We start from the raw sequence: 60,948 nt of genomic DNA on the forward strand, positions 1-60,948 counted from the left end.
CAGGATCACTGTCCCAGGTTCTTGTTTGAATAGGATCTGCAGGGTGTTGGCAATGGAAATTGAAAGATCAGGGGGGCAGGACTTTCCAGGGAAGAACAGAAGCTCTAGTCCCCTCTAGAGGATACGTTTGTGTTAAAGTGACCTGCTCTGCTACTAGTTGATGGTAGATCTTAAAGGAGAGGAGAGACTTTGTTTAGCAGGCTGGTCTGAGGTACGTGGAAGCCTGGACTGGTGTACGGAGACAGTGCACTTCAACCATCACAACAACACACACAGAGCCACTCACATGTACATACACACACACACACACACACACACACACACACACACACACACACACACACACACACACACACACACACACACACACACACACACACACACACACACACACACATACATAAACACACACCAGCATTCCATTCCCCTCTGCAGATGTTTCCAGGTCACAGAGATCTTGGCATTTGTTGAGAGATAGAGTGTTGCTTCATCTGACAAAGTTAAGGGGAAAGATCGAAGGAGAAACATTGCTTCCTGTGGATTACATGCTATGCTATAAAAGCTATTTTCAGATACCCTAAAAAACTCGGATTCTGCCTTCTAAGGGAAAATAAATCAAGAAATATATACCTTTATCTGTGTTTATTAATCCATATCTCAACCTATTGACTGAACTGTAACTACATTGTTTAAACATGTAGTATAGGTATACTGTCTTCATAGATGAATACATAATCCTATCTAATAATCATGTGTTTGTTGAAGCGAATGTCAAGCTCTACTTTTAGCGCCATAATCCAGTATATGTCATCCATGACATGCATTCAACTTGTCATTTTTTATGAGCTGTCCAACAAACTAGCTAATAATGTCCAGACTGTCTGGCTGGCAATTTAAAATCCTAGTGTGACCTCTACGTTGGTGATATATTGGTGTCCCCCCAATGTACACTCTTGAGAAAAGTCCTTGCTTGTTGTCCCTCCTAACATTTTATGAGATTTGTGTGTGCAAGGGCGTAAGTCTCATTACATCTTAGGTGTGTGTGTGTGTGTGTGTGTGTGTGTGTGTGTGTGTGTGTGTGTGTGTGTGTGTGTGTGTGTGTGTGCGCGCACGTGCGTGCGTGCGTGTGTGTGTGTGTGTGTCACACACTCTAACGCAGTCACATCCCCAAATGACGGCTCACGGGCACAGTATCCTCAATGACATTTCCGTCCATGTCTCTACCCTTCCTGTACTTCTCAGTGGTTGACATTGAAGCTGCATTCATTTTAATGAATAAAATGTATTTTGAACCCATCCGTTTGATAGAGTATGTTAATGTATAATTACTTAGTACATCTGCAGTAGAGTAACACAATATAACTAGAACATCTGTATGGTAGAGTATGTTAATACAATCTAACTGGTGCATCTGTATGGCAGAGTATGTTAATACAATATACTGAAACTAGTACATCTGCAATATAATATAACTAGTATGGCCACGGCACGAACACGGTCAAATGTGTTCATTGCAGTGCCTGGCCAAGCTGGAGGAAGCAGGTGAATCTACAAAGTCTCCACGTTGGTTGGAAAGAACCTTACCCCTCCACCATCCAGACGCCAACCATAAAAGGTTCTGTAATCCATAGTGTAGAGCACAACATAGGAAGAAGCTGTTTGTGTGCATGCGTGTTGTTTGTGAGAATTTCAAAGAGCTCAGCCAGGATGGGAGGGATCAGAGATGATCTTGACCACTCGCTTCCTGGCCCTGGAAGGGTACAGTTTGTGGATGGGGGCAGATTGAGGCCGATTATCATCTGAGCTGACTGGCAACATCTGAGCTGTCCCACTGTGTGTGGCTGAGCTCTGTGATGGAGGTGATTACAGATTAAATGATGGCATGTTGCCATGATAGCTTGTGGCAGGTGGAATTTCTTTAGTTGCCGCTTCATCTTGAAGCGTTTTTGACTGTGGAGTGTGGAGTCTATATTGGCATCCCATTTACAGTCCTTGGAGTCCGTGGAGTCCTTGGTATAGTTCCAAGAAACATGAATGTGTCCGCAGTCGTGATGACTGTTTTGCTCTTGATGGGGATCTCCTGAAGTCTGCAATCATCTCCACTGTCTTGAGAGTGTTGAGCTCCATGTTGTTCCTACTGTACCAGGACACCAGCTGTGCAAACCATTATCAATCAGACTGATTGCGTGTGTGTCTGTCACGTCGTCCAAAAACATGAAAATATTTTATCTTTGGTGCGACATTGTCCGGCTATAGCCAATCAAATTCATGTATTGCTTTGTTTACCCAATGGAGGACGCACGGTAATGACGGAAGAAACGCCCACTAGGATATTTTTTATCGCCCAGATTAGCCGGCTGTTGCCCGCTGTTAAAACGTATGGTCATTCGCCCGGCGGTTCACACGGGTACGACTCACAAGCCTCAAGGCCTCGCTGTCAACTCGCCTTCCTTGCTGTGATCACTGCGATGGGGCTGTGGTTTTCCATATTTGTAGAAAAGCATACAGTATATGCAGTCTGATGATCAGGGTCATGCATGTCATCTGCAAACTTGAGAAACTTTACAGAGCAGTCCGTGGATGTGCTGTCGTTGGTGTAGAGAGAGAAGAGGAAAGTGGAGCGAGAGAGCACACGTGGTTCGGTTCATCTTGTGCTTTCCCAGCCACACATGCTGCTTCCTGTCTCTCAGGAAGTTGATGATCCAGGTTCAGGCACAGTCAGCTGGGAGAACTTGTACAGCAGGAGTTCTGGCATGGTGTCAAATGCAGAACAAGAAGTACAAATGTAAAGGGTTACCATTCTGCATTTATTTATTTATTTATAATTGTAGAAAAGAAACCGTATTTGGTCGCGACTTCACGACGATGATCAACGCGTCACCATGAATTGTGTGACGTCATAATCAGCACTTATAAACAGGACTTCCTCTAAGTCTGATTCGTTCTGACAGAAGTGCTTGAGAAGAAAGAAGCAAGATTTTAATAGCTATTCTATACTCGTTTACTATACGTCTACCCGCTGATGTGATATAATCGCTCAGTGAATTGCCCTGAGTAAGCTTTTGGTAAGTTCTACTACAGCGTGCCCCATCACTGAGATAAGTGGTTTTAAGCAAACCCACTCAGTGTGCAACGACAAAAGCTTTTGGCAAGACTGTGATCGCGGCGTATAAAAGTATAGATAAGCCTCAAACGGGCCTATCTCAGAGACCTTGAATTCATAAGAGATTCAGGAGTTCGGAAGAGACTCAAGGGCGTCAATAGAAACTAGATAGAAGTCTAGTTAGTCCGACGCATAAGAAGACCTGGGCCATTAATCATAAGACTAGCTCTGAAACATACCAACCGACCCTTAAGAGCGCCGTTACACGCTCGCTGGCTCTATATTAATACCATTAATCTGTAACACTTGGAGGCCCCAGCGAGGATCGAACTCGCGACCCCTGGTTTACAAGACCAGTGCTCTAACCACTGAGCTATGGAGCCAGGGGTCGCGAGTTCGATCCTCGCTAAGGAAGAAGAGTGGAGAAAAGGTGGGGCGCAATTTTTAAGTGCTTAACCACTCGTGCCATCCACATAGAACTCCTCGCGAGCATGGACACAGATTCTTTCTTGATGTCCCTTCGAAGATTCATAGCACGTAGAGGTAAACCTTATGAGCTACTGTGTGATCGAGGCACCAACTTTGTCGGAGCCAACAGGGAATTACACGAAGCCTTCAAACGCATGAAGCCAGAACTCCAAAAGCAATTGGCCCCCAAGCAAATCGACTTCATATTTAATCCCCCAGCTGCTCCTCACTTTGGAGGATCATGGGAAAGGGAAGTAAGATCTATCAAGACAATCCTACGAGTAATCCTAGGAACCCAAGTGGTAACTGAAGAGGTCTTAGCCACAACTATGGCGGAGATCGAGGGTATACTAAATTCTCGCCCTCTTGGCTACGTATCAGCTAATATCGCAGACCCAGATCCCATCACGCCCAATGATCTACTGATCGGGCGTTCAGACCCCTCACTCCCTCAGGTCCTCTACCCACGAACCAACAAGCCTGGTAATAAGAGATGGGAGTACTCACAATTCCTAGCTGACGAGTTTTGGAAACGCTTTGTAAAGAACTACCTACCAAGTCTACAGCCACGTCAGAAGTGGGTAACCGAGAAAGGAGTACTCGCGAGGAGTACTCTCGTCTTAGTGATAGACCCGCAATCCCCCAGAGCCTATTGGCCCGTAGGGAAGGTCATAAGTGTCACAGTCGGAAGAGACGACCGTGTAAGATCGGCAGTAGTCCAAGTAGAGGAACGTCAATACACCAGACCCATAACTCGTCTCATAAAGCTTCCAAGATTACCAGAAGAAACAGCTAAGATTAGAGATCTAATCTCCCAGCAAATCAAGAAAACACGCAAGAAGTAGACCAAACCGGTCTCATTTCCGAATGACTGTGAAGCTAGTCGCTTCACGGCGGGAGTGTAGAAAAGAAACCGTATTTGGTCGCGACTTCACGACGATGATCAACGCGTCACCATGAATTGTGTGACGTCATAATCAGCACTTATAAACAGGACTTCCTCTAAGTCTGATTCGTTCTGACAGAAGTGCTTGAGAAGAAAGAAGCAAGATTTTAATAGCTATTCTATACTCGTTTACTATACGTCTACCCGCTGATGTGATATAATCGCTCAGTGAATTGCCCTGAGTAAGCTTTTGGTAAGTTCTACTACAGCGTGCCCCATCACTGAGATAAGTGGTTTTAAGCAAACCCACTCAGTGTGCAACGACACAAGCTTTTGGCAAGACTGTGATCGCGGCGTATAAAAGTATAGATAAGCCTCAAACGGGCCTATCTCAGAGACCTTGAATTCATAAGAGATTCAGGAGTTCGGAAGAGACTCAAGGGCGTCAATAGAAACTAGATAGAAGTCTAGTTAGTCCGACGCATAAGAAGACCTGGGCCATTAATCATAAGACTAGCTCTGAAACATACCAACCGACCCTTAAGAGCGCCGTTACACGCTCGCTGGCTCTATATTAATACCATTAATCTGTAACAATAATGTTTTTTCAAACTGTGAGATACTCAGCCAAAATGTCTTGTGAGTTGGCTGGAGGCAGACTCTGGACGTTCTTCAGTCCCATGATACAATTTGTAACTTTATTCTAGAGTAACTTACTGTATAAACTCTTCTTGATTAACACAAGACAACAGTGTAGTGGTTATCACGTTCGACTCACACAAATGGCTCATCTTCCTTAAATAGTCACACAGCCTACGGTATATCAACTCTATAGAATACTGAACATTGTTCACATTAGGGGTGACTGTCATTAACTTTACCTTGCAGTTACCTTTTATCATACATAAATGTCTCAGTCAGTCTTAAACAAAGACTGATTTCCCTGAAGTTGCCCTTTGATGTCATCAAACTTATAAAACACAGCTGGTGAAGGGCTGCTCCCATTACAAATGGTCAGAGTGGAATTCCTTCTGATTCATTGTGATGAACTAAAAAGGCTATTTAACAAAACAATAAAGTTAACCCGAAACATAAACATGCATACACCATCTGTTATTATATCATAAATTATATATTTTGTCACAATAATTAATGTGTATTTTTGCGAATGTGATTACCAGATTGCTAATGACAAAGAAACAGACTATACTGAGATGTATATTAAATCCATAACTGTTATGTGACTGCAAGTACCCACATTATCACACAAAAATGCTGAATGCCAGTGATATTTACTTATGCTACATTATGCTGCTGCTACAGTATGTTCAAGTAGATTATGACCCAAAAGGCACCTGAACTTTGACCTAATGATTCTGATAGCATCAACAGTCACTCAGTGAGGCTCCCTCATCTGTCTTTCCAACCAGACGAAGATACGAGCCCATCTGACACTCATGAATCGATACAAACCACGGCTCAGATCAGAGGAAACAGATAGGCAGGGCTCAGAGGCTGCGAGTGAGCGAGTGCAGCCTACAGTATATTGACTGCAGTCGAATTCACCCCTGAGTCCATTCTTACAGAACCAAGTGAAAACTTAAAGACGGGGTGCCGTAATTTTTTACCCCCTAAAACATGATCATCAGGTATTATGATTATACTTTATTATAAAAATTCCTTTCAAAAAAGTGCATGTACAGCTAGTGTTAAAATTATGTTTTTATGTGGCCACACCCACCTGTCCATTAAGTATACCTGGTTTTCAGGTGGGCGATGACCCAGCTGAAGTTAGCCACACCCACAGATATAGCTGGATGGTGAAAAGGAGAGGGGATGATTTTGTGTCATTAAAGCGGTGTATTTCAATTGGGCCTTTTGACTCAGAGAGGCTTTCAGCTTTCAGGAAGAAACCAAAAATACACAGGGAGGACATATTTGCATATTATAACCACACCTGGGGGTCTATTAGAGTAATGTTAACTCCATAGACACATACAAAACAGAAAAAGTACAAAACTACTGTATGGCACCACCTCTTTAAAGTATGAAGTTCCAATGCAAATTGTAAATTCTGTTACTCTGCCAGGCACTTTGTTCAATCATATTGTTTTGCTCCCCTTGCCTTTGATTGATTGATTGAAGACTTTATTAGAAGTTTGCATAGGAAAAGGTACAGTTTCATGACGGCAGTTCACTGGTAAAAGGTCAACTACAACTTAAGGAGATCCTAGTAAGCGAAATTTCTGCTTATTTGCACAGGAAACCATTCAAGTACCTCATATATCATTGAATGACAGACGGATATAACACAGTACTATGCAGTAAATATAGTCAGAAAAAAAGGAAAAAAATAATTGCAAAAATATATACTCTTTCTGAAAGCTTGCTTCATTAGCTTGACATGTACTTTTATATACACGACACGTCATATATTACATATATTTGTATTGTTACGTACTGTAGAGTGGTGAAGTGAAATTCAATTTTATTGGTACAACTGCTTGATCTATTATTCCGCGTGATGGATCATGCACAAAATATGCATATTTGTAGTCAGCTTTCTCATTGTTCCATTGGCTATCTGATGGGACCTCAAACTGGACCCAAACCCACGCTATGCCAGCCACACAACACAGCTACTGCCATTCATAGCGAGAATGGATTCTCTGGAGAATAGACTTTAAACATTTTAATGGCTTTTAACCATATAGGTGTGGATTTGGTGTGTGTCCGGTTTACAGTCCGATTGGGTAAGTACATTGAAAACCTTTAAATATGTTTTGGTGTGTGGTTTATATAATTGTATATAGCATATGTTTGTGAAATAATGGGATGTGTGCAATATGTGTTTATCAAAGTTGTACCATCCGTAGTAGGCTATGTAGGCCTATGAGAATAAAGCAGTACAGAAAGCAGAAACAGAAATTTGGCAATCAGTGCAGATCAGTTCATCGATTACCGTTGTAATGCATTCAAATCATCTGTCCTTGTCCTAAAACAAATCCACGCTGTTGTCTTTTATATAGGGAGAATCGCAACAGTGTTAAATCAGTGTTGTACAGTATAAATGCATAGCATAGGTGAGTGTAAATATTGATGAATGATTCTGGAACACCATCATTTACTGACCTACTGGCCTAATGTTGCCTTTACTTTAATGGGAGGTTCCTCTTCCATAACCCCAATGGGCCTACTCTCACCTACAGTATAACCCCTCCCCTGTTTACTTTTCATACAGTACAAAGCAGGGTGTTTATGTTGGCTATAATTCTTATTTGATGGCATACTGAATTATTGGTGTGAGACTGTGTTGGAATTATCATGGCAGATTCAGATAGTTTGTGATTGTGGTCCGTGGGAATTACTTGGACATTCTAAACTGTAACTTCCTGTGTACAGAAGGTAATTGGTGCCATATTTATTGGGTTTCCTATCTTTCGTCATTTCCCCTTTCTCATGCTTTTTCTTACAGTTTCTATTCCCATGGGGACTTTATCTCACACTCCTCCCCACACTGGGCAATCCGAGTGTTAATTTAACCCAGAGAATACACTCTCAAGGTTTGGCAGTGCAGTGGACCTCTCTTGCCCAGTTCAGTGCTTGCTCCTCAAATACTTGTGACTAAAAAACATACAACAAAGTAAACCAGCTACAAACAAGCAAATTCAACATTTTATTTTTGTACAAATCACTGATTTGTTAACTGTTGGTTAAAATAACGACAATGTTCTGTTTTACCAAGAATGAGAATGATTTGAAAGAAAGAGATAGGAGTGATTGGAAGTAATGAGGTGTAGAGTGTGTAGAGAATGATGAAAGACAAATTAAACGTGTGAAAGAGAGGGAGGAAGGGCAGAGAAACTAATGGCAAACTCGTTCACATTCCTGCGTGCTGACCCGCGACAATTCAGGGGTGAAGAATCTAACTGGGGGTGTCTTTGTTAAGAATCTGTGTGCATGTATGCGTCTCTGTATGTGCATGCGTGAGTGCGTGCGTGCGTGCGTGCGTGCGTGCGTGCGTGCGTGCGTGCGTGCGTGCGTGCGTGCATGCGCGTGTCTGTGAAGGGTGGGAGTGAGAAGGGGGTGGCCGGGGGAGAAGGATAAACATGAGACAGACATAGAAGGACAGATACTCAATCAGAGTCCAACATGGACTGCTAATCCTCCAGCCAACACAGTGAGATAGTATAGGAGCCATGCAGGAGAGGAGCCAGGAGAAAAGGGGAGAGAGGAGAGGTGAATTTGCCCCAGTGAAGGACAATTACCTTTCTCTCCTTCACACAGACACGAGCCAGGCACACTGATTGAATCTTCAGTGGGATTGACATGGATTTACTTCAGCGTCATGATGTCTTAGTTAGTTGCAACATTTGCTATTTGACCTCCACAGCCCAATAACAATTAATCAGACAACAACTAATCACCTTAACATATAGTGTGTGCGCGCATGTGTGTGTACGTGTGACTTCTTCAAACTTAAAACTCAAATGAGAACATCTGTGATAACTCAAAAGAAAACAAGGAGAAGCAGTGGGGTCACCAGACAACCAGGAGAGAGAGGAATGAAGTGATGGAAAACAGTTTGAGACATGCCAGGTGGTCAAGACATAATGCTGCACCACACACAGATGTGTCCTCTCTAGACTTTCCACATGCTATGCCTATTATATTGAGTCACACGCACACACAGGTACAGTATAAGCAATGGTTCAGTATAACTCAAAGGATAAATCATGGAGCTGCTGACACTGATCACCTTCATTGACTTCCCCCCCTGAACCTCTGTATGACGTCTTTTTGTAGTTTGGACAGAACCGAACTGAAATAAATTCAGCTCTAAAAATGGAGTATGCATCGGCCCATAAAGAGTTTGTGATTATCATGGGAGCCCTACAAGGTGATACCCTTCCTGTTTATTGTGGCAATGGACCATGCCCTGAGACTCCAAATCGGTGTGAGTACATCCCATCACAATCACCGACCTTGACTATGCAGATGACTTTGCCCTATAGCAGGGGTGGGCAGCATTTATTTCCAGAGGGCCATACTGACTTTTGGAATGTAGATTTGCTTTTGGGGGGACTTCGAGGGCCGAGGAAGGGTACTATACTGGCAGTAGAAAAGAAGTGAATGCCTGCCTTAAGCTAAATGCCAAAAAAACAAAAGCATAGATAGGCATTTAACACGGAGGACAGTAGCCTAGTTGAGGATTCCAAATATCTTGATGCGGCCGTTCATACCTGTAGCTACAGTACAGTAGGTGTGGGGCTGAGACATGGACCCTCACAGTAGGCCTACAGCAGGAATAGGCCCTAATTGGCACCTACACAAGAATGCTATGAATGGCACTGGCGGACACACTTCGGACCACATCAGAAACATAGACCTCTGCCGCGGGTCGCGGACAAGGTCAGGGAGAGATGGATGAGGCTGGTATGGGCTCGGTGTCAGGCACCCAGAACTGGTGGCAGAGTTCACTGACTACCTAACCTAAGGCACAGCTAGGAAGGGAAAGTGGTACACCACCTACATAGACACACGGCAGAGCTTTTGCTTGTGTATTTGTTAGGATCCCCATTAGCTGTGCCCTAAAGCACAGCTAGTCTTCCTGGGGTCCGGTCCACACGGAGCTTGCATCACTGCAGAGTTCTACACTGATGCTACTGTAGAAGTTTGATTCCCACTTTGGTCATGCACATGACCCAATTGGATTTGCAAGTCCCCACCTGATTGGCATGTATATTGCTCAAGATAAAAGAGATGAATAGAGCACTTAACCAAGTTAACCCTACGGTCTCTTATCTGGGCATGTCATAATAACTGAATATGCTGTGCAAAAACAGAGATCTACAAGTCGTGATGCAGCATGTAACAAACTTGTAGATCAGCTATTTTTGGTGAAGAGATTTAGTGTAGGGGACCAAGTATAGACCCCTCAAGGATCCCGTTCAATTACATGTATACTGTTTAAGTAAGTGGTTAATTTTCTGTAATATAAATATAGCTGTATTAGATTAAGAGGTCATTAAACAGTATCATATGTCACAATGCAGTGTCCACCGGAGGCGGTTACAGGTTCAGTAGCTGGCTGTTGAGGAACCAGACTAAAAACGGGTCTAAAATGTTACTGACAGATCACCTTTGCCAGGAGGAGGGACTGTCCTGAGTGCAGGGATGGAACCTGCAGCTGTGTGTCACAGAACAAATGTTTTAATGCTTTTTATCGGATTAGACCACTTAAAGAGCAGCAGGCTGGTCGATGGTCCACTCGGACTGATGGGTAATAGCATTATCCTGGGCCAGGATTGGCAGACACCAATGGACAGAGCTATCCTACCATTGATCGACTTTTCCCTTCAGGGCCACTCTGATGCAAGCTTCCATCCAGTCTTTCATTTGTTTATGAAATATTGATATTGGCTGCTATCTTCTCTCTGAGATTAGGAGATTTAGCTTGATGGATAAGGAAGAGTGTTTCCAAGACACTAGCTATTTTTGGTTTTGTGTGTCTTTTTAGTAATTGGTTTACAACCACTAAGAGGGGACAAATCTTTTGCTTTTGCCCTCAATGTCAGAGCCTACTGCCATTTGTTACATTCTGGCTCAGGGTGTAATTGATCTAAATGGATCTCTGTCCCCTTTCTGATATCAGGCCTATCATGTCAGAACAACTTTCACATTGACAAGAGCCAAGTCAGCCAAAATAGGGCTCAAGTGGTAAACGGCAAAATTGTTCAATGTTCAATAGACAGTACCTACATGACCAGTTTGTGTTCTTTCTGATGTGGGTCTGATGTTAAACAGGCCTAATATCAATACAGACTGCTCCATTGTCAAAACTAGATTTTTGGTATGCAAAGCTATATGTAACAATGTAATCATTACGAGAGTGATCATTATGTGGCAGAACAAAACTTTGAATCTATCTGCCCCCCTGCTAGTGGTATATAGAATTTGCAGTTTCCATAGCTGAGCTGAAATATTAGTATACTGATCTGTATGTTGACAGTGCCCCCTGTCTGCAGAGTAGCTTCATCACCAATTCTTCATCAAAATGTTGAAGAATTATTTCTGTAGACAGAAACAAACTGATATAACCCTCTGAACCACAAAATAAGCTAACCCTGGCTCTCTCTCTCTGTCTCTGTGAGATGGATGCAGTTGATGATGTCACTAAGCATGCCGTGGTCTTCCCATAATGACAGAGAGGATTGATGCATTACCACAACCAGAGCCTTTCTTGTAGGGGGAAGAGCCTCTTGGATCAATAGTTGTTACCTAGGCAAAGCCCACACAACCACAAATGAATCCACTGGCTTTTAGTATAGGCTGCCACTGCTGTCCAATGTCTACAAACCTGGGGAAACAAATTAGACGGCTGTAATAATGAATGATTTCCTTTCAATTATATCCAGTTACATTATTCCATTGCATAAAATCTACAGTGATCAAGGGCACAATTATGTCCATGTTACAGGAATGTTACTACATCAGGAATAGCTTCTTCTTTTTGAAAGTGGATATTATAGAAAATAGGATTGAATGCCTTTGAATGCTTTAGGATACCAGTCACACCAGATACACATTTAAGAATTGCATGTCCTGTGACTTTGTGACACCTCAGTGGGACAGGTTCTGTAATGTGTTTGACGAGGGATTGTTTTTTACCCTTAACTATTGTCTGGCACACCCATCTTTGTGTCTACCAACATTCTGTTTGTTTTCAACATAGGATTAGTGTACTGTCAAATCATTTGTAGTAATGCTTATTAGTCACCTGTCTGTCTCAGTCTGTCTGTCTGGCTGTCTTTGTTAAAAGCCATTACCATTACGTCAAGATAGCAAGTTGAATACTTTGTATTTTATTTGACCACCCGATATAGAATGAAACTGTATATGTTCCCCTTTTTCAACTGTTTTTATTATGTTTTGACACTTGCTTTGGCAATGTAAACATATGTTTTCTCATGCCAATAAAGCTCCTTTGAATTGAATTTGAAATCTTTTTAAGGAGCATAATACTATAAATGGTGCTTGTAGTGCTGATGCTACAAAAGAGCATATCTTTTGAGAAAAATCTGATAACTTTGAATTTGAGTGTAATCTCATCTTCTCAACATGATCCCACTATAGAAGCAGTGAGGCAGGGAGGCCTCTGGATGATTCAACAAAGACCATTTCCCCCTCCTGCACTGTATATTATAGATAGTACTTGATGGATCCTGACAGGCTTGATTTACGATAGGGAGCCACAATGGCTAAACACCCGACTGATCTATAGAGCTATGAAATGATGGCTGTCTCCTCCTGCTCTGTGTCTCAAACAGGCATAATGAGTGGTTCCTGCCTGCTGAGCCAAGCACTTTACAGCTCGTCTTCAGTATATTAGCCTGGCCAAAGGTTATTCATAGCCTATCAAACTGAAACTGTGGTCAGGAATTGCTGACTTTAGTACAAATATCAATTAAATTAGTCGAGGCCCCTGTTACTCAGGGTGTGCTGGCTTGCCTCAGTGGCCACACACCAACAGTGGTTTGTAAATCATCTTTATGGGGGAAAGAAGAGACAGATATTAGATTACACCGGTATATGTGTCTGTTAATCGTTCATGTAGTTATTAATTGCTGTAAAGCAAAACAGTTACACAGGACAATTGTACATTTTTTTATTTTTTTAAATATTACTCATTTTGTAGGAACTATGAGAGAGGTTCATACTGAAACAGCTGAACAAAAAAATGATTTAATAATCAAAGGCACTGTGCTGGCAGTGCTATAGGGTTTAATTGTTGCAACATGCCTGGTTTAGATTCAACAGTAAATGGTTGAGCTTAGTTGGAACACAAGGCACATTGCAGAGAACTGAGTGCCAACTCCTCGCCTCTTGTTTTCACGGTTGAAAAAGTAACCCCCATGCTCCCTTTCAGTGTTATGTAGGCCAGCCTGTCTTGCAGAGACAAAATGGGACTACAGCTCAGCAGCAGATGCAGTATCAGCAAAACCATCTTGTTGGAGCGGTATGCTGCAGGGTTATTTCTCTTAAGAGCTTGGGGCGTGCAGTTTGAAAGCATGCACTATTGTCATTTTATACATTATAGACTAGAGTGAAATATACTGTGGGGGAAAAGTGTTTTTGAGTGAGGTGGAAACTCTTCAATATTATAAACACGGATAGATGGTAGTTATACAGTGCTAGTGTGCAAATAATTCAAAAGCTAACACAACATACACTTATACAATTGAAATGTTTATGTTTTTGTTCATAATTACAGATGATATTGATCATAGATTTGAGTGCCAGTTTATAAAATTCAATTCTCAGAGAAGAGAAACAACAACCATTTATTGTTATGTTATTAGCTAAAATAATAATACTATTTCTTCCCAATCCTTTTCATGGACTTGGATAACAAGTCTGTTCTACAATTAAGCATAGTTAAGCCGCATTTTGGCATTATTATAGCAATATTATAGCACAATATATTACTTATTATTCCCACATATTGATCATTTTCACTCAGAATGCACACACACTGCTACATTCTTGTGTCTTTCCCAGTAGTGGCAGTCTTCTGGGAAACTCCACGCTGCCGCACTTTCTTTGTGGCGACTGATGGCGTGAATGACAAACCCACAGAACTGCTTCTCCAACACCTCCACTATCGCCTGGGCACCTTTCTTTGACAGGCCCTCCATCACCTGCTGAATGCAGTCACGAGGCACCGGCTGTGGACTGGTGCTGTAGGACACCACCAGGTTAGTGTTGTTTACCTGGAGTACCTCAAACTTGTTCTGGCCAGCTGCGTGATGGAAATGCTCCCCAGCTCGCCAATTCCGGTAGGTGCTTCCGGAGTCGTTAATCACTCGTACCGACCAGCTGACCCAGTCATACTTGCCTGTCAGAAATGTGAGAAGTTCCTGGGCGTTATCCTGAAGATTTGGGTCCTCTTTCTGTTGGAGGAAACGCTGGGCGTCTAGTTCGGCTTGCACCGGGAAGTCTGCCACGCAGGCCTCGATGGTTGCCTTCATTTTGGACTCTACTTCTTCAATTCTGCTGCTCCAGTCACTGATTTTGTCCTGTTCATCATCGGGACACTCGGGCAGGGCACAGTGACCCAACAGAGCTATCAAACCCAGGCAGAACAGTTCCTTCATCTGGACACAGAAGTCTTCCAGCAGGCGCCTGTTTTTTGCAACATACCTGCAACATGATTGGAATCGTTTTAGACTGCATTCATATTTTAGGCATTTAACTGATACTTTGCAATGTATTCAAAGGGACAATAAGCGCAAATCCCTGTTGTCAGGGCCAAATGCAATTGCTGTAGATGATATTAGTATTGGGAAACAAAAGTTAACACACAAGGTAGCAATAGTTGCATGGTTTAATTTTACCTTTCCACCACCTCCAATACAGACTCCCCAAACGTGTTGTTTCCCATCAGAGCATCATACAACACATAGAGATTCTTCTCTCCTCCTGTGCTGGCAAAGTGTTCCTTAAAAAGCCTGACCTTAACATGTCTGAACTCTTGTCTGGCCTCCAGGATGTCCATGTACTTCCTGAACTGGTTCCTGATGTTCTCTTCCACAGAGAAGTACTGGGAATCCAGTCGGCCTTTCTTGATCTCGCAGTCAATGTCGTCCAGCTGGTTGGAGAGCACGTCGAGGCTGTTCCGCACGGTCAGGAACTGCTCCTTGACGTAGAAGACCTCTTTGCTCTGAACATTGTCCATGGCCAGTCTTAAGACAGGTGCTGCAGCCTCGCATATGGGGAAGAACTCCCCCACAGCGCTGGCCAGCACCTCAGATCCCCTCTCGAACATCTCCATCACCGCTTCGATGGCTTTCTTCTTCTGGGCCACGACCTCTTCCAACTGACTCGTCATGGTCTGAAAGGGGATCATGAAGGTCAAATGATACTGTATTAATATCACAAAAGTGTGGTGATATATATCTCTGTAATAACAGGGGGGGGGGGGGGGGGGGGGGCTTATATATAATACCAGCAGGGTTTCAGTCAAGCTTATACTGTATGATTGGTAGACACACACATTATAATTATGACACATGACATGTGATGTGAATTGCTCTTGTGTCTGACTTCACTGCAGAGCAGACAAAACCATGTTTAAAAATCTCCTTTCTTTCATCCTTGCCTGCAACCTGTCATAAATCACAGTGTCCTGTCCTCCCTGACCAGACATTTGCATCAACATGGTAGACTACCACAATTAGGAAGACCGAGATGGGCAGGGATACGTCATGTCTGCCTGTCTGCGTCATGGCAAATGATGACATGACATGGACATCACATTTATTTATAAATTATATTTAAAGTATGACACATTTACATTATTTTAATAAACACAATCAATGGCTCAATTGCACACAGATTAACTAATTCATTCGAGTTGTGACTAACACAAACTGCTTTGTAGGCTACATTTGTGAAGAAAAAATGTTACAAAGGCTATCCAAAATATTCTGTGTCAAAGTCATGCGCACCTAAGAGAAAGCCGCAGTGGAATTTTACGCACGAGTATCCTTGGGGGATTAACAGACACACCTCACAATTTACCTCTCTTGGATGAAGAGTCCGTTCCTCAGATTCTTTAAATAACAGCGTTTTGTTCTGTTCCTGAACGAAATGGGTCGACTTGTCCTTCACGCCAGATTAGCTCCAACAGCTGCAGTCAAGTTTCACCCACAAGTTCGGGACAATTCCCACGGTTCTCCTTTTCGCCGAGGAGGGGTCCAAAAAACACATCCACCACTGAGGATGATGCACACCCTGACCCTACCCTTTATCTGCAATGTGAGTGAGTATGTGCAAAGGAGAGAGGGAGAGAGAGAGAGACAGAGAGAGAGAGAGAGAGAGAGAGAGAGAGAGAGAGAGAGAGAGAGAGAACGCGCAAAAGAGAGCAAGAGAGGATGCAAAGAAGAAAAAGAGCGCACTATGTGAGGCCATGTTCTGCTTGTCCGTGTCAGCGTCACAAATGGGTGATTTTCCTCATTTGTTGTCATAAGTATACTTAGTCCTATATTCTTTTTGTGTGGCATTGCGCACTTTACGCAAGTCATAAAAATGGAATTTGATGTCTTTTGGATAATTCAACGAATTTGAGGTAAGAAACATTGATAATTACTGTAATTACATTTTCAGTACTGGAATCGATTGCTTGATAAGCTATAATGGCACATATATTTCAATTTACAAGCAGTAGGTCTACCTATGCAGCAGCTATAGCCTATACACTTACAGCCATATAGCCTATAATCATATTGTGCGTAATATGGGGACATTTTCTATGAACACATGTAGCCTATCATTTAAATGTATCCCGTATGTAGTCTATATTTATGTTTATCTTTATAACGAAAAGAAATGGGGAAAAAAAGAAAATAAATGCGGGGCAAGCACTTTTTTCAATATGCTCATATAATATGGCTCTACCGCTAAGGCTACCATTAGGTCTACCATTAGGCTTGAAATAGCCTAACCTGTTTGTTTAATGTTTACACAAACATACTGTCGTTTTATTACTCTAAAGGGCTCAGCCTCAGATACATATCGATCTATAAGCCTCCCCCGCGTCTCATCATGTGCGCACACGACGCGCCCTGTGAGCGCCCAAGCAGAACCTCTCTCTCATCTAAAAATCTAAATAAAAAACATCAAGCCGTGAAGTGTTTAGGCTACAATTTGCCACTTGCTTTGCATGATATGCATATTCGAATATGTCATTGTATTTTAGGTTTACAATTTGGACCCCTTAGCCTTTTCCCATTTTGAGTTCAGTCACAGCCACAGGAGATTATGGCATCACTGAATCACTGTCTGTCTATGCATTACGGGCTATGCGCAGCCTACTGTTCGTGTAGGTCAACCTCATAGAGTGGTCATAAACAACCCACAATGCAGGTTACGCAGGCACTGCTACATTTAATGTAAGTGGTAGTAGCCTTCTATTTGAAAGTTAAATGATTATTTTCACGTTAAGTAGAATTCGTGTTGCTGAACTGACCCATTAGATTGCCTATTAGTATGCTACTGGATTGCATACGCATACCAAAGGTGTTATATTAAATCGTCCATGCCCATGATGCCCCCTTCTCAATAATCGAAAGGGGATTTTGCTCCTTCATAACTTTTGATTAGGCTAACGCCAACCATGTAGCTTATCCACCTTGAATTTTGGTCTCCCTGGTTACACCACGGACTAATCACTGGTTTTGGCAGCTGTAGTGTGATGTTTGTCTGGTAGTTAATAGGCTGAGTTCAGTGTGCAAGGAGCGTTGTTCACAATAGCGAGACAACAGTTCCACCTTGTGGACATGTCGTCGAACTTCGCATTGATTGATTGATTGATTGAAGGCTTTATTAGAAGTTTTGCATAGGAAAATGTACAGTTTCATGACGGTACAGTTCACTGGTACAAGGTCTACTAAAAGGAGATCCATGAAAAGACTAAGCTTATTTCAACAGGAAACCATTAAAGTATCTCATATAACATTGAATGACAGACAAATAGAACACAGTACTATGCAGTAGATATGTAAAGAAAAGGAAAAAAAAAGAAAACAGTAAGTCTAAAGCATTAACGCGTAGGCTATCAATCTTTTTGTATGGATAGGTTAATACAAATTCCTTCCCTGCATGTTAATTACCTCCTATTCATTTTAACCTTTATCAGGCTGTTCCTCGTTTTGCTTAAAAGGAGTAAATATACAGAATGTAAATTCCATTCGCCCCTAGACAATTGTAGCAGTTTGATCCCTTTTCAATCGATTTACTATGTGACAATTAAGCCTGCTAATTCGCGTTTGTTTAATGCATTTATTTTAACTGAGATCTAAATGTTTCTTTATTTGCATGGTGCAAATGATGCTTTTTTGCATACAAATGAATGACGCCGACTACAAACATTTTCCTCAAGTAGACCATATTTATTTATCATTCTGCATAGTGTACAACCAGGCAACTTATAAATCCATTACAAAATAGGCAAGATATATTCACAAACCTAACATTCCAAAGAGTTCCCCCTCCTTCCCCCCCAGCATTTACAAAATTATACTTAGCAGTTGTCACATTATAAAGCAATGCCATGTAACATACAGTATGGCTATCATGACAGCATAAATGGAAAACAAGTGTCAAACTGTACTTGTAAAAAAACTAAAAACATGACGTGTCACTGATGGGGATATCAACAGTAAAACCTAAAAAAAAGGGAAAGCTCAATTTCTGACAAAAAGATGTGTGATCAAAAATCAAAGCAGATGTATTTAGGCACCATTGGTCTGACTGACAGGCAAGTTCATAGGAAGATTATGAAATACAAACAACTGAAGTTATATTTATCCTAAAGATGAAATAACTAACAAATAGAAATAACAAACAGGACATTTATGGTTAAAAAAAAGATCAAATGAACCCCATTTACATTTTCCTATTGCCACAATACCAGACATATCATTAGTGTTAAACTAGTGTTCCATTACAATTTAAAGCTGTATGTGGGGCAAAAGTTACCATTGTGGGTAGATAAAAATAACAAAAATGGAAGCACATTCAAAGCAAAATGTATACTTTGACCTATTGTTTTACAAGACATGTCCAACTAGCTATTGTCCATATGTATCTTTATGATATAGAAGTGCGTGTTGTGCCTGCTATATATCTAGTATACCTGCCCGGCTTACATTAGTGTTGTAATCAGCTACAATGTAGTGTCAAGCACTAAACAAGCTAAGTGTTTTTTAGTGTTAAACAACAGTTATATATTCTGACCTGAAAATAAAAGCAAAATTAGTGCACAGTGAACATTAAGATCTCACTAAAGTTACATTCATAACTTGGAAACTTTGGGATGATGCATTTAAGTTCCTTTTGGTCACAATGTTTTCTTTTTTATAAGGTAAAATGGATTCGATTTATAGCCCATAAAGTCAAACCCAAAATTCTCTGTTCCTACTTTAACTGCCCTCTAGTGGTTGTACATGCATTTGACATCCTCTTGTCACATCCTTTGAAGACCACATCACAGAATAATTGTCAATACAAAATACATTGGTTTACTTGAAAGCAATATGACAAAACTGAGATGCATTTGTGAATAATTTCTTCACCAAGGTATTGAAGTGTAGATATGTGGATATGAACAAGTAAAATCATTTCTTTCCAATATCTAGCCAACCCAAATACGTACAGTATATGCCCTGGCCAATTGTCCTATGTTAGTGTTTGATGAGTGTTGTGTAAGCACTATTTGTCATCTTAGATAAATTACAATCCCATCATAATTACTATAGGTTTACTTATAATTGAGTACACAAGAAAACCTCATAAACCAATTGAGTACACTTTTCTTGTGTACATAGTACTAAACTGTCATATGCAAATGAAATAGCCTTCACCTCTTGTGATTAATACGGTCATACATATGGTACAAATGCACATGTTTTTCTTCTAGTGAGTGTAGATGCATACCCAGTACTCAGTGAGGGCAGAAGATGGCAGAATATAGCAGAAGGAATCTGCAGGATAGATGGGAATGTGGACAAAGTCCTAAATATCAAGGGCAGATACAGTAGCAGCGGTGAGATGACACCTCCTTCCTCCTCACTTGCACCTCCGCAGGGCCTCCTGCATCTTCTCCTGCACGTGCTCCATCTTCTCGGCCCACTCCTCGCTCAGGCCTTCTTCGTCGTCTCCGATGATGGCGGCGTAGCCCATGAGGGCGATGAGGCCAATGCAGAAGAGGTATGTGAGACGGGTGCAGAGACGCTCCATGGTGGGGCGGTCGCCCAGCGAGTGCTTCAGGTACACCTCCAGGATGGGCCGGCTGAAGATCTTACGCTTGCCCACCACGCCCTCGTAGAGGGTGTGCAAGTTCTGGTCACCGAGGTCGTTGCTGTAGCTCGCCTCAAAGTCGTCCTTCTTGCGCTCCCGGATCTCGGGCCGCGCCTCCACCATCTCCATGAACTTGCGGAACTGGTTCCGCAGGTTGTCCTCCACCTTGGAGTACTGGCCATCTATGGTTTCCTTCTTGATCTGCAACAGGGCGTTGTGGTTCTGTCGGGACAGGTCGTCAAGGGCACGGTTGACGCTGCCAAATTCGCGCTTCAGAGTGCGGATGTCTTCATCGTCCACGTGGTGCAGCACCACCCGGATGAGGGAGCCAGCAATGCCGAAAATAGGGTTCACCACGGCTGCTGCTGAGGAGATAGTGGCCACACATTCCAGTACCTTGATCAAGCCCTGCTTCAGCTTGGCCTTATCATCTTCAATCTCTTCTGACATGATGGCGAGGTCACTCATGTTGAGATGTCAATATGAAGGTCTATAAAACAGAGAGACATTAACAGAGTTAAGTGCATGCCAATCACAGTTATCATCCATAATGGGTGCGTTCCTTTTGTGAGATTGCATCCCTGCAAGCCAAATGACGTCATGATGATGTTATGATAACGTCCTCCAGTGACTCCGGTGATGTTCAGAACTAGGCCAGATCACAGCCCATATGGGGATGATCTTGACGTCATTACCAGGACGTCATATGACGTTCTTGTTTGACAGGATTATCGTTATTGTTTGTAATGTTAGTTGAAATATGAGCATATATGGTTATATTCCAGGACATATCTGACTAGTTATGATATTTATCTGGCCTTAAGGTGCTGCAGTCTCTCGATCAGAATGTATTCTGCTACAGATAGCATGGCAAACCGTTTGTCTATGGATGCCTTATATGGGGAGGAGCCTGCAGGGTGTCCATTGTCAGTCTGTGTCATGAACACCTGTCAACAACTGTTTCACAACAGCTGTCATAAAGGGTGTGCTAGTTCTGGTCACCGCTGTAGCTCGCCTCAAAGTCGGGATCCCGGATCCTTTTTTCTTTTCTTTTAGTGAATACAGGAAAGGTCGACCTAAAACAAAGTCGACCCAAACTTGTTTCCCAACGGGTCTGTGGCCTTAAGCTAGATGCAGAATAGACTGAAATCTAATCTTTGCTTCTGGGGGTCCCTAGAACAAAATATTTTGCGATAGGGGTCCATCCGTGGAACAAAATATTTTGAGATGGGGTCCGTGGCCAAGAACACATTTTTGGGGGTCCTTAACCACTGATAAGCACATTCTAAAAATGTCTTCTAAATCCTAACAGTTTTCCTGAAAAAACGTATGTTGCTATCATTGTTTCTCAAACTTTGTCATGTTAAGGACCCCCAGAATGATATGTATATGGCCACGGACCCCCATCGCAAAACATTTTGTTCCAGGGACCCCCAGAAGCAAAGATTTGATTTTGGTCTATTCTGCATCTAGCTTAAGGCCACAGACCCGTTGGGAAACGAGTTTGGGTCGACTTTGTTTTAGGTCGACCTTTCCTGCTACCTCTTTTAGTAACTATGGGAATTATACTGTAGTACAAGATCTTATATTTCCACCCATACAGGTTTATTTGCACGTCAGAATCTCTTTATTGGAAAGCTATGTGGAATTCCGTGCCAACCCCCCGTCCATTTCTTGTTGATTACTATTGAATCCCAAAAACTATCAATCGAGAAGCCACTGTAAAATTGTAATTGGCATAAAGCAATGCTTCCTGTATGTATGCAATTATTTTATGGAAGTTTTACTGATTTATTTGGTCGGTACAATGGAGACACAGGATAGCAATGATAGAGAGAGATTAAATGCAACATACTGTCGATCTCTGGCAGCCAGGAATCGATTCAGGGAAACTTTGTGGTTGTCATTCAGACAAGCTGAACTACCAAGACACCCTAATTTAATTAATTCAAATGGACAATGACAGTCTACTGAACTTAAAATGTGCTATCCTGAGATGGCCATTAGCAAAGATTAGGAAAACCTACACAGGGAATTAGCAAACTTTGTGAGAGTGATAAAGCAGGACTGTTGTAGAGAAAGTTACGGTAGGATTTAGGCATTGGTCAGCAGGTATACACACTATGAGCCAGGAACATTTTGTTAACATACAAACCCATTTGAGATGGAGAAAAAAATCAGGTGATGGGAAATGATAGAGATAAACCAGGTGAACAAATGGATCTATTGCAAAATAGTTTTTGAACCACTTGATACAAGTTAAAAAATAAAATATGTATTTTAGGTCAAACTCAGGGAAGAGAGGCTTAAGATGAGAGCAATCTTTGCCTCCCCTGTAGATAGTTGAAATGTTGTCTTACATTTAAATTCTTGTGAAGCTCACAAACAAGCCTTGTCCGTTGGATGAAGAAGGGTTTAGTCTTGGACAAGATGATACCTAAAACAAAAATACATAAGATAGAACAATTATTTCACAATTATTTCACATCAAGCCCAAAAATAGTATTCATTTGGCTTATAGCATTACCAAATGCTGTGGTCACGTCAAAGTGCATAATAACAAAAGGAATACAATTTAAATGTTAACCATTATGAAGGCATCGCTAAAGCAGGAAGTCAACTAACTGTTGTCTCTGACTGGCTGCAGTCTTCAGCAATGAAGGAGTTAAGTTATATTTGTTAACATAGAGGTTCTCCACTGAGCACTGGAATACTTCAGCACCAGGCTGTTTTCAATGAGTTTCTATGGAGGGAACAGATAGCTCCCGAACAGCAGCGATGGTAGCATAGTAGGCTAGCAAAGGCATGTTGAACTAGTAGTGCTTCTAGCAGCACACAGATAGCACACGACAACAGCAGCCCCATACTCACTCAAATACTGAGTGTTTTAATTCAACTCTTACAAGTGTAAACTGTTCTTAAAGAGAGTGAAATCGTCAGTAGGCTTAGTCAGAAGTTAGTTAGTCAAGGATTGATTTACCATTTAGCTTAATGTTTACAAAAACAGGTCACTGCATTCAGCCGTCTCCACAGTAAATGTACAGGTTATATGTGGTCAGCGATGTGTCTGCTGGGCTATATTTAGCCGACCACAGGACAGGAGTGTGAGTAGTGCTGCAGAGAGGAGTCAGGAGGACTGCATGCTCTTTCATTGCACCTCACCCACTCTGACTTACAATTATAGCATACGGAATGTCTTTATCGCAGCTATTACAAACACTTCTACCACACTGAGATTACAACATGGTTTAACACATGTGAGCCTAGACTGTGGGCTGAGGCAGTGAATGACACACACAGGTCGCAAAAGTTCAAGCAGGGAGTAGAAGTAAATCCGAGTAATGCAAACTGCTTTGACTTGAGTGGGCTGTTGTTAATATGTCCGTCCACCAGAGGGGGCAGTGATTACACTTACAATGCCCCACGACATCCCACACCCACCTCTGTTTCAGCACCCTCTATGTTCAGCACCAGCATAATGGACTGAGAAGCAATGATGGTCCTTAAGGATTTAACCCTTCATCTTCAGGTTAATATTAGATGATGTGCTTAAGTGCAGGTTATCAGTGGTAGTATGAACAGATTTTAGTGGTCGTGGAAGAACAAGGCACTTGAACAATGATGTAAGGCCTGAACCCATACACATGGGGTTTTTATTTAAGAGACTTTTCGTTATTGCTTTTACTGTATGTTGCTCTCCTCTGCTTTTATATTGCTCCCTTCTGCGTTCTACTCATTCTATCAGAGTTGTTTGCTATTTTTTTTATTTTACATGAAAGCTACTAAATGTGTATTTAAATTTGTAATTAATGTATTTTAATGCCATTATGTTAAGAGACTGTCTTTTTGGTTAATGTCTTCACAGATGGTGTTCCACATGAAAATGCATCCCATGGATTCCTCAACCAAGTACCAGAATCCAGCTGTTTAAATGTATGTAATGAAAGGGTTAATCTTTTTCTGCCTGTAAGGCCTGTCTGAGGTCAAAGGTGACATCATTCCAATCCTTTATTGTTCTTCCCCAGTGAAAAGACTATTTAACCATAATTCTCCACCTTTATTGACCCCATATTCAGTAAATAATTGAGCTGAAATACAAAAAGCATGCTGTCACACAATCACATTTTCCCAATTATTATTATGAATAGTCAACAGATGAGGCCTGGAACCCTGTTAATGCAATTCCTCCTTGTTCAACTTCAAATGTGGGCATTTCTAAAACGAAATAAATAAATCCTAGCTTTATTCATATTGTACTACAATTATATGTACCAAAATCAAGATCAAGCCTAAGCTAAATGTTATATGTGCAATTATCTTACTCAAAATATGAATTGTTTGTAAACAGAGTGGCTGTAGTTGACTAATCAGGAAGTAGCCAGTTGTTTTCACCAGTCCCCAGTTCAGTGTAGAGGCCATCTTGAATTATTTTCTCTCTATGGTCATAAGCTAAGGCTAAGCTAATCGAATTCTAGATACAATCTTACATTTAAAATTAATTCCAAAGTATGATTTGCATGTTCATGGCTTATTTGAATGTTTTTGCCTGCCACCCAGGCTTATACCATGACAATTTTCACCCTTTATTTTACACTATTGACTTCTGGCAGTTGACACACTTTAAGAACAACCTTTAGCCTAATATAGAGCAAACAATATATACCTAAAGGAGGCTAAACACACTAAACAGACCTTTTTTCCGTATGGTCTGCTGTGTTTGAGTACTCAAATCAAGTCAACAGCCCCTCTCCCAACAGCCAAGAGGCAGAAGGCTGCCTTTCCAAGCTAGCAATGGCTCCCCCTAGCCGTCTTCTCCATATATTTCCTTGTTAATGCACTCCATAATGCCCTGACCCACCCTTATGTATTACACTGTACAGACACTTAAAAACACCTGAAAACCTCACTTTAGTTGGCTAAATTCGGAGTATACATTCACCATTTGCCTTTTGTCCAACATTGGGCAACATTGGCCATTGGAAAAGATAGGATTCCTTACCTTTAAAGTATGCCTCTGCCTGAACACCTCCCTCTCCAAAGTCCCAAACTCGATAGCCTCGTCTTCTTCCCAGCAATCCCTGCAAAAAGGACACTTCCATGTAGGTTGAATGTGTAGGGGTGTTCATATTTGACTAAACCATTTCCATTTAATTCCAAGGGCCCAAAATGTCCAGAAAGGGCCCTATTTAGCACATGTTCACACATGCTCAAACATGCACTTTTTAAAAGGCTGTCAATTGGCTCAGATAGTGAAGCCCACTCCTCATAAACACTCTGAACACCCCCAATGGTTTAAACTTATTCTGGTCCATCCAGTAGTCATACAGTCCATACTAAGAAGCAATTGTCAGTCAGTACACTGCTGCGTATTGAGAGAGTTTCCTCTGCATCTTGTGCCTTTGCCAAGCCCTGGAGCATCTTTGGATGGACCAGAATGCACTGTTTTGTGGAGAAATGATTAAAAGAGACCCTTTGAGAATGGATTTCACCAAGAAAATAAGAAACAAAACGTTCTCTTTTAGGGAGGACCCAAGAAAACCAATGGAGAGCTATGTTTCCAAATACACCTCACCAAAAGTGCACAGGTGTATCCACAGCTGCAGAGAGCTCTCCAAAATTTCCAGAGGAAACAATAAGAAGATTCTTCAGTCTAAAAGGTAATTATTGAACATTATTTTAACATATTTTAAAGGTTTTTGGCCTATTATCACATTTGAGATCACTGCCTTTAAGCAAACCCAAAGAATTGTAACCAGAAGGCATGACCTGCAGTGCACCACATCTAAAACTTAATTTAAAATATTTGCCTATTTATTTAGCAGTTGGTTTGATATTTGTGCAGTATATAACCTGCATAGAACAGCACAATCAGAATTAGATGAGTTGCAAAATCAATTTGGTGCCACAGACTGACTGGATTAATTTAATAGGCTGCGCTGCAGTTTTTGCTCCAACGTGGTGCTGAAATTAGAATGGTCTACTCCTGTCCTGGATAATAAAATAGGCCCACTCACTCCAAAACAAAAGCCTCAGAACAGTAAATAATAGTCCTAAATACAAATCTAATTTAGGCAAAAACCACCATTCCGAAAAAGGACGCCACAAAATGTAGCCTATAAAGAGAGCATGCGATCATCGACGCCTTGTCACGCCTTTCAAAAATGCCCAATGCAAATTCTGTTGACATTGACAACACAGTAGTGGCAAGGATTTGAATGAAACCCACGGAGAGGCAGAATGTTCCTAGTATTTCCTCAGCAAAAAGGACTGGCGTTTATTTTCCTGAATGTCCAGATCCGTCTCCTCCTCCATTATAGGATAGATGAATATATCCATCCGTCACTTGACACCAAACCAAAGCCTATATCAGCAGCATCGGGCTTGTTGTGGACTGGACTGGAGAATTGCTATTTGAAATAAAAGAAACACGGGTCTGCATTTTAAAATAGACCTACATATCGTCCGCATACCTGCTCTCGATAAGAAGTCCGCGACGTACAAGTAGGCTAAGCAATATTTCTTAATTGTGTGTGCGCCCGTAACCATTGCGCCACAGTTTCCAAATGACACCCAGAGTGGAGAAGGTGCACCGCTGCACGCGACTCACGCTGCTGCTGTCAGCTGCTGCTACAGCCTGGCGCACGGCTGTCGCTATTGTTCATCAGCCGCAGCAGCTGTTATTCCATTCCACACTACACACAGACCTTTCACAACGACAAGTAGACACGTCAAAGTATTAGTAGTACACACACGACACGAAGATAGGCTACGTAGATAATCCCTTTAATGATAAACAAAGCTTGCGTTATGCATGTTGAGTTGTGCGGTCATTAGTCAACAACATGCGCAATATTTATGTTTGGAAGAACGTTTGCACCCTCTGTGCTCTGTTGCAAAACGCCATCATTAACGTTTCCTGGGGGCGGCAGTTGTAGTAGCCTACTAGGGCTCCTGGGCTTGTTTATGTTCCAGAGTCAGAGTGTGTGTCAACCTAAAACAAGCAGTAGCCTACAGCCAACGAGTTAGCCAGCGGGCAGAATACACGGGAGCGTGTCGCTGTTACTACACATCACTACAATGCAATTCATAAGATATAGTCTAATAGCCTGACTGTAACTGTCTTTATTAAAGCCTACACTGTCAAATCTCAAATTGTATCCATGGACAGGCACTGCCAAGACACATGTTGTGGTTAACTATCTTAATAATTTATTCAGAGATCAAATTTGTGATTCATGTTCATGTGCATGCTATCAGGCTATTTTGATCAGTTTTTGGTAGGTGCCAAATTAAGAAGAGTTTACATTTAAGTCCAATTGAATGCAAATTGTAAATACAAAAACTGTACAAATTACACAATATTTGCTAAATCATGGGGGCTTATTTCATATTTAATCCAAATACCTATTTATTACCAGTAAGACTCCCTTATAAGCAGCAAAATCTGTAGGAGCAGTGTTCAAAAATGTGTTTGAAAAGATTGGCCTGATGGTGGCGCTAAATGGGACAGAGACCTATTTATTATAATCATTTTACAGCGGTTGTCTCTCATTGATAAGGAATGAATCATGATATGATTCTAATCTAGTTTAATATAGTTGGTATGTTGTTGGCCATTCACTGATTTGTTGCTAGAAAAAATATCAATATATATCAATATATCTATCTATATCAATATATCAATATCAATATCTCTATCTATCTATCTATCTATCTATCTATCTATCTATCTATCTATCTCTTTATTATATTCAATCGATCTATTAAAATATTTTGCTAAACTCTTCTCTGGAGGCCTATACAAGTTTATATATTATTTGATTGTAGGCATGGCATCAGAAGTGCAGAGAACGAGCAACTCTGAAAGCATTCAGGCAGTCTTCCTGAGCTACTGTAATTTGAGAGAATATAGCAAATCAATAGAACAGTATGCGCACATTGGCTATTCTTAGCCAATCATTATTACATCACTTCCTCAAAATACAGCATACAGCATGGCATGACCTCGAGGTCACGCCATGTCTTGGCCATCTGGCCAGTGATGTATATCGGACCAGTTACCCATATATGGAGACCCCTGGTACCCATAGATATTCACAGATATGGGCTTAATATTGATGCCATCGGGGATCTCCATATATGGGCATAAAAGGGATTTGTTTCCCCTGGCATCACAGGGATCTCCATATCCTCTTATATGGGCATAAAGGGGATTTGGTTCCCCTGGCATCACAGGGATCTCCATATGTGGGCATAAAAGGGATTTGGTTCCCCTGATATCACAGTGATGTCAGAGCGTGAGAGTCAATATACAAAAAAGACAAACGTTACCCATACAGACAGACAGATACGGTCAAGATGTGTCGGTTCTGATAGTAATTAAGTTAGTACCCGGTATGTTATTTTATTTTGTGTATTACACAAACAGGTCAGTAACCCATATTTCCTATCTCTCAATTTATTGATTACCTTTCCGTAGGGTTCAGGTCATCTTGCCTATACAGAAGAAGATGCCTGCAGAGCGGTGCATATGGGCCTTACATCATGTAGGCTACACGCCACACAAACCTGGAGCCCCCCAGGCCAAGGCTGCTTGCTCAGCCCCTCTTGTACTCCATGTTCACACATGACTGATTGTGGCCACGCTCGGGTCAAACACCAATCATAATGTTTGTTGTTGACGGCACCACCAACATTGGCTTGATCCCAGAGACAAGACGGCCTACAGAGAGGAAGGGAGAGCCGACCCCCGTCTCAATGTCAACAAAACAAAGAACAAAAAGAAGATTGTGGAGTACAGGATGCTGCAGGGGGGAAGGCACGTGCGTCAACATTTCACACCACATGTGCATACCGCCAGGGGATATAATATAAAAATAATCTTGGAATAAATTCCTTACCAATAGATGTCTTCACCAATGTGTTTGTGAAGGTGTCTACTCTAGAAACACATTTCACAAAGACAGACAGTTTCCCTAGGGGAATCTGTGACAGCTGCTGAATGTTGGGGTACCATTATCTTTACCATGCAGGAAAGAATTACACAAATTACACTAAAAAAGGGCCATAGCCAGGTCATCACAAACCATTTTTTGTGTTTGGGCCGTTTTAGAAGTGTTTTTTGTGCAAAACAAATGCTTGCAATAAAATCATGAAAAAAAAACGTTTTATTATTATTGCCAGACCCATGAAATGGGTAGGCCTACATAAGCAAATGTCGGTCTGTCTGTCCGGGTTTTCTATATAAAGGGTATATATGATGATGACATGATGATGACATGCCTACAAAAGGCATGATGTCATAAATGATGATGACAGACAGGGGGTCTGGCACAACCAGGTTGACCTGGTCTAGTTTTTCCCTGCATAGTAAAGTTAATGATACTCCAACTTTCAGCTGTCACAGATTCCCTTAGTTTCAGTCTTTGTGAGATGTGTTATCAGACACCTTTACACCTTTTTTTTTTTAGTGAAGACAAAATTTGGTAAGGAATTTATTCCAAGATATATTTCTCATAATATTCCCTGACTGTTGTTGTTATAGTCTGTTGTATAGGGTTATAGTCGAGGGACTTAAGGATATCTCGCGCTAATCAGTCTAAAAGCGCGAAATTTTGAACAGATGTAGCTCAGGGCATGCTCTAATGATTTAGCTAGGGCGCCCGAGTCGGCGAACTTCAGGGTCGCCACAGCGGCCAAATCAAGTTGGGCTCCCATTGACTTTCTATACAGGAGGAAAATACCCAGAAAAAAACAAATATTTTCTGGGTATTTAAGTAGGATCTGAGGTGTCTAACTAGGGGTTTGTCATCATGCTGAATCCATTGCAAGCATTTGTTTTGCACAAAAAACATTCCTTGGGCTAGAAATGGCATCAGAAAACGATGCATGTATGGGTGAGCATTCATGTTAGTCGGAGGCCTTAGGGTTTTTTTTTCTCGTGCTAATCAGTCTAAAAGCGCCAAATTTTGCACAGATGTAGCCCAAGGCATGCTCTAATGATTTAGCTAGGGCGCCCGAGCCGGAGCCGGCGACTTTCGGGGTCGCCACAGCTCCAGAAAACACCCAAAAAACTCTGAAAAGTGATGACTCATCACTTTTCATCACTAAACCATCGTTTTCTTGGGCCATTTGTAGCCCAAGGAATGTTTTTTGTGCAAAACAAATGCTTGCAATGGATTCAGCATCATTACAAACCCCTAGTTAGACCCCTCAAATCCAACTTAAATACCCAGAAAAAAGTGTTTTTCTGGGTATTTTCCTCCTGTATAGAAAGTCGATGGTAGCCCAACTTGATTTGACCGCTGTGGCGACCCCGAAGGTCGCCGACTCGGGCACCCTAGCTAAATCATTATAGCATACCCTGGGCTACATCTGTGCAAAATTTCGCGCTTTTAGACTAATTAGCACGAGATTACCATGTCATCTCCCTTAGGCCCCCGACTATTAGGGCTCTTCTCTCTCCAGAGGTTGAAGAGCTTAATTCGGCACTCCAGGATCTTAAAATATGGCGCTAGCATCCGGATACCCACAGGCAGTGGTGGATTGTAAATGCCTAAATTGTGGACAGTAACTACATTTACCTACATTTTTGAAGTATTTTCTTTTTTTCCCCCCATTTCTCGGAAGGGACTATTGGGACCTTAACAAAGTTATACTTTGAATCAAACACTTGTCTTAAGCCCTATTTCAAACGTGGTGAAAATAGCCGATTTACAAGCTCACGTGTTGCGTGGTGAGCTTCTAGACCTGCTATAAAACAATGTGCAAGGTTGACAATATTAATTTCAATTGTCAACCTCGGCTTGTTATATCTGCACTAATTCTTGTACAACCTGTACAACCAAGTATTTTTTTATGGTAAATTCTTTCCAATTAAAATGGAAATATATACATATATTTTTAAAAACAGATCACTTTTTTGTATCATTTTTGAAGCGGTGAAAGCCGCTTCCAAGGAGTGGCTTTGTGTGTCCCGTTCATGTCCATATACGGTAATTTCAGTCCAGAATGAACAGGTTTTATCTGTCCCGTACATGTGTGTCCCGTTCATGTCCATATATGGTCATTTCAGTCCAGAATGAACAGGTTTTATCTGTCCCGTACGTCCAGAATATGTGTGTAATGTCCGTCCCGGTCTGATGATTGGATGATTAAAAATGTCCAATGAGACCATACTTTGAGGATTGGTCAAGCTTCACATTACAATTCGGCCCTCCAGATAAAATCATTAATTCATTCAGAATTGGAAGAATGTATAGATCACAGAGTTCATAGCTCTAGAACACATAGAATAAAGGTTCACCGCTACACTTTGAACCGAGGTTTGATTTTATTGTAAGCTGTAGCTTTATTTGGAAGCAGGTCAGAATAAAATGAACTAAAACATGCCAATTTTGAACAATTCTTCGACAATCTGAATGCCTTGTCACATCAGTGACATTCCCCAAACTCCTGCAAGTGTTAATGTGTCAACCTGGGGAAGAGGATGGACATTTATCTTTTTCCCAGAGAATCAGACTTATCTGGGAAATAGCGATAGTTCAGTAGAGGGAATTAGGGATGGCAAGTTATTTGTAGCCTCTTTGCCATTTAGATTTTATATTGTTACTTGAACTTTCATTAAATTATTCTTTGAATTCGATATTTTTCTCTGTCCTGTCACGATGCATATAAGTTTGATCAGCAGAGAGAGGAGAGTTAAACAGCAACAATGTTGTATTTCTGCCCTTCATGTTTGGAACCTACTGTATGGTGCAGCTTATGCTTTCAACTGGCAGACTGGAGTGGAGGGTAACAGACCTCTGTGTCATGCTAGAGTGTTGATGTTTCGTAGGTTCACTTTGGTGGCAGGGCTGCTGATAAGATTTTGACTTTGCAGCAGGCTTTCTGTTTGTTTCTCGAGAGATCTTACTGCCATCTACTGGTTGTGACTTGTTCCAACACATATTAGAATTATTTTGGCAGCTCTGCTAGACAGTGGGCATAGGGAAACTAAGGATGAGACGTTGGCTGTTGATTGACTGGAATTGTTTTGGCACATTCTATTCCTTTTTTAAGTCTGTGTTGAAGTTACAGAAGGCTGGATGGATGAAAAAGATCTGCACACCAGTCGTTATGGTCCCACAGAAATATATTAAGAAAGCCTCTTACAGGAGGCTCCACAAGATAGTTTGTGCTGGTTTGCATGTTGCGGGGCAGCAGGGTATAGAATTGTGGTGGGTGGGTGAGCCTGGCAATCAGGTGTTGGGAGTGTTATGTACAGATTGGGGTAACATTGCTATCATTCACATCCTTAGAAGGAGGGTGAATAAGTTGTTCACTAGTTTATTTTTGAGCGGTGCAAACCGCTCCTATGCCCCGCTTTTTTTAAGTACTTCTTTGGCACCTTTCCCTTCATGTGTATTGTTCCCCTATGTCTATGATAACTCATTTTCCTTTGTGGATCTACAGTACCATGTGGATTGTTATCTGATTGTACATACAGTACTGCTGCTTATGCTATGAGTATATATGTAGATCATCTTTGTTTCTCCTGCTACTGTGATCTGACAACAAAAACATATTCAGATTTTTGGTGACCTTTTCTCTAGTTTCGACTTTCACACATCGATGAATTGCCATGAAACTGGGAAGTTAAGTGTCTTACTCAGGAACACCTCGACACATTGTCGGGAATGGAATGTTACCTCTGACTTACCACAGTTTGCTGTTGGCTGCTTTTCCTTCATTAAGTCACCCCCACACTTCCTCCTCCATGCCTCAAAAGTGAGGACCAGACATGCAGAGATCATCTGTTCACCTTCTCTGCATGTCACAAAAACACAGGGGTTGGAACTTGGAACCAAAAATGTGGACTCCACCAGTCTACGGCCCATTGCTCATGCTACTTGGCCCAAACAAGTCTCTTTGCCTTAAGCCTTATTTCATCATATGACGGTATCCCCTGTTGAAAATAGCACATTCTGCTCCACCCTAGCTCTATTCTAATAGTAGCCATTGCTATAGACTAGTGTTTGTTCAGTAACAGGGGTCTCTCTTGCTCTCTATTAAACAGAAAATATTTCTCAGGTAGGGATACCGATTCTATTCATTCAGGAGCACATATTAGTAGTCTGCACGTAGGTAAATTACATTATACAATGTAATATAACAATGTCTGTAATGTCTGCAGTATACCAAGCTGATTTTATGGACGAATTCTTAATCAGAAAATTAAAAAAAATAAACACTCGCAAACTGAGGGGCCCTCCGTGTGCAAGTGTTTATTTATTTATTTTCAGTATAGTAGTCGTCGCTCAGCACCTGCCCAATTTGGGTTGGGGATGTGAATGTCTGCTCGCTTTTTCATGAATTCTTAATCAGGACATACAAGACATACAATATAATACAAATCATCAATACCAGGAGTAACAAAATGTATATTTACAGAAAACTAGTCAACTTAGTGATGGTACTCTCTGGTGGCTAGCTAGAAGACTTATTTAGGGTGGTTTTGAATAAGGATAGGGAGTCAAAGCGTTTGATGGTGGTATCGGGTATTCCACATTTTGGTGGCTGAACTAAACGCATTCATTCCAATGTTTGTGCCAAATTTGGGGGGTACGAGATTAGTGGAGCTCCCTCTGGGGTTGTGCCCGTGGGCATCTCTCACTCTAGTGAAGTTCTAGTTTTGACAGATACATGGACACTGATCCCCTGAGTATCTTGAAGACGAGGCCCTTTGCTAGGCTGGGATGGCTCAGGGTAGAAGACATAGTACAGCAATTTGCTGTCCATTTTTGTGACACTGAGGTGTATCACGAGGTGCATGCTTAGTCAAAATCACACCGAGGGCTCCAGCTAGGGTCCTCACAGTGCACTCTTAATTGATAAACAACAGCTTAGTTTGCAGATTTCAAATATGAATTCTAAAGTTACAAAACATACATTAAATGATAAATTATGTACTGTTTCCCCGGGAATTTGCTGTAGAATTATGTGTGGGACTGACATACAAGCTCACGTCACATCGCAGATGCGACCATTGTGAGTTTGTAGATCGGCTCGGCTGCCGACGCCGGAACTGCCGCCCACCTGCTGTGCAATGCACGATGGGACGTCAGAAACTTGTGGATAGGTTAAGCTTCACAACAGAAAACAAATAAATCATGGCCACCTTTACCAGCTGCAAAATTAAAGTGATGAACACATTAATGCAGAAGTAATTACACTGCTATACTATGATTGTTTATCTAGGAGGCCCAGGAAGATGGATGGATGGAATAAAGTCAGACAAGTACTATAGTCTATTGGTAATTCCAATATTTGGCATATAAATAATGTATTGGTATTTATAAATTAGCCTACCAATATTTGGCATTAAGGCCACTGTGGCCTGCATGCCGCCTCAGGGCACATATATATATTTTTTTGTGACATACTGTAAGGTCAAACTGATGAGGCATGGTGGTGGTCCCACTGGTGGTCCCATCAGTTTGGCCTTCGTGGCCTCCATGACATTCCTGCCCTTTGGCCTCCAGTTGTTTATTGAAGCTATTGCATACACCACTGACTATATAAGCTGGTGACTTGATGAAAATGATGAACATTCACAGCCAGACTCTCATCACCAGACACTGGGACATTACAGTAGACTTGAGTATAGTGAGTAAGCTACATACTGTATGATGAAAATGATGCCCAGTGTCTGCCTTGCAATTGAGAGCTCGACAGATTCTTGAAACATTAATCTATTATTTGCGGCTCCTTTCAAAGCGTATGCCCCCATTTTATTAGCATACATACACAAACAAATCGAATAAATATAGGATATATGTAAAAACAGTAATGTTCAGTTTATTTATGAATGTTTTAATGTAGGCTATATTCATGTTTTTTTTTGTTTATAGGTGTATTATAGCCTACTATTTATTTATTCATTTATTTATTCATTTATTTATTCATGTATTTATTTATTTAAGTATTATCATGTTATTATCATGTTATGTTTTTGTTTCTTTATGTTTGCGACAAAAAAATCATTCTTCCTAATCAGACAAGCCCTTTCTGTGATATATGATATCCTACTTTCGACACCGTTGTACGACGAATTGTACATCTTAACCCCGCCTCATAGCTGTGGGGGTCATCTCCTCTGAGCCAATCCCAGTCCACAACAGCAGGGGGCTGCAGTTGCCCACGCCTGGTGTCAACCACAGCCAGAGATATAAAAGCTTTGTCCCCTGGCCTGGATTGGATAGTTAGTTGATGCTAGAAAGTGGTCGGCGGCTGGTCGCGGTGTGGAAGCAGCGTAGGTGTTTAATCTGTTCTTCTGTAACACTTTCACATCCAGAATGAGGGAAATCGTGCATATCCAAGCAGGCCAGTGCGGTAACCAAATTGGTGCCAAGGTAAGGAAAGGGCGGGTTACCTCCCGTTTATATTTAATAAATATTAACTTTTATTCCAGCTGTTGATACGCCTACGGCCAATGCATGACATGATTTGTTGCAGGAATCTCATTGAGAAGAGCATGCACATGCATCATTTGTCTTCATGCTTTAAAAGCATTTGTTTTGCACAAAAAACATTCCTTGGGCTAGAAATGGCATCAGAAAACGATGCATGTATGGGTGAGCATTCATGTTAGTCGGAGGCCTTAGGGTTTTTTTTTCTCGTGCTAATCAGTCTAAAAGCGCCAAATTTTGCACAGATGTAGCCCAAGGCATGCTCTAATGATTTAGCTAGGGCGCCCGAGCCGGAGCCGGCGACTTTCGGGGTCGCCACAGCTCCAGAAAACACCCAAAAAACTCTGAAAAGTGATGACTCATCACTTTTCATCACTAAACCATCGTTTTCTTGGGCCATTTGTAGCCCAAGGAATGTTTTTTGTGCAAAACAAATGCTTGCAATGGATTCAGCATCATTACAAACCCCTAGTTAGACCCCTCAAATCCAACTTAAATACCCAGAAAAAAGTGTTTTTCTGGGTATTTTCCTCCTGTATAGAAAGTCGATGGTAGCCCAACTTGATTTGACCGCTGTGGCGACCCCGAAGGTCGCCGACTCGGGCACCCTAGCTAAATCATTATAGCATACCCTGGGCTACATCTGTGCAAAATTTCGCGCTTTTAGACTAATTAGCACGAGATTACCATGTCATCTCCCTTAGGCCCCCGACTATTAGGGCTCTTCTCTCTCCAGAGGTTGAAGAGCTTAATTCGGCACTCCAGGATCTTAAAATATGGCGCTAGCATCCGGATACCCACAGGCAGTGGTGGATTGTAAATGCCTAAATTGTGGACAGTAACTACATTTACCTACATTTTTGAAGTATTTTCTTTTTTTCCCCCCATTTCTCGGAAGGGACTATTGGGACCTTAACAAAGTTATACTTTGAATCAAACACTTGTCTTAAGCCCTATTTCAAACGTGGTGAAAATAGCCGATTTACAAGCTCACGTGTTGCGTGGTGAGCTTCTAGACCTGCTATAAAACAATGTGCAAGGTTGACAATATTAATTTCAATTGTCAACCTCGGCTTGTTATATCTGCACTAATTCTTGTACAACCTGTACAACCAAGTATTTTTTTATGGTAAATTCTTTCCAATTAAAATGGAAATATATACATATATTTTTAAAAACAGATCACTTTTTTGTATCATTTTTGAAGCGGTGAAAGCCGCTTCCAAGGAGTGGCTTTGTGTGTCCCGTTCATGTCCATATACGGTAATTTCAGTCCAGAATGAACAGGTTTTATCTGTCCCGTACATGTGTGTCCCGTTCATGTCCATATATGGTCATTTCAGTCCAGAATGAACAGGTTTTATCTGTCCCGTACGTCCAGAATATGTGTGTAATGTCCGTCCCGGTCTGATGATTGGATGATTAAAAATGTCCAATGAGACCATACTTTGAGGATTGGTCAAGCTTCACATTACAATTCGGCCCTCCAGATAAAATCATTAATTCATTCAGAATTGGAAGAATGTATAGATCACAGAGTTCATAGCTCTAGAACACATAGAATAAAGGTTCACCGCTACACTTTGAACCGAGGTTTGATTTTATTGTAAGCTGTAGCTTTATTTGGAAGCAGGTCAGAATAAAATGAACTAAAACATGCCAATTTTGAACAATTCTTCGACAATCTGAATGCCTTGTCACATCAGTGACATTCCCCAAACTCCTGCAAGTGTTAATGTGTCAACCTGGGGAAGAGGATGGACATTTATCTTTTTCCCAGAGAATCAGACTTATCTGGGAAATAGCGATAGTTCAGTAGAGGGAATTAGGGATGGCAAGTTATTTGTAGCCTCTTTGCCATTTAGATTTTATATTGTTACTTGAACTTTCATTAAATTATTCTTTGAATTCGATATTTTTCTCTGTCCTGTCACGATGCATATAAGTTTGATCAGCAGAGAGAGGAGAGTTAAACAGCAACAATGTTGTATTTCTGCCCTTCATGTTTGGAACCTACTGTATGGTGCAGCTTATGCTTTCAACTGGCAGACTGGAGTGGAGGGTAACAGACCTCTGTGTCATGCTAGAGTGTTGATGTTTCGTAGGTTCACTTTGGTGGCAGGGCTGCTGATAAGATTTTGACTTTGCAGCAGGCTTTCTGTTTGTTTCTCGAGAGATCTTACTGCCATCTACTGGTTGTGACTTGTTCCAACACATATTAGAATTATTTTGGCAGCTCTGCTAGACAGTGGGCATAGGGAAACTAAGGATGAGACGTTGGCTGTTGATTGACTGGAATTGTTTTGGCACATTCTATTCCTTTTTTAAGTCTGTGTTGAAGTTACAGAAGGCTGGATGGATGAAAAAGATCTGCACACCAGTCGTTATGGTCCCACAGAAATATATTAAGAAAGCCTCTTACAGGAGGCTCCACAAGATAGTTTGTGCTGGTTTGCATGTTGCGGGGCAGCAGGGTATAGAATTGTGGTGGGTGGGTGAGCCTGGCAATCAGGTGTTGGGAGTGTTATGTACAGATTGGGGTAACATTGCTATCATTCACATCCTTAGAAGGAGGGTGAATAAGTTGTTCACTAGTTTATTTTTGAGCGGTGCAAACCGCTCCTATGCCCCGCTTTTTTTAAGTACTTCTTTGGCACCTTTCCCTTCATGTGTATTGTTCCCCTATGTCTATGATAACTCATTTTCCTTTGTGGATCTACAGTACCATGTGGATTGTTATCTGATTGTACATACAGTACTGCTGCTTATGCTATGAGTATATATGTAGATCATCTTTGTTTCTCCTGCTACTGTGATCTGACAACAAAAACATATTCAGATTTTTGGTGACCTTTTCTCTAGTTTCGACTTTCACACATCGATGAATTGCCATGAAACTGGGAAGTTAAGTGTCTTACTCAGGAACACCTCGACACATTGTCGGGAATGGAATGTTACCTCTGACTTACCACAGTTTGCTGTTGGCTGCTTTTCCTTCATTAAGTCACCCCCACACTTCCTCCTCCATGCCTCAAAAGTGAGGACCAGACATGCAGAGATCATCTGTTCACCTTCTCTGCATGTCACAAAAACACAGGGGTTGGAACTTGGAACCAAAAATGTGGACTCCACCAGTCTACGGCCCATTGCTCATGCTACTTGGCCCAAACAAGTCTCTTTGCCTTAAGCCTTATTTCATCATATGACGGTATCCCCTGTTGAAAATAGCACATTCTGCTCCACCCTAGCTCTATTCTAATAGTAGCCATTGCTATAGACTAGTGTTTGTTCAGTAACAGGGGTCTCTCTTGCTCTCTATTAAACAGAAAATATTTCTCAGGTAGGGATACCGATTCTATTCATTCAGGAGCACATATTAGTAGTCTGCACGTAGGTAAATTACATTATACAATGTAATATAACAATGTCTGTAATGTCTGCAGTATACCAAGCTGATTTTATGGACGAATTCTTAATCAGAAAATTAAAAAAAATAAACACTCGCAAACTGAGGGGCCCTCCGTGTGCAAGTGTTTATTTATTTATTTTCAGTATAGTAGTCGTCGCTCAGCACCTGCCCAATTTGGGTTGGGGATGTGAATGTCTGCTCGCTTTTTCATGAATTCTTAATCAGGACATACAAGACATACAATATAATACAAATCATCAATACCAGGAGTAACAAAATGTATATTTACAGAAAACTAGTCAACTTAGTGATGGTACTCTCTGGTGGCTAGCTAGAAGACTTATTTAGGGTGGTTTTGAATAAGGATAGGGAGTCAAAGCGTTTGATGGTGGTATCGGGTATTCCACATTTTGGTGGCTGAACTAAACGCATTCATTCCAATGTTTGTGCCAAATTTGGGGGGTACGAGAGTAGTGGAGCTCCCTCTGGGGTTGTGCCCGTGGGCATCTCTCACATAGTGAAGTACTAGTTTTGACAGATACATGGACACTGATCCCCTGAGTATCTTGAAGACGAGGCCCTTTGCTAGGCTGGGATGGCTCAGGGTAGAAGACATAGTACAGCAATTTGCTGTCCATTTTTGTGACACTGAGGTGTATCACGAGGTGCATGCTTAGTCAAAATCACACAAGGGCTCCAGCTAGGGTCCTCACAGTGCACTCTTAATTGATAAACAACAGCTTAGTTTGCAGATTTCAAATATGAATTCTAAAGTTACAAAACATACATTAAATGATAAATTATGTACTGTTTCCCCGGGAATTTGCTGTAGAATTATGTGTGGGACTGACATACAAGCTCACGTCACGTCGCAGATGCGACCATTGTGAGTTTGTAGATCGGCTCGGCTGCCGACGCCGGAACTGCCGCCCACCTGCTGTGCAATGCACGATGGGACGTCAGAAACTTGTGGATAGGTTAAGCTTCACAACAGAAAACAAATAAATCATGGCCACCTTTACCAGCTGCAAAATTAAAGTGATGAACACTTTAATGCAGAGGTAATTACACTGCAATACTTTGATTGTTTATCTATGAGGCCCAGGAAGATGTGGATGGAATAAAGTCAGACAAGTACTATAGACGGGTTTCTGGTCCACGTTACACTGATAAAACTAGATGCGTGCGCAGGGTCCGTACCAAAATTAGCCAATGAAACCAGCGCTCCCCAAAACAACAGGTTTGGGGATTGGACGGAATTGATTACATGATACAGTCAGCTGTGCATTTAGTCTCAATGTTTGTAAACAAGAAACCCGTCTATAGTCAACCACACTAACTACTACTATTGGTATTTCCAAATGACCAATATTTGACATATAAATAATGTATTGGTATTTACAAATTACCAATATTTAGCATTAAGGCCACTGTGGCTTGCCTGCCGCCTCAGGGCACATATCATTTTTTTGTGTGACATACTGTAAGGTCAAACTGATGAGGCATGGTGGTCCCACTGGTCCCATCAGTTTGGCCTTCATGGCCTCCATGACACTCCTGCCCTTTGGCCTCCAGTTGTTTACTGAAGCTATTGCATACACCACTGACTGTATAAGCTGGTGACTTAGGGAAAATGATGAACATTCACAGCCAGACTCTCATCACCAGACATTGGGACATTACAGTAGACTACTAGAGTATAGAATAAGCTACATACTGTATGATGAAAATGATGCCCAGTGTGTCTGCTTTGCAATTGAGAGCTCGACAGATTCTTGAAACATTAATCTATTATTTGCGGCTCCTTTCAAAGCATATGCCCCCATTTTATTAGCATAGGCTACATATGTGAGGGGGTGGAAGTAGCGTTATCCTTTTTATTTTTTATTTTCTTTAATAATTGTTTGTTTTTACAATTATTTCCTTTTGTTTGAGCATGTTTTGTATAATTTCTCTAATATGTTTCGTTGTGATAATGCTATATTGCTGTCTCCCTCTAACAACCTCCTCTCTTTCCATGTGTGAGTCTGACTGCGAACTGATAGGATAACTAGACGCCGGTGCTGGCCAATGTATGGGGGACTGACGTCATGACCAGCCAATGGGCGGCTGGCAGAGTGGGAGGCGGCCCTTTAAGAGGAACGCCAGGCTCAGTCTAGGTTGACAAGCAAGGGGCGCAGACGTGTGTGTGGAGCAGGCTGAGGGAAGTGACTCAGGTGGCCGGCTGTGATGAGCAGAGAGACAGGCACAGGCCGAGCCAGGCAGTAACTGAACTGAACCTTATTGAACTAAAGTGCTAGGACCGAGTAGCGCTTTACCTTACAAACCCAGCGGATTCCAGACGGTGATCCGGGTGTCAGCGGTACCAGGCAGGGTCCGGCCATCCAGAGACGAGCGAGAGGGTCCTGACGAGCCGAACCGGCTACCCGGCTAACGAGAGGGGTCGTTGTGACTACTGTGGTGTCGTGTGAACTATTCGCAGCGGCAGGTCACAAGCCTGCCTGCGTGTGAGTATCCAATCCTGTACACCACTGTCACTAAAGTCACTGGCCTAGAGTTGAGCTGTATAGTCGTCACGACAAGGATACTGGCGTATTCTTTGTATTCACAGAACGGTGGACTAAAGACGTAGATGACCAAAGATGAGCTGTGTGCCGCTGTGTGTGCCATCCCACCTGCTGTAGAAGTCACTATTCCCACCTGCTGAAACGATACTCTGCCTATTATTTCATATCTGCTTAGTTATATAACATTTATTCGTCCTTAAATCTGCGCTCCTTGCATTATAATTAATTCTCGTAATTATTATACTATTACGATTTGAGGCCTTAACGAGCCGGTACCCTAAACTAAGTGCACTTTAATTGTCACCAAGAACTTTACGATAAGAGAAAGAAGGGGGGTTTGAATTAATGTTTTATTGTTGACAGTGCTCTTATTTTTAGTTTGTTAGTTAGTTGGCGCCGTAGGATTTTAGGGTTCCCTTTTATTTTATTATTGTGTTTTTGGCGTGATAGAGGCCGCTGTAACCTAGTAATAAAGATTGTTATACTTTTCTAAACTGTCGTCCTGGTCATTCTCTCCTCATGATTATATTGCTCTGGTGTTCCGTAAACGAACTTGTGTGTCCCTAAAGGTTGTGCCTTTTGTGCACTTATTTTCCTCTTTAAACGAGGTGGCGTTGTCGGAAACTTATAATTATACAATCTGCTAATGATAATACTTAATAGTATACAACAAACCAAAAAGGTGTATTTACAATTATTTATTGGCAAATTCAGTAACAAGGTAATGACAAAGGTACCAGTTTAAACACTGGCGGTTAATGTGAGTTGGGCCACCCTTACATAAATTGGCGTTTGTAGCGGCAGGATCGGACACAGAGCAATATAGAGGAGAGAGTGAATAAGTGTGTAATTGTGAACTTGTTAATATGATGATGATGCCGGTGTATCCGGGCGCCCCGTGGCTGCCCACGTTTGGAGGTACAGAGGGTGAACTTAAGTACAGGGAATGGAAAGTACAGATTAAAGGGCTATTGGGGACGCAAGATGTTAATGAGGCTAAAAAGGTTGCCATTCTATTACAAACCTTGACTGATGAAGCTAGACGGCAAGTTAATGTGTTGGATGAGGGGGATCGAGATACTGTGGCCAAAATCTTTGCTCATCTAGATAACGTGTACAAGGAAACAATCCCTGTTGCAAAGGTACGCTCACAATTTTATAGTTGCGCACAGCGCCCTGGAGAGAGTGTCAGTGCCTTTATTCTGAGACTTAGAGAATTATTTTGTGGGTTGCGGCGTTATGATGCGACTACAGCCCCCTCCGAGGCCGTCTTGAAAGACCAGTTTCTTATGGGGTTAACTGAGGGCCCACTTGGTCAAGCACTGAGAATATATGCTCGACGCCACCCTGACGAAGACTTCGCCGCGCTGCGACAGGAGGCCTTGACGTTGGACACGGAACATGGAGGTACGCCAGCTACTGAAATCGCTTGTCATGCTATTAACCCCGTAACTGTCCCTGTGCCACCACAGACCTCTGCGTGGAGAGATGAGCTGAAGCGAGAAATAATGGAGGATGTCAAGACGCAGTTGCACGGTATGACGAAAGAGTTGATGAGTGAACTCCGACCGCTCATCCAGGCTGCCGCTCCTGCTGTGCGTCCCCAACCACCGCCGTCTGAGGCGTCCTATGTGCCACCTGCGCGCCGGTACGCGCCACCTCAGAGATATGAATGGGATGGGGAGGGGAGGCCCATATGCCGTCAATGCAAACGGACAGGACATATAGCTAGATGGTGCACTACTAATCAGCCGTCGTTAAACTAAATCGTCCTGTTGCCGAGGTCCAGGCAACAGGAGTCCCCTTATCTGTGACACATACTCGGGCCAATGATGCATTTATCGGGCAATGCCCCATGATTAAAGTAAAGATGGGAGGCGTTCACTTAAAAGGGTTGCTTGATACGGGGTCCCAAGTCACTTTAATGCAACAGAGCTTATTTGAAGAACACTTCTCTCAAACTGATTTAGGTGCAGGGCCACTTGTGTTTAAATTAAGAGCAGCAAATGGCCTTGACATACCGTACACTAGTTATGCGGTATTTGATTTGGAGCTAGAGGGAGTGCAAGTCCCAGGGCGAGGGGTCGTAATTGTTAAAGATGAACACTGTACGCAGCCCTTGATTATTGGCATGAACGTAGTGAGTGCATGCTGGCGTACACTGTTTAAATGGCCTGGGAGGGTTGCGTTTCCCCCGCGTCAAGCGAACGCGTTGTGGCGAGACGCATTCGCTGCCTGTAAAAGAGTTGAGGCTGTGACTAATGATGACGGGTCTTTGGGTTATGTGTGGCCCGTCAGTCGCCAAAGGATTCGGGTCCCCGCCCGCAGTGAAATGGTTGTATGGGGACGCACACGTCGGGGACCGGGAGGAACTGACTTTGAGGCTCTGGTCGAGGCGCTACCAGACATGAAGGAATTGGGGTTGGCGCGCGCCTTGGTTACGGTACGGGGCGGGCGGGTCCCTATTCGTCTCTGTAACCCCTTTCCTTATAGCCTGACGGTGAGGCGCTATCAGAAGTTGGGGAAACTGTACCCTGTGCATGATGCTGATGTTCGGGGAAGTCAAGATCTGAGCCTGTCCATGTCCGCTGATGGCCTGGTGGATGTTGCCCTGGTGAGCGCTGCGGAAGACGGACCCGTGCGCACCCTATCCCAAGAACTCGGTGGGCTGGCTGATCGCACTGACCTGCCCGAGGGAGAGAAAGAGGGACTGCAGTCCATGTTGCTGAGATGGGAAAAGGTGTTTGCTGTACACGATGAAGATTTCGGGCGGACGGACGCCGTGCAACACCAAATCCACACAGCGGGCGCCGCACCCATTCGTGAGCGACACAGGCCACTGCCGCCCTCCATGTACAAAGAAATGAAGGCCTTGTTAGGTGACATGTTGGCGAAAGGAGTCATCGCGGAGAGCTGTAGTCCGTGGGCCGCACCGATTGTGCTGGTTAAGAAGAAGGACGGCAGCTGGAGGTTCTGCGTGGACTACCGTAAGTTGAATGCAGTTACCCATAAAGACGCGTTCCCTTTACCTCGTATTGAAGAAACATTGACCAGTTTGACTAAAGCACAGTGGTTCTCGACTCTTGATTTGGCCAGTGGGTATTGGCAAGTAGGCATGGATCCACGTGATCAAGAAAAGACTGCCTTTACGACCCCACTGGGTCTGTTTGAATTCAAACGAATGCCCTTCGGGCTGTGTAATGCGCCTGCTACGTTCCAGAGACTCATGCAGCACTGTTTAAGTGGACAAGTAGCTGAGTCTTTATTAGTTTATTTGGACGATATTATTATCTACTCCCCTGACTTCTGTTCTCATCTACAGCAGCTGGATCGGGTGTTCCAGCGACTATGGAAGCACGGACTGAAACTGCGCCTTGATAAATGTAAACTGTTACAACGTGAAGTGCAGTTCTTGGGGCATGTGGTGGACCGGGAGGGAGTGCGCCCCGACCCAGACAAGTTAGTGGCGGTGCGAGGGTGGCCAATTCCAACCACGGTGCGGGAGGTTCGTGCATTTCTGGGTCTTGCAGGCTATTACCGCCGTTTTGTAGAATCATTCGCTGCTATAGCCCGTCCACTGAATAATCTCTTAATTGGGGTCCCCGTTGATAACAAGTCCTCACAGAAACCGATTATATGGACGGCAGAATGTCAAGCTGCTTTCGATGCGCTAAAAGGTGCCCTCACCCAAGCTCCGGTGTTGGCCTATGCTGACTATGAGGAACCTTTTGTGGTATATACGGATGCGAGCAACCGGGGGTTGGGTGCAGTGCTAGCCCAAATCCAAGATGGGAAGGAACGAGTTATCGCGTATGCGAGTCGTAGTTTGCACCCAACAGAACAAAATGATGCTAATTATAGTTCCTTTAAATTAGAGTTATTGGCCCTTAAATGGGCTGTAACCGAGAAATTTAAAGATTATTTGGCTGGGGCGCGGTTCACTGTATTTACCGATAATAACCCGGTGGCGCACCTCCAGACAGCTCGCTTGGGCGCTATCGAACAACGCTGGGCGGCCCAATTGGCTTCTTTTACGTTTGAGATTAAGTACCGGCCAGGCAAGAACAATGCTAATGCTGACGCCCTATCTAGATTTCCTGTAGACACCGGGGCGGTCGCGATGGTGGAACTAACGCCCGCAGCAGGAAATGCTGGCTGGGCTGGTGCTGAGTGGCTGCGAGCACAGAAGGATGATGAGGCTATCCAGGTGGTGACGCGGTGTGTGGAGAGGGGCATCCACCCTACGTTGACAGAGAAGAGGAGCTGGACGAAAGAGGCGGCCCAGCTGTTGCGCCAATGGACGAAACTGCGGGTGGAGGGGGGGATATTGTACCGTAATGTGACTGACCCTTACACCCAGGAAGAATATTTACAAGTTGTCTGTCCAGGTTCCAGGAGGAAGGAGGTGTGGAGAGAGATGCATGTGGCTGCGGCACATGCGGGGGTGGACCGGACGCTGGTGCAGCTCCGGCGGCGTTTCTACTGGCAAGGCATGGAGGGGGAGGTACGTCGTTTCCATGAGGGCTGTGTAAACTGTAGCTTACAAAAAACTAGGGTCGAGCCTAGAGCCCCTTTACAACCTTTCGAAGTCTCGTACCCCTTAGAAGTGGTGGCTATTGATTTCCTTACCCTGGGTCGACCTGCCGACACCTGTCAAAATATCCTTGTAGCCACAGATCTATTTACTAAATATAGCTGGGCCATACCCACACGTGATCAAACTGCTCAGACCACTGTTCGGGTGTTATGGACCCATATTATACAGCCGTACGGTTGCCCCGCCCGTTTTCATTCGGACAGAGGCGCTAACTTCGAGTCTGCGCTCATGCAACAGTTATGTAATAATTATGGTATTACTAAGAGCCGTACTACGCCGTATTATCCAGCCGGAAATGGTGGCGTGGAACGCTGTAATCAAACGGTACTTAATTTACTACGCTCGTTGGACACTGATAAGCATGGCCGATGGCCTGAGCATCTGCCTGAGTTGATTCATGCGTATAATAACACTCCTCACAGCGCCACTGGCTATGCCCCGGCGTTTCTAATGTTTGGCCGCCATCTGCGGCGCCCTGTAGACGTGGAACTGGGAGTACAGCCTAGGCAGGACAGATTTGGGGTGGGGGACTGGGTTCAGCATCACCAACGGCGGTTGAATGATGCGTATCGCACCGCAGGGCAAAGGATGGAAAGGATGGCAGAACAGCGCAAGCGCATGTATGACAAGAGGGCGGGTATCCCACCGTTGGTATCCGGAGAGCGAGTGTGGGTGAGAAATCGGAACAGACAGGGGCACGGGAAGTTGGCTTCTTGGTGGGACCCAGAACCCTTTGTTGTACTAGAAACAGTGGGCGAAGCTGGGCTAGTTTATAGGATTCGACCAGAAAAGGGTGGGCGAGATCGAACGGTGCACCGTAATGCCTTGAAAGTCTGTGTAGCGCCTCCAGAGGTGCCCCAGTGTCCCGAACCGACACCCCAGCAGCCAGTCGTGGGGCCGGTGTGGCAGCAGTGTTATGGTTTTTTCCCCGTAGCTCAACGACGTTCAGGGCGGGCTAATTTTGGGCAGCCGCCCGTACGCTACAGCCCTGGTTGAGTTGGTCGCAGGGACTGCTAATGATTTAGTAGGGGGGAGTGTGAGGGGGTGGAAGTAGCGTTATCCTTTTTATTTTTTATTTTCTTTAATAATTGTTTGTTTTTACAATTATTTCCTTTTGTTTGAGCATGTTTTGTATAATTTCTCTAATATGTTTCGTTGTGATAATGCTATATTGCTGTCTCCCTCTAACAACCTCCTCTCTTTCCATGTGTGAGTCTGACTGCGAACTGATAGGATAACTAGACGCCGGTGCTGGCCAATGTATGGGGGACTGACGTCATGACCAGCCAATGGGCGGCTGGCAGAGTGGGAGGCGGCCCTTTAAGAGGAACGCCAGGCTCAGTCTAGGTTGACAAGCAAGGGGCGCAGACGTGTGTGTGGAGCAGGCTGAGGGAAGTGACTCAGGTGGCCGGCTGTGATGAGCAGAGAGACAGGCACAGGCCGAGCCAGGCAGTAACTGAACTGAACCTTATTGAACTAAAGTGCTAGGACCGAGTAGCGCTTTACCTTACAAACCCAGCGGATTCCAGACGGTGATCCGGGTGTCAGCGGTACCAGGCAGGGTCCGGCCATCCAGAGACGAGCGAGAGGGTCCTGACGAGCCGAACCGGCTACCCGGCTAACGAGAGGGGTCGTTGTGACTACTGTGGTGTCGTGTGAACTATTCGCAGCGGCAGGTCACAAGCCTGCCTGCGTGTGAGTATCCAATCCTGTACACCACTGTCACTAAAGTCACTGGCCTAGAGTTGAGCTGTATAGTCGTCACGACAAGGATACTGGCGTATTCTTTGTATTCACAGAACGGTGGACTAAAGACGTAGATGACCAAAGATGAGCTGTGTGCCGCTGTGTGTGCCATCCCACCTGCTGTAGAAGTCACTATTCCCACCTGCTGAAACGATACTCTGCCTATTATTTCATATCTGCTTAGTTATATAACATTTATTCGTCCTTAAATCTGCGCTCCTTGCATTATAATTAATTCTCGTAATTATTATACTATTACGATTTGAGGCCTTAACGAGCCGGTACCCTAAACTAAGTGCACTTTAATTGTCACCAAGAACGTTACGATAAGAGAAAGAAGGGGGGTTTGAATTAATGTTTTATTGTTGACAGTGCTCTTATTTTTAGTTTGTTAGTTAGTTGGCGCCGTAGGATTTTAGGGTTCCCTTTTATTTTATTATTGTGTTTTTGGCGTGATAGAGGCCGCTGTAACCTAGTAATAAAGATTGTTATACTTTTCTAAACTGTCGTCCTGGTCATTCTCTCCTCATGATTATATTGCTCTGGTGTTCCGTAAACGAACTTGTGTGTCCCTAAAGGTTGTGCCTTTTGTGCACTTATTTTCCTCTTTAAACGAGGTGGCGTTGTCGGAAACTTATAATTATACAATCTGCTAATGATAATACTTAATAGTATACAACAAACCAAAAAGGTGTATTTACAATTATTTATTGGCAAATTCAGTAACAAGGTAATGACAAAGGTACCAGTTTAAACACTGGCGGTTAATGTGAGTTGGGCCACCCTTACACATACATACACAAACAAATCGAATAAATATAGGATATATGTAAAAACAGTAATGTTCAGTTTATTTATGAATGTTTTAATGTAGGCTATATTCATGTTTTTTTTTTGTTTATAGGTGTATTATAGCCTACTATTTATTTATTCATTTATTCATTTATTTATTCTTTTATTTATTCATTTATTTATTTATTTAAGTATTATCATGTTATTATCATGTTATGTTTTTGTTTCTTTATGTTTGCGACAAAAAAATCATTCTTCCTAATCAGACAAGCCCTTTCTGTGATATATGATATCCTACTTTCGACACCGTTGTACGACGAATTGTACATCTTAACCCCGCCTCATAGCTGTGGGGGTCATCTCCTCTGAGCCAATCCCAGTCCACAACAGCAGGGGGCTGCAGTTGCCCACGCCTGGTGTCAACCGCAGCCAGAGATATAAAAGCTTTGTCCCCTGGCCTGGATTGGATAGTTAGTTGATGCTAGAAAGTGGTCGGCGGCTGGTCGCGGTGTGGAAGCAGCGTAGGTGTTTAATCTGTTCTTCTGTAACACTTTCACATCCAGAATGAGGGAAATCGTGCATATCCAAGCAGGCCAGTGCGGTAACCAAATTGGTGCCAAGGTAAGGAAAGGGCGGGTTACCTCCCGTTTATATTTAATAAATATTAACTTTTATTCCAGCTGTTGATACGCCTACGGCCAATGCATGACATGATTTGTTGCAGGAATCTCATTGAGAAGAGCATGCACATGCATCATTTGTCTTCATGCTTTATTAGGGTGGTATATTTTCCTCAGACACACTGCAACATATATTAATTTAACACAGTAGATTAAATAAACAAAACTCTTGTCGCTGTCCTGGCTGTCACTCTGTATATTTGTGTAAGCTTTTGCTCTGTGGTGATGTGTCATGTGTGGATGTGGAATAGCGGGCCAGTTGTCTGGTAGGCAAAGTAACGTTCTCTACCATAGTATCCACGGGTTTTGTTCACACTAGGTTTGACAGTAGGGAATCGGGATTCATTCAGCTGACCCCACGACGATGTCTGGAGAAACCTATAGCCTATTCTGCGCTGCCTTGGCCCCTTCTTTGTCTGCCACGGCACAGGCTGCTATTAGTGCAGTTTAGGACAATGGAGGTGCCTGTGACTGAGTTAGAATAGCCTATGCGTGCCAAGTAATTTCCCCTCACAATATTGGTGGATCAATATCCTATATCGATCACGATAATTATTCATGTAGACTGCCGATGTGCTCTATTATAGTGAGGGAGGAGCAGGGGAAGGGTGGGACACCAATTAACTACGAATATTTTCTTGGTTAAAGATGACATTTTGCAATAAAGGCCTATATCATCAATGTTTTGTTTTTCATAAAGTATGAAAACATTTCGTCACTGTCAGGCAGAAACGAAAGAAAGTTCAAGTTTCAAATGTGTATGTTTTTTTTTTATAAATTAAAGCCCTACTTCATCATACAAAGTTTTAAAATATGATAATTATTTATTTATTAGTCAGATACATGTAATAACAATAATAACAAATGGTTTCCACCCGACAACATCGATTTATAACAATACTCTTTAATAGATCTTCTTTGTCATTCCAGTCTACTAGTAGGCTAGTATGTTTTTCAGTCTGTCAGTTGCCTCAGTGAACAATATAATTACACACATAGTCTGTCATCAAGGATAATTATTTTCCCATTTCTTTTATATAGGCCTACTGTATATATATTTAGGCCTAGCTGAGCACTATCAATGGACAACATACTGTATGGATGACCTGGGTAGCCAAGCATCTTAGTCATTAGGTAACTAACCACACACATTTGCAAGGGCCTGCAATACAGGACGCATCATTATCCTGATGCTCTGCTGACAGAGATTTGTCCAGGAAAGTGGGTTCTGACTTTATAATAACCATGTCTTCTTTCCTCTCCCCACTAAACCAAATTAGGGATGGGGGGGGGGGGGGGGGGACACACAGAGGAAACAGCTGATGCACAGTGTGGGTGAAATCACTGGTCTCTGCTGCTGGGCTGACTTAATTTGCCATTACTGAAGAGAAAGAAACGCCCCAGTAGCAGAACAAAGACCATGTGAGAAAGATTTCATGTACTGCTATGTAGCCTACTACTTTTATTGTTGTAATTTCAAGGTATCTGCATTGAAAATGAGAAGAACTGGAGTAAATGAACAGTAATTCAAAATGTCTCTGTCTTGTATTGAAGATGTTTTGGGGTCTTTGTCAGTGTGTGATACAGTGTCTGTTAGAACAATACTACTGGCCCCCACCCCGCCAGGTCTCACCGACCAGTGGATATGATTGACAGGCTAGTTGCTGGACTGCTTACATTGTAGTGAATTAGGGTCAGGGTGTGGCATTGCTTCCTGCTTATTGTCCCCATTATTTCACTATGATTACTGCCCCGATGGTCATCTACACTTTTGCTGTCCATAGTTTGCCTCTGACTCTGTTGTTGTTTGTCAATTGCTATCATCTCTCTCTCTCTCACCTCCTCCCAGCTCTGTGTGTAGTTATCGCCATCAGATTAAGGTCACATCTCTCGTTTTCTCCTTAGATGGTTTTAACAAAGTGCAGTGATATGAAGTCTACAGCTGACTCCACTCTCTTAAATACTGAGCTGAAATACAGCCTGCTTATCCAGATTACTCTAAATCCCTTCCTTAATGCTGCAGTCCACAGAAAATCACAGTGCATACATATAAATGCATGCACGCATGCCTGCTGATGGCTGCCTGCACGTCAGCAGTCACACCAGATACACAAACACAAGGCGATCCAAGTGTGGTCTTTTAAAGAGCGAACACGATGTGAATACAGATCTTGAGACAATCGGCTTCTTCAGTGTTGGTGTCAATGTGACTGTGCAGTGCAAATAGAGTTCATTTTAAGCTTTGCTTCGGGTGTGATCTATAGATCCTTTGTGCTTTCTCGCTTGCCTTTTGAGCCTGAAAGAACCATTCTCCGCTGTCAACACAGCCTATGTATATGGAAATATGCAGCTGTATCGGGTTCAATGGTTAGATACAGGGGCCAGAAATATGCAGTTATTTCTCTCAGAACCCCCCCAACCCTAACCTCAACAAAAACAAAGTCACTGCAGTTTTCCTCATCTAGTCCTCCTTCCAGTAAACCACATGGCTAATGGAAAGATACTTTCTGTGTTAGTAACTGTCATGTGATTAGGGCTGTCACAATTATTACATAATCGTCTAATCGTGATTATTTGACATTGTCGCAATTATTTTGTCATAATCGTCATAATCGTGAATGTTGAAAAATGTCAAGAGATAGTGGAAATAGCCGATCTACAAGCTCACAACGCGACGTTATTTTTTAAGTAGTAAGTCGTCAAATATGTCAGTAATGTATTTGTGTGTTTAGGTTATGTATCATATCTGCCATATGCAACTTCAAAGCCTAAAAGCCAAACAGAAATGTAATTATCAACGACAAAAACACAATTAAATCGTCAATCGCCAATTATTTGAATGACATATCGTGACAGCCCTACATGTGATACCTTTCATTTTGTGCCTGTAGTTCTGGGAGGTAATCAGCGACGAGCATGGCATTGACCCTACTGGAACCTACCATGGCGACAGTGACCTGCAGCTGGACAGGATCAGTGTGTACTACAATGAAGCTACAGGTAGGTCAACACAACCTCTGACACTTGGCATTTCATATAAAAGAAAATCAAGGACATATTAAGCCTGAGTTATACTTGGTTGTACCTGTGCCTTGCACCGAAAATCCCATCTGCAAGCACTGCAACGCGTTGTGAAGTATGTATAAATCACTCATTACTGTCTACTCGAATCGGAGATGTTTGCTTGATGTCTTGTCTGCTGATGACTGCTTTCTCCCACTCTTCCTCATGGAGGAGGGAAATATGTACCCAGGGCAATCCTGGTGGATCTGGAGCCAGGGACCATGGACTCTGTTAGGTCTGGACCGTTTGGGCAGATCTTCAGACCTGACAACTTTGTATTTGGTGAGTTGAACGAAAACTAAAGGATACAGTACAGATAATAGGCATGTAACATATTTATTACTCATTATAGTGTCTACACTACAAATACAAATCATACACTATAGAGCTACACAGCGACTGCCCACATTTTGACCATGTGCTAATGCCATAAGAGAATTTCTCATTCATCTGCATTTTACTCCATAGACATTTCAGAAAATCCTGATGTCAGCCAGCCAGTGAATGTGATGAATCATGACCATAAAACATTTGATTAGGGACAAATTGGGTAAACGGAAAGGTACAAAACTGTACTGTACATTATATATTCTGTCTTTCTAGATATTACACAGTAGCGACCATAGGCGACTAAAATTGCGGATATTAGCGGTTTTGTAATGTTGTTTTAGCGGATTTCTGCAGTTAATTTTGTACCCAAATGTAAAAATAAGTTACTTGCGGTTATCGGTTATTTGCGGGCAAATTATGCATTTTTTCAAGTTAAAATCGGTTCGGTTCTACACGGCGGCAGAACCATTTTGGGCTTAATATAATAGGGTTTATAAAAGCATGATCTGACTGTCTTAGTCTTACCTTGGGCTGGTCAGGAGGAAATGGTTCAGTCACGCACAGTGAGACAAGAGTCCTGGCTGATAGAGCCTGAGGTCTGTGTTTTGTAGAGGAAAGTCAGGTACAAAATGATCCTCTCCATGATGTGATGTTTCAGGGCAAGCAGCTATATTATAATATCTACCGGTAGTCACGTCCATAGTAGTGAAGAGCTCGAACTCCATGCTTTATTGCCAGACCCATGAAATGGGTAGGCCTACATAAGCAAATGTCGGTCTGTCTGTCTGTCCTGGTTTTCTATATAAAGGGTATATATGATGATGACATGATGATGACATGCCTACAAAAGGCATGATGTCATAAATGATGATGACAGACAGGGGGTCTGGCACAACAGGTTGACCTGGTCTAGTTTTTAACAGATGTTGTTTTCAATTTCAATACTGGCGCGTGGATATGACATCACATCAGGAGGGGAGGGGGGGGGCTGCCTGGAGCTGCCAGCCTCTATCACTACCACTAGGGGGTGTTGTTGTATTCGGTCTGAGTGGATGTAAAGTTACATTACAAAAAAATAAAAAATCAAAATGGCCGCCTGGCGGCCAGGGGTTGCACGTGCACCCTAGGACACCCCTTAAAATCGCCCATGGTAGAGACACAGGGCATGACACACTGCAACAGTCATCAGGCCCAGGAATCGAACCTGCAACTTGCTGTCAGGCTGCATTAGAGCCTTAACCACTAGGCCAGTGGCCTAACAAATATGAGGGTCTCAGCTTTCCCTGGGGCCCTGGCGAGAGAGCACATTATTTACTATAGTTGACATGAATAAAGGCAACTTCTCTACTGCCACCAATGTTTACACTCCAATAATGTGGCTTTTTACATTTACAATAAAAATCATACAAAAAGTGATGGGTGGTTTTGGACTCATTTATTTATGCATTAAAGACATCTTGTTTCTCTCCTGCTCCTTTAGGCCAGAGTGGTGCTGGGAACAACTGGGCCAAGGGCCACTACACAGAAGGAGCAGAGCTGGTGGACTCTGTACTGGATGTGGTCCGCAAAGAGTCTGAGAGCTGCGATTGCCTCCAGGGCTTCCAGCTGACCCACTCTCTGGGCGGTGGTACTGGCTCTGGCATGGGAACCCTGCTCATCAGCAAGATCCGCGAGGAGTACCCAGACCGTATCATGAACACCTTCAGTGTGGTGCCCTCCCCCAAGGTCAGCCACCCATGTGATTAAAGATATGACATTTCTGCCAGTGAATTTGCTGTTATGGCTGGTAACCGATATAAACTGAAATCGATATGATCTCATTCTCTATTAAAAAAATTGTAATAATAATTTTGTCCATGCTGAAAAAGGCATAGACACTGAATTTGAAAAACAACTTGAATGTAACATGTTTTATTTAAAAATGTTCCAACTGACCGCTTTGAAAGCTTCCCCAGAAAACACTGTTAGGATCTGCACTGCAGCCTTCATCATCACAAAAGTGATAAAAATTATAATTCAACATAATTATTATAAATTAAAATATCAGCTGAAAACCGATATATTATTTTGATATCAGTTCGATTCCGATATTGCATTTTAAGGCCTTGCATGCCAGTCTCTCATGGCTCAGAGTAGAGGAGAGGTTGGCATGTAATTTAGTGAGTTTCTTTTGGAATATTTGTCATAGTAAGCAACCAGTTTGTCTGTACTCACGAATACAATATGTGAGAGATCGTCATAATCATGCTACTAGGCAGGCTACTAGGGGTGACATGGTTAAAGGAAAACCCAGAACAAATGGAGTATGCAGATCTGTAATGTATAGGGCAATTATTATATGGAACACGTTACCAAATATGATCACTGAAGCACCCAGTAAGGCTAGTTTTAAGAGACTCCTTAAAAGACATTTGACTAATTATCCTCATTTTAGTTTAAATTAATTGACCTGTAGTTGGTTTCCTTGTCTTGAATCTTTTTTTTTTTTTGTAAGACTACATGTTTTTATTGTATTGTGTTGTGTTGTGTTATGTATTGTATTATGTATTGTTATGTTTTTTGTGGACCCCAGGAAGAGTAGCTGCTACTTTGGTGGCAGCTAATGGGGATCCGTATGAATAAAATAAAAAAAATAAAAAAAAGGCCAACATCGGCCAACCCATATGATGACAGATTAATAGCCCATCTCTAATTAAATGTGATGGTTTCATGATTCTTTTTGGATGCTTTTCTTCTTTTCTTTCTTGGTTTGAATTAGTGTTCTAAGTAACTGAGAATGCTCTCTCTTTTCATGTCTGTCGCCAGGTGTCAGACACAGTGGTGGAGCCTTACAATGCTACGTTGTCAGTCCACCAGTTGGTGGAGAACACAGACGAGACCTACTGCATTGACAATGAAGCCCTCTATGACATATGTTTCCGCACACTCAAACTGACCACACCTACCTATGGAGACCTCAACCACCTGGTGTCGGCCACTATGAGCGGGGTGACCACATGCCTACGCTTCCCCGGCCAGCTCAACGCCGACCTCCGCAAACTGGCCGTCAACATGGTCCCTTTCCCTCGCCTGCACTTCTTCATGCCGGGCTTTGCTCCTTTGACCAGCAGGGGGAGCCAGCAGTACCGTGCCTTCACGGTGCCTGAGCTCACCCAGCAGGTGTTTGACGCTAAGAACATGATGGCCGCCTGCGACCCGCGCCACGGCCGCTACTTGACCGTGGCCGCCGTGTTCCGGGGACGCATGTCCATGAAGGAGGTGGACGAGCAGATGCTCAACGTCCAGAACAAGAACAGTAGCTACTTTGTAGAATGGATCCCCAACAACGTCAAAACCGCCGTCTGTGACATTCCACCCCGCGGCCTCAAGATGGCCGTCACCTTCATTGGCAACAGCACGGCCATCCAGGAGCTGTTCAAGCGCATATCCGAGCAGTTCACGGCCATGTTCCGTCGCAAGGCCTTCTTGCACTGGTATACTGGCGAGGGCATGGATGAGATGGAGTTCACAGAGGCAGAGAGCAACATGAATGACCTGGTGTCAGAGTACCAGCAGTACCAGGACGCCACCGCTGAGGAGGAGGGAGAATTTGAGGAGGAAGCTGAGGAAGACGCTTGAAGAATGCGCTGTGAAGATCAAGAGGTCCAGATGAGGCAGAATCAAAAATGGAAGAAAGTGACCAGAGTGGTGTTAGAATTGAGAAAACTCTAGACTAGAGCACATTAGGTATTATTTGTAATTGACTGAAAATAAATTGGCGATTGACAATTTCTTGTCTTTGTCCTCATTTGTTTTATGTTGATAAATGATAATGGCTTTTTGGCTAGTGCGCTTTTAGTCAGCTGCACACAAGAAGAGCATCAGCTGGCAACCATAATTTGGTGTGACCGCAGCCAATGTTTTAAAGATGATATTCATAGTCTGTTATTTGTAGAATTAAAGTACCGGCTACTGGCTGCTAAATATTCAAATGTTCTGTGCAATTAAGAACCTGTGTGGATAAGAGGATTCTGCTAAATGCCTAATTAAATGACTGAAATTGACTTAAAGGGATATTTCACACATTAGAATGTCCTTCTTATGCATGAGGGGTTGTGATTTTTCCATACTGTTTTCATATATATATTTTTTATTGTTTGTTATTTGAAAGTAAAATATCCCTTTATAGTAGAACTGGTAGAACTAAAGTTTAATTTGGCCCATCTGAGTGACCATCAAATGTATGTTGCTTATCTCCCGATTAGGGAGTCTTACTGGTATTTGTACAAAAAAGAAATATTTCAATCAGTGGCAAATTTTAATGCAAACAGGCTGAACCCAACACAGAACATTAAAAACAAATGTGGCTTATCAGTATTTTGACTCATATCATATCACATATAAATGCCTACAGTATGTTATTCAAGGTCTAACCCACCAGTGATAAAACAATCACAACCACTTGAATCCAACATTAAATTATAGCTGAGCACTGTGCAGCTGTTAAGTTGGACAGGCCAATTTGGGGAGGAGATAGGAAGAAGAGGAAGACATGAGGAAGGTCCATCTGCAGAAATGTCCAGATCAACATCATTAACCACTTAAACACTATATACTTCATTGACAATCAAGAAACCATAGATTACTTCAAACTATGAAGTCTTATAGGCAGTCACCAGGGTTGTGTGACAAATTCAGTTAAGTCAAAATTCAAAATACATTTTAATTTTAAAGGGCTGACCCCATAACATTGAGAGCATACAAATGGAACTGGTCGACCTATATGGGTCTATTTTTGTTTCCAATTGTATGCTCTACCTGTGTAAGGGTCCATTTATTTGGAACCCCTTCAAGGAACCCTGAAGGTCCATGGACCCCACTTTGAGACTGATGTAAACAACAGCAGAGATGTCAAATTATTTTTTTGAACAAGGTGATTGTCCACAAATTGTTGACAAACTGACCTTTAATAAGGGACCTTGTCTGTCCACAGAAAGATGTTTTTGTTGTTGCCTCCAGCACCTTTCTACCATGCAACTCTATGGTAAAGAGGAGTTCACTGGAGTACTACAGAAGGTTCGGTGCTACGTGTGACTGATGGGGGCGGCCGTAGCTTATTGCAGTGTTTTGCAAACTAACATTTCAAGGTCTGCCCTTAACTCTGACAGTGTACAAATGGACCCATTATGGACTGGTTTGCTTCTCGGCCCTGGGCTGTGTGTCAGTGTCCCTGAGAAAGACATTTAACCCCTAACTGCTACCCCCCAAAAAACCTAATCTTAACCATCTGAGCAGCCATCAGCTTAGTGAAGCTAGAAACTGAACTTCCCCCACGGGGATTTATATAATTAAAAAGTAATGATCAAATCATCAATCATTTCCATTCATTGTAATAGTTTACACAAAGATAAAAATAGATACAATGCTGACATTTATCATGACATCAATTGTCATTTCTTTTCATGAACAGGAGATTAATTTACCAAGACTTTTCTGTAGTTGTTTACAGTAAAACATTTCAATGCACTTTGAATTCAAGTTTTGAGAATTCAAAAGTCTGGCTGGATCATTTGTGGACATCAAAGACACACTCACACTGTAGCAAATGTGGCCTCAGTGTCAATTGATTTTAAAGACAGTTGTGCAGGGTACTGAGGGTAGATAGGTTCACACTGAAAAACAGTGATGATAATGGAATACCTGCCAGGTTGACACGTGTCACATTTTGTTTTATTTTCATGTATGGGACATAATCAAGGTCTCTTCGCTACACACTATTCCTCCAAACCCACTGTTGTTCTGCCCCGAAGTCCCTTCAGTTGTGTCTGTATTCTGTAAGAGGTGGTTGTTGAGCTGGGAGGGATCCGCCTGGAGACGAGACATTTTCCTCGCATAGTACCTCCTGGACGCTGCTCTCCAGGCCTCCCTCTGCATGGTCTGAGTGTTGTCGGGCAATTCGGATATCAGTGTCCTCCTCTGTGTATCCATGAAAGGAACCGGCAGTGGCAGCGGGCATGGAGTGCACTGAGGAATAAAGGCAGGTGGGGGTGGGGGTGGGCGTGTCTGTTGACGGGCCACTTTTCGGGCATAGTAGCGTCTGGAAGCTGCTCTCCAGGCTGCCCTCTTCTGCCTCTGGGTCTCCTCTGGCAACTCAGACATTGGCACATTCCTCTTATTGTTCCTGAGAAAAGACAGTAAGTCAATGTGTTTGTATACACCACATATAGGCCTGTCACATTAATCGTCAAGTAAAATGTCAAAATCTGGAGTGGACAGTCCTAACCAAATACATACATGTAAGCAGATCCTAAATGGTAGCAAATTCTGGCTTTGATATTGTTTAACAACCATCCCAAATAGCTTATTTTGCTATACCACTACCACTATTGCAAGCAATCAATCAACAACAATATATTGTAAAGTGAGGTCACAATTCAAGTCTAACGTGTGAACTTGAAAAGCCAGCTTACCGAAGTCGTTCCCTCTCCTTGTAGACATGATGTTTTTCAGGGTTTGCATATAGTTTCTCCCTGAATTTCTTTATCCTCTCTCTGTTTTCCAGTCTTCCTAGAGGGGGAAAAAATGGAATGGCTCACAGTACAGCATGCACTCACTCCATTGCCAAGTTTCCTTTTAACGAAGCAACTTTAACCACGCACATGAAACTGTGTTGTGTTCCTTTCTTTCATTCTCTCTTCCCTATTTTAACTCTTCCCATAACGTTACGAGCTTGCTGAAGCAGAATTACACAATTTTATATTCCATCCATCAAACATTTTTGTTTACACACGTTATATCATGTGACGCGACAATAAAGTTTGATTCATGAATACAACAATGGTGCCCTGAGCAACAGAGATGCTGAAAATTGCTGATACATAGTACATAGACTTGGAAAATCTGAGTTAGCTACTTAAACTTTAAACCACTGCCAAAAATAGACAATCTACAAGCTAGAAAGCTACAAGCGTTTGTAGATCTGATATATCTGACTAATGTCCCTCTCAGGAAAGGGATACTGAGATTCAAGTGGTAAAAAAAGAATGAGGAAATACTCAAACCCTATATTCAATTTCATCCCTAAAACCCTAATTGCCCTGTCAAAAAAAGAAGATATCTTACTTGTTATGCTGGGAATCCTGTCATTCTGATGCAAATCACCTACAGTTTCCTGTAGGTGATCGGCAGTATTGTGCTCACTCATCTCCCATTTGATTAAGACAGTGTCGATATCACACGGTTCTTCCTTTACTATTAGGCTGCTGGTGGATGTGGACAGGTCACTCTGTCCCTCTGGTACAACTGGAGCCTCCACAGAGTGAGAGACACGGGTCTGTTCGATGCTCAGGCTGTTGATAGATGAAGAGAAAGCCAGGTCATGGCTTTGAGACGAGATCTGCGAAGGGGCTCTTGCAAAAAGGCCTATTGTGAATGGAAAGGAATGGAGGGTAATTAAACCAGACCAGATGTTTTGACCAGTGAATCATATTGTTGCATACAATCTACAATAACAGTGGTTTTCATCAGGCTGTGACCCCCCAAAATAATCATATTTGAAATGGGGACCAGCTGGCTCCCATCCTAACATGGACTGAGTTGAGGCATTGAGGATAAGAACCACTCTACTATTAATGACTCAAATCTTACATGAGATGTTCATGTCGGAATCTTGTCCTCTTGTCATCTCGGTGTCAAAGTTGATTTCTCCTCCCATCTCCTCCTGAGTATCAGAGAGTTCTGCGCCGACACGGCGAGCTTCGTCTCCAAACAGTCCACAGCTGCATCCGTGTTGTCGGAGTAACTGCAACTCATGTTCAATTTCCTTCGACCTGGTTGATTGAATACTTCATTAGAAGTTTGCATAGGAATAGGTACAGGACAGGACAGGACAGTTCACTGATACAAGGTCAACTAAAAGGATAAAGACCACACGAAAGCTCAATGAAACACACAAATAAAACACATTTTTCTATGCAAAAAAATTGCATCCTAAGACAGTTGGAAAGTAAAATAAAAAA

The 60,948-nt window shown here is 42.6% G+C and overlaps 4 protein-coding genes across 7 annotated transcripts; 1 reads left to right on the top strand and 3 right to left on the bottom strand.

Annotated features, from left to right (window-relative positions):
* Positions 1-13,972: 13,972 nt before the first annotated feature.
* Positions 13,973-15,348, bottom strand: rpz6 (rapunzel 6; the record flags this gene model as incomplete). The annotated part of the gene is made up of 2 exons (XM_080754915.1): positions 13,973-14,660; positions 14,855-15,348. The coding sequence occupies 2 exons, from the start codon at positions 15,346-15,348 to the stop codon at positions 13,973-13,975; spliced, it is 1,182 nt and encodes a 393-aa protein (XP_080611041.1).
* A 3,051-nt stretch (positions 15,349-18,399) lies between these two features.
* rpz (rapunzel) lies at positions 18,400-25,390 on the bottom strand. 2 transcript variants are annotated; one of them, XM_080720127.1, is made up of 3 exons: positions 25,318-25,390; positions 22,679-22,738; positions 18,400-20,808 (listed from the first exon to the last, which is right to left on the bottom strand). In XM_080720127.1, the coding sequence occupies exon 3, from the start codon at positions 20,784-20,786 to the stop codon at positions 20,088-20,090; it is 699 nt and encodes a 232-aa protein (XP_080576253.1). In that variant the 5' UTR covers positions 20,787-20,808; positions 22,679-22,738; positions 25,318-25,390; the 3' UTR covers positions 18,400-20,087. The 2 variants fall into 2 exon arrangements, with proteins under 2 accessions (XP_080576253.1, XP_080576254.1); XM_080720128.1 differs by having other exon boundaries at positions 22,679-22,755; positions 25,318-25,365.
* Positions 25,391-49,442: 24,052 nt separating this feature from the next.
* On the top strand, positions 49,443-56,569 carry LOC308309329 (tubulin beta chain; the record flags this gene model as incomplete). Of its 3 annotated transcripts, none has more annotated exons than XM_080754878.1 (5): positions 49,443-49,499; positions 52,450-52,558; positions 52,793-52,903; positions 54,432-54,676; positions 55,757-56,569. In XM_080754878.1, the coding sequence occupies 5 exons, from the start codon at positions 49,443-49,445 to the stop codon at positions 56,567-56,569; spliced, it is 1,335 nt and encodes a 444-aa protein (XP_080611004.1). The 3 variants fall into 3 exon arrangements, with proteins under 3 accessions (XP_080611004.1, XP_080611006.1, XP_080611005.1); XM_080754880.1 differs by having other exon boundaries at positions 54,432-54,520; positions 56,207-56,569; XM_080754879.1 differs by lacking the exon at positions 52,450-52,558 and having other exon boundaries at positions 49,443-49,479; positions 52,796-52,903.
* A 2,097-nt stretch (positions 56,570-58,666) lies between these two features.
* On the bottom strand, positions 58,667-60,644 carry LOC308298098 (uncharacterized protein; the record flags this gene model as incomplete). Its single annotated transcript, XM_080741655.1, has 4 exons — positions 58,667-59,111; positions 59,401-59,497; positions 60,053-60,352; positions 60,578-60,644. The coding sequence occupies 4 exons, from the start codon at positions 60,642-60,644 to the stop codon at positions 58,667-58,669; spliced, it is 909 nt and encodes a 302-aa protein (XP_080597781.1).
* Positions 60,645-60,948: the final 304 nt, after the last annotated feature.

The sequence above is a fragment of the Nannobrachium achirus genome (genome assembly GCF_963921795.1).
Source record: "Nannobrachium achirus genome assembly, chromosome: 2".
In the NCBI taxonomy this organism is placed as follows: Eukaryota; Metazoa; Chordata; class Actinopteri; order Myctophiformes; family Myctophidae; genus Nannobrachium; species Nannobrachium achirus.

Coding starts and splice junctions, on each gene's coding strand:
- rpz (XM_080720127.1), bottom strand. CDS start 20,786: ATGAGTGACCTCGCCATCATGTCAGAAGAGATTGAAGATGATAAGGCC.